General features: G+C 32.9%; 2 long non-coding RNA genes across 2 annotated transcripts; one reads left to right on the top strand and one right to left on the bottom strand.

Moving 5' to 3' along the window:
* Nucleotides 1–45387: 45387 nt before the first annotated feature.
* Nucleotides 45388–46702, top strand: LOC139495186 (uncharacterized). Its single transcript, XR_011657279.1, has 2 exons — nucleotides 45388–45599; nucleotides 46082–46702. It is a non-coding gene; the product is annotated as an uncharacterized lncRNA (long non-coding RNA).
* Nucleotides 46576–47836, bottom strand: LOC139495184 (uncharacterized). The gene is made up of 3 exons (XR_011657278.1): nucleotides 47803–47836; nucleotides 47163–47252; nucleotides 46576–46640 (listed from the first exon to the last, which is right to left on the bottom strand). It is a non-coding gene; the product is annotated as an uncharacterized lncRNA (long non-coding RNA).
* Between the last annotated feature and the right edge of the window lie 24253 nt (nucleotides 47837–72089).

The following is a 72089-nucleotide window of genomic DNA, read 5'->3' as shown; positions in this document are numbered from 1 at the left end:
CCATTTTTTTATGGAAATATTCTTTATAAAGCACAAAGGTGTCAGTATTCACCTCAGAAACTTACAAAACCTTTGAATAGACTTATTAAGAAGGGATATAGTTACGATACTGTTGTCAGGTCATTAAAGATTGCATATTTTGGCGTCAATATTGGGTCACTGATAAGGTCTTTGCGTCGGAACTAAACACATTTATTCTAAAAACAGTTGTTGGCATGACACGGGTTATGTTCTTCTCATATATGTTATGATGGTATGATTCTAAACCCCTAACGGGAAGGATTGTGCCTGATGTTTATATGATGAAATCATAATCTTTCAGTCAGTTTAATTGAAGTCTGGAGCTGGCATGTCAGTTAACTGCTAGTAGTCTGTTGTTATTTATGTATTATTGTCATTTTGTTTATTTTCTTTGGTTACATCTTCTGACATCAGACTCGGACTTTTCTTGAACTGAATTTTAATGTGGGTATTGTTACGCGTTTACTTTTCTACATTGGTTAGAGGTATAGGGGGAGGGTTGAGATCTCACAAACATGTTTAACCCCGCCGCATTTTTGCGCCTGTCCCAAGTCAGGAGCCTCTGGCCTTTGTTAGTCTTGTATTTTTTGTATTTTAGTTTCTTGTGTACAATTTGGAAATTAGTATGGCGTTCATTATCACTGAACTAGTATATATTTGTTTAGGGGCCAGCTGAAGGACGCCTCCGGGTGCGGGAAATTCTCGCTACATTGAAGACCTGTTGGTGACCTTCTGCTGTTGTTTTTTTATTTGGTCGGGTTGTTGTCTCTTTGAAACATTCCCCATTTCCATTCTCAATTTTATGTATAGCTTCGTTTATATTAAAGATTACAAACTGTAACATTATATATGGACAATGGGAAGATAAACGTGTCCATGTTATTGTCTAAACACCTGAAGAAGTGATAGAGTAAAATTAAAAACAACTTATACCTAAACTGTTGGATATAAGAGGCGGTATGAGGACTGATAATATAAATCTATAAATATTTGCCTCTAAAAAAGCAATTCTTATTTTGTTTGGCTTTCTAACTTTTTTTGACCCGGGATGATCGTCGGGGAAATTGAGACTGTCACCGGAAAGAGAGATTTGATAGGGACAAAAAATATTGCCTAACAACAGGCCACATGCAAACCCCTTAATGAGTTGTTGCAAGGGTTCTTAACGTGCAAAGAGCGTGGCACCCTCTTTAAACGAGGCATCGGATTTCACGAACCCATTCTGACAGGACGTGGCTAAAAACTTAACTCGTACAGCGATCCTGGTCGGAACTTGCCGTAGACTTATAAGAATATCAGAAACAACACTGCCTACTCGTAGATGACTAACATTCAAAATGGCTGGAAGTAATGAGACTGGGTAACGAAACAAAGAATAACACTATCTGATTTTTTAAAAGGACTGATGTCAATCATTCATGGGCATTATTGTTTCATGGGCATCCTGATAGCCTAACACAATCGTTTGGAAACAACGTTCCAATTGATTTGGTGTGATGTCAAGTCAGTGGTCAACACTATGCTTCTTATAGTCGGTACATATCTATGCTCTTGGTTTAGGCATGGAGCAAATACCTATTTGTTTTTGCTGAGTAGATTCCGAAGGCCACAATAGTGATGAATATATATATCAAATAAATCCTCAGTGGTTTGCAGGACTTCAAGAGACTTTCAAACAGTTGATTAACAGAGACAAGACACATGACATGAATAGAGAATTTATCCTACAACAGTGGATTTACCATGCACAGGTTGGCTTAAGAAGTGAAACCTCCATTTCTAACAGGGGAAATTACCAAGAACACAGTTTACCAGGACATACAGATTTTATTTTCTGACAAGGGTCCTCAGTTATCTTCGTAATAACTACAATAAATGCTACCAAAAATTGATTTTAACATTCCTGGTGCAGAGCATCATATTTAGACAGTAGGAAGAAATTGTTGGACCATGTAGGAATTTACCATCAGTTTGGAAACAAGCAAAATGTTTATAGTTTGCAGAATCAGTGCTTGTATATTTCTATGGAGGAACATATTGACTAATAATATGTGATTTCAAAGAATAGACGGATGGCGTTTACCATGTGGATTAAATATGACTATTGGAGTATTCCTAATATGTGGATAAAATAATATATCCGAATGTTTATTACGTGAAATGAAAAAAAGACGATGTATGAATTATAATAGGTGGATTAAAAAACATATGGATAATTTGTTGGAAAGCATGCAAATGTATTCGTTCATAGTATGTTAATTTACGTGTTTTGATTGAGTTATGCCTTCCAATTGATGTTTTATCGTGTGGTTCTCTATGTTGAGATATTATGCTATTGTTTCAGAAAAAGGGAGAAGAGTTGGTACCATTAAAACGTTTAATCCCGCTGCAAATGTTTGCACCTGTCCTAAATCAGGAATCTGAAGTACAATAGTTGTCATTTGTTTATGTTTTATACGTTTCTCGTTTTTTTAATATAGATTAGACCGTTGGTTTTCCCGTTTGAATGGTTTCATTCGTTTTTGATACGTTTTGTTATTTGATTTTTCCATGTGATTATGGACTTTCCGAATTGATTTTCCTCTAAGTTCAGTATTTTTGTGATTTTACTTTTCACACTTGTAAATTTGGCCCTTTTTAGCTTTTTGTTCGGTGTGAGCCACGGCTCCGTGTTGAAAACCGTGCATTGACCTATAATGATTTACTTTTATATATTGTTATTTGTATGCAGAGATGTCTCCTAGGCACACACCACATCTTCCTATATCTACATACCATAGAGTGGTTACTTCAGATTCTTATTCAGATTGGTTTTGTTCTGGTACACGTGTCTTTAATGTATTTGGGATCTGCATTTTTACTGGTTTCATCAGTATGTTGTGTATCTAAAGGGTGTTAGGTCCAATCTCCTCAACTTCCTTAGATTCATCTTCACTTTCTTCATCTGACGAATCAGCTTGACTGTTTTCTTCAAACTCAGATGTGCTATTGTTAGAGATGTGTCCATATGTACCACATGTCTTACATTTCCGGACATTGCTACAGTCCATTTGACCTTTTAGAAGGCATTTGGTATATGTACATTCTGAGTTGTTCTGATTTATTTGACTCTTATAGAAAATGGGTCTACAGTACTTTCCAAATTGGTTTCTAGGATTGTATGGAGAAAGGGTTTACAATGATTGATTCGGTCACCTGTTTGACAGTTTATCAAGAAACCGTAATCCGTAACCTTTATCTCTGGTAGTTAAGTATTTCGAGGTGCATATTTTGTAGTTACCTTACCAATTGCGAATCATCAGCGGATAATGATTGATTGAGTGTTGGTTGCTTAACGTCCAGTGGCAAATATTTCATGCATATTCAGGACGAGAACAAGTTCACAATAAATACAATAGGTAGGTTGTTGTAATAGAGGCAATCTAGGATGATGGTCGGGAAAATTTGGACTGACACTGGAAAATGAGGGTATATTGGATAGGGACAGAAATTTTGCCTTGCAACAGGCCACCTACGGACCCCTCAAAGAGTTGTTGCAAGGGTTCTTAACGTGCAAAGAGCCAGGCACTCTCTTTACATGAGGCATCGGATTTAGCGTCCTCCTTCTGACCAGACGTGACTGCGAACTTGATACATCCCGCACAGTCAAACGGACGCCCTACTTCGGCAATCGTTTTACTGCCGGTCGAGAGAAGACCAAGTGACCATATTTCTATACCCCAGTCACCCTTGGGGTATCAGCGGATAATGAGTTTTTCTTTATTCTTATTCTCACAGGCTTTCTTTTGCAACATATTTGGGTTTCTTGGGTACACCTTACTGAGTTTTCCCTCACTCTTTTTGAATTAACCACAGATCTTTCTCTGTCTTCCTCGATGTCTGGGTATATTTGCCAAAATCTCCAAAAACTCTGAAGTCCAGGTGGTTAGATGGTATTGTCAGATCAATGCATTTAGATTATTCTGTATGTGTTAGGCAATTGTTCAATCCGGTTTCGAGCTACCAAAAAATGTCAGATTATAAAATGAATACAGGCTTGACGTTGAATATTTCACGATCAGGCTCTACATTATCTTTATTATTGTTTTTGTGTTGAAGTGCTAAGGCATAAGAGTCGGCCATTTTGTCACTATCAATATTTATACCTTTCGTAGTTGCAAAGTGGAAAACTGTTGTGTGTTTTTTTTTATCTATAATGGTAATCAGACAAGTTCTGGAAGTTAATCATCGTTTTTTGTTGTTGCTTAAATGGATGGACAGACATCCGCATTTGTACATTACTATTAATGGTTGTGCTTTTACCTAGAGCTATGAAAACCGTGGTCAGCCATTCAAGCCGGAAATCATGTGTTTTAATTTGTTTATGCTGATTCACTTATATGCAATAAAAAATCGGGTGTAGTTGGTATTGAAGAGGGGAAAGTATAAAGTGTCTTACAAGAAATGTATATTAGCTTAAAAATTGTGGATAGCAACCCTACGAGGCAAGTTAATGGCAAAGGTTCCTAGTTCACCATAAAAAAAAAAACTCGATAGCTTTGTTGAGCCACAGGAGTCAGTTGGGCAGAAGGCCAATGGTCTCAAAAACAACAAAATAATTCAGGCGATACGTTGTAGGTTGTCATAGAAAGTTCTGAAAAATATATATAAATATTAAACGGTGTTCATCACTTTCCTTTTTTTAATAGTTTCCTGGATCTGGGCAGAGAAAAATAAATATCTATATCAAAACTGTATACATGCCACGTTTATTTCATGCAACAAGAATATGCCTGCCAACCCTTTTAAAATGAAGAATAGTTATTGAAACATTCATTTTACACATATATATCCGTATATATATAGACTTCATGTTTTTCTTTTTTATGACATTTTTACATTTGTTTAAACTCTTCTCCCTAGTTGTGACAAAGGTATTAAGAGATATATTTATAAATTATATTTAAGTAAAGGCTAATCACAGGATCAATTGTACGAGCAGGATACGAAGACCAATTGATAAGACATAGGAAGTAGCCTTTCATACGTGCAATTATCTTATAACACTTGAGTATGATTGTACGTTCATATACTAGATGGTTTTACTTTAATTTTTCACATATACATAATCAACAAATTTAATGTTAAAGACAGTGACTTCAATGCTGCATTGAATTCAAAGATCAACACCTGCAAAAAGGGCACCATTAGAGAACACATGAGTGTCCCCAATAAAAACTGCTTGTTTCAATTTCATGCAATGCTGCAGTTGTGTTAAGCAAGAGGAAATTTCAAATGTTATCACGAGAAGATATTGCTGCGGATATTTGCAAGAAGCCATATTTTCCATAAGGGTTACTGTTCAATCAGAAAAAGGTTTTGGCAAACCCAGGACTTCCAGTGTCCCAGACAGAGTATTAGTAATTGATTTAAAGTGCAAGCTGCAGCAATTACAGCGTTTCTTCAACAATAGAATGATATTTTGGGTGCATCGTGGGATTCAGTACCCAACACATGACATTTTAGACAAACATGGAGTACAATTAAATACTGAAGGAAATAGAGAGTTGAGCATAAGACGAGCCGTGATATATTAGAAAAAATAAGGTAATTTACAAAAGAAAATAACTAATTATTTCATTAAAATAAAATGTACATGTACACACGAGTGCAAAATATACAGCCGATCGTTAGTGGTTTAAACACATCAACTTTATGATGGTTGTGGGTCTATAAGAAACTCAGTGGTTCACTATTAATGATAAGACACTTTATGCAAGAATGTGTACTATGAGATACATGTACTGTATTCGAATACTTATAACGTTATATATATATACTTTGAATATGTTTACATTTACACGCAGCTATAAATGCATTTATGAAACAATATTTCATAGGAATACAGTTCTTTACCGTCCTTATATATATGTGCGTGTGTGTATGTGTACTAAATAAATAGCAAAACATATAATACAGCTATTTGCTGTTGAGTGACAGGAAGGGTGTACATGAACATTCGTCATTGTACATTCTGGAAATGTATAGTGTATATATATATATTGAATCTTATTTATGTAAACAGATCTTTGCTGAACTTAGTCACCAATCTTTATAAGTGACTAGAACACACCCGCGAAATCGCGGGCATATACAGCTTGTGAACTGTTGTAGGATGATTTTTCAAAAAGATATTATGTATGGAGAATTTCATAAAAGTAATCAAAAGCCCTTTCCCTTTTTCCAAAATTCCGATATTTGTTACCTTTCTGTTAAATTTGCTACAATGCATGTAAAAGTCAAAGTAAATTAAAAATTTGCACCGCTTCAAACATGAAATAAATTCAACTGCTTATATATAGAGCATTATAAGTCTATTAAAATATGCTTCTATGACAATCAATCAGTGCTTTTTCTTTCGAGAGCCTTATTAACATGCCAATGGTACCGTAGGATATGAATCTTGTATAAATGACTAAGACCGACTTAGGCTAATTTGAGGGGTGGTCCCTCCGGAGGGGTCCTGATCCCGAAATCCCGGGCTTAAAAACATGAAATCACGAAATGCAGAATTTAAAGAAATTCATATCCCGAAATCGAAAAATATATTCCCGGATTCCGTAAGGATTAATCCCCAAATCCAGAGCTTAAAAACACCCGATCCCGACGTCCCGAAAAAGGTCATGCCTCTCTCTAATCTCTACCATGCTTTCACGTTCAACAATAATTTATATCCCATTTATGGGCATTATGTTTTCTAGTCTGTGCATCCGTGCGTTCGTTCGTTCGTTCGTTCACCCGTCCGTCTGTCCCGCTTCAATTTAAAGTTTTTGGTCGAGGTAGATTTGATAAAGTTGAAGTCAAATCAACTCGAAACTTAGTAAATATAGTGCCGATGTGGAATCCGTGTACTACGGACACATTCTTGTTTGCAATTAAGTGTTTTACTTATTTTAATATATATATATATGCAACTGGTACGTATGACTCCTTAATACTCATTCTCTGTAACCACTTAAACTTTTTCGGCACAAATAGTCACCGATCTTTCTGAAAATTGGCTGATGTGTAGATCCTATTAGACTAGTCAGAAAAATAAAGCCAACCGACATATATATTGGTTGGTAACCATGGTAACAGCAGAGAAAGTTGGGATTTTGAGAAAAATGCAATATTTGGTGTAGTGATGTGAAATTATGCAGCTACATCTATTACAAAGAAACACAAAAGCAGTTAATTTCAGTCTAGTTTTAGTCAAAAATCAAAAAAAAAGTTATGGGTAATCTACCTAGAAACATGCGAAATTAATTTCTAAAAGATGATGATGTGTAATATTCCTCACAATACGAATTATCTCCCTTTGGTAGGTGACACTAATGACTGGACCAAAACTAAAACGCTAATAACTTTTTTATTTCTCAGAGGATTTATGTCAAATTCGAATTGTTATGAATTTAGACCATTCAATCTGGAACTAAGATACTAACTTAGTATAATAGTCCCAGATTCAAAACATAAATATAAGAAAAAATATAGAAAACTTTTCCATTAAACGTGACCTGACCAAGGCTGACAATGACAGGAACAAATGAAAAATGCGAATAACTTTTTTATTCATTAAAGGATTTATGTTAAATTTGAAATATAATATAATTTGATCATTTAATATATAGCTGTAGATAATAACGAAAAAATAGAGCAAAAATTATTTTTAAAAATCAGAAAAATTCAGAAAACGTGACCTTTCTAACGTTGACAATGACATAACCAACAACAGCAATGACCTGACCGATGAAATGTCTGTGTTATTTTATATTATTGTGCAGGAAATCTTGGTAGTTTCAAATATTTTCATAACAAAACAAATACACATTTTGCGGACTACTTGATGTATACCCGAGCCCCTGCATGCACGATATTTTTTCAGTTTAAAAAAAAAAATCATAAAATATAAGTAAACATATTCCCGGACTTAACTTGAGGGTTGCAAGAAACTTGTCTTAGTTTTAAATGTTCCCGAATGGCAATATATTAATCGTTTGTAAAGCATTTTATATTTTCTAATTTTATAAAATTTATGGTTCAATCTAAGTGTTTCCATAAATTTGACGCAAAGCCTAATACATATAAATAGGTATACAGTCATTTTCCCTGGTCATGATAACGTTCAGAATGTAGGACAGAAAGTCACAGACAAATTGTCACAGACAAAAATTCACATGTATATTATGTCATTAATATTGACTCCTGTTTCAAAGTAAAATCTTTTTTTTTTGTTAAAAGAAAGATTTTTTTGAGAAACATCTTTCTGTAATAGGCTTTCAGTGAAAATCAAAGTATACGTACATGTATACAATTCTTTAAAGTTACCCTGTGTAAAGAGTTATCATATTGTCAATAATTATTCGACCGCAAATAATTTTTGCAGTCGTATATTGGTATGACGTTGGCGTCGTCGTCCGAAGACACATTGGTTTTCGCACTATAACTTTAGTTTAAGAATATAGAAATCTATGAAATTTAAACCCAAAGTGTATGACCACAAAAAAAAAGGTTGGGATCGATTTTGGAAGTTTTGGTTTCAACAGTTTAGGATTTAGGAGCAAAAAGGGCGAAAATAAGCATTTTTCTTGGTTTTCGCTCCACAACTTTAGTAAAAGTAACTAGAAATCTATGAATTTAAATTGAACATAACGTTTATGACCATTAAAGGAAGATTGGGATTGATTTTGGGAGTTTTGGTCCCAACAATTTCGGATTTAGAGCCCAAAGGATCCAAAACTAAACTTTGTTTTATTTCAACAAAAATTGAATCCTTGGGTCCTTGATATATGCTGAATCTAACTATGTATTTAGATTTTTGATACTTATGTTATCAAGTGGTCCAAATTGAGGTCTAAAGGGTCCAAAATTTAACTTTATTTGATTTCATCAAAAATTGAATTCTTGGGGTTCTTTGATATGCTGAATCTAACCATGTATTTAGATTTTGGATATTGGACCATAATAGGTAAATGTCAAATTTATTTTTTTAAAGTTTTTAAGTTAAAGTTTTCAGACCACATTCATTCTGTGTCAGAAACCTATGCTGTGTCAACTATTTAATCACAATCCAAATTCAGAGCTGTATCACGCTTGAATGGTGTGTCCATACTTGCGGAGCATCTGGATTGTAATTTACTGTTAAAAATCCATTTAGATAATTGTTATTTTCTCAAATTTCAATAATCCAATGCCTATTTCTAATGTTAATATAGTGCTACCATAGGGGGATCTAGGGAGCCCCGAGTGCCTGTCTCCTCCTTTCATTGAAAACATTTGGTTGATTACATATGAAATCACTAAAGCATGAATGTAGCAGCCATCTCTTAAGGCAGTCAGTGGGACCCCTTTAATGAAAATTGTCTATATGGTATAATTCCCCATGTTGCTCGTTGTAAGACCCGCAGTCACCCGCTGACAGATTTTTCGCTGGTCCTCGTCACGTGACTTAGGACAGTTGCAAACATTTGTCTATTTTTACGCATTTTTCAAGTTTATGCATATAATTTGTTGTTTCTATGGCAACACTATCACTAATAAAGCCTGAAATCTTATTAATATTTCCTAAATACCTGTATTATGTAAGCAAAAGTGTATACATTCATTCTTATATATACTTAAGTTCATTAAACGATTTTTTTAAAATTAGCACTAGTATCAGTACTTTGCAAATGAAAAACTTGTTTCAATGGCACTTCATTCAATGGGAAATATTGCACAATAGAATATTTAATTTTTCAAATGATTTTATTTGTTCTTTCTAGTTTTTCTTGTATATTTTTCATGATTATGAAAACAGACTAAAATTTCTTCATAATCAGCACTTTTAACTAGATCTGAAAGTTGTATTTGTTTCCTTCAAGTGTTAAAAAAATTATAGATATGATATACTAGCAAAATTATTCATAAATACACATGTGTGTATACAGTGAAACTTAATAAGTGTTTTAGTTTTCCTTCTTTTGTGCAAATTTAAGAAACTAACTGAAACTTTTTCAAAATTGTTTAAAACTTGTGTATCATCATAACATGTTTCCATAGCAACACAGTTAAAACTATAATACCATTACATATGAATATGTTTAAAATTCAAATGATTACAACAATTTCTATAAATTTTATATTTATTTATTTTTTCTGACTGCAGAATTATTTATAAAAACATTTTTTTTTCAAAAAAAAAATTTCTGAAAAAATGAAAACTAGGCATTTTGTAACCATGGTGACAAAAAAATGAGCCATACTTACCCATGACTTTTTCACATCTTTTGAAAGATAAGACTATAGTATCTATGAATTCATGGTTGACTTCAACTCAGGTGTCCGCAAAAAAATATTGTGAGCATTCAAAAATTACCTCAAAAGGGTATTTTTTTACCTAATGCAAACCTCATAAAAAGGGGGTGTATGTGATTATGATTGAAAATGAATATGAAAATGAAAATATTAGTTATTAAATTACATTAATAAAATGCATATTTAATAGAATTGTGAAAAATATTCTTTCTCTTATTAATCATTTATTATGAAAAAACTATGTTGAAATTAGCCTTTTTGCGCTTAAATTCATAGATATCCAGAACAGGTAAAACCGGTGCATAGCAACCAAAATTTTGCATTTTTTTGGTTTTTTCATCAAGACTAGTAAATGTGTAAAGTTTGAAGAAAATCGATGGCCATGCGTGCCACACTCCCTATGTAAGAGTTTAAATAGTTACAGAGAACCAGTATTAAATAGTAAACATTTTAAAGAAAACAGTAGACAGAATACAGAGAGTCTCTATATATTAAAGTAGTATAATCGTAGTTTACATGTAGATAAACGCGAAAAATAATTGTCCTCTGGAGGTATAATAGTTGTGGTTCTTGCGATATAAACACCATCATACGGAGATCGCTCTGATTGGCTTATTTATTTTTCATTTTTGTTATCTATCATACGATTGGTTGTACTTGTGCATGTTTCAAATCGGAAGTCTTATCTATGACTGAAAGTCAGTTTGATGACGGAATACGAAGTCATTTTCAGTATACAAAAACTAAATCAAACCGGACAAAGAACCATCAAGAAAAATCTATCAGGACTAGTAGACCAGAAAAAAAGAAACAAAATACCTGTTATAATAGCAATCATTGTTTATCAGATAACTGAATTTAATTAGGCTACTGTCGCAGGTGGTTTTTGGATTATAATGTGTTTGTAAAGTGTCCACTTACACGGTCTTACATTCAGGAACGCCTTTTTTCTGTTAAGAATGATTAATACCACGTGCATTTAGGAACATTTAGAAACGCCTTTTTCTGTTAATAGACATAGGAAGATTGATTGATTGATTGTTGGTTGCTTTACGCCGCATTATATAGGACGATGTGGTGTGAGTGCCAGTGAGACAACTCTCCATCCAAATAACAATTTAAAAAATAACTAGAGGCTCTAAAGAGCCTGTGTCGCTCACCTTGGTCTATGTGAATATTCAACAAAGGACACAGATGGATTCATGACAAAATTGTGTTTTGGTGATGGCGATGTGTTTGAAGATCTTACTTTACTGAACATTCTTGCTGCTTACAATTATCTCTATCTATAATGATTGGCCCAGTAGTTTCAGTGGAAAATGTTAGTAAAATTTACAAAGTTTATGAAAATTGTTAAAAATTGACTATAAAGTACAATTACTCCTTAGGGGGTCAATTGACCATTTCAATCATAAAGACTTATTTGTAAATCTTACTTTGCTGAACATTATTGCTGTTTACAGTTTATCCCTATCTATAATAATATTCAAGATAATAACCAAAAACAGCAAAATTTCCTTAAAATTACCAATTCAGGAGCAGCAACCCAACAATGGGTTGTCCGATTCATCTGAAAATTTTAGGGCAGATAGATGTTGACCTGATTAACAATTTTACCCCATGTCAGATTTGCTCTAAATGCTTTGGTTTTTGAGTTATAAGCCAAAAACCACATTTTACCCCTATGTTCTATTTTTTGCCATGTCGGCCATCTTGGTTGGTTGACCGGGTCACCGGACACATTTTTTAAACTAGATACCCCAATGATGATTGTGACCACGTTTGGTTAAATTTGGCCCAGTAGTTTCAGGTGAGCTAAAAAGTAAACCATTATAGGTCAATGTACGACCTGAATGATTACTATCACGTGCATTTAGTTCTCAAGAGTGTAAAGCACTTTATAACTTTCTCATATAGCATCAGTTTAGCTTCATGCAAACATTTTGTTATACAAAACATAGTTATTGGCTTAGTCGATATTCTTGGGTTGTTTTTTTTTGCAATTTTCACAATGGAACGTCTAGTTATTACTGCCGGAGTATCATCGCAAACAAACATTTCGTTGACATTTAGAGCTTTTTTTATACCGAAGAAACATTAGCCTGTATAAAAAGTGTGACGTTCCATTGTCTTAATTGCGAACCATCCTAGCCGTTTGATTACTGACCAGTTTCTTAATTAAGTGCCATCCTAGTTTTTCATTTGATTTTCAATCTACCATGCCAAGAGGGAATTCAAAGAGTGGGACTCCAGCTAGAGGGCAGGGGGTAAATCGACGAATATTGGCCGACCCTAAGGAGAAAGAACAAGCTAGTGCAGTTAATCCCAGATCATCTGGTCATGAGCTGCCGTCAACTGTTTGGATAATGGGATCTTCTATTCCCCATTAGGCTGGCATAACAGCTGCTAGCCAAACTGGTGTGAAAACCCTTAATTTGGATAGGCTAGGAGTACAAGTTAAATGGATAACAAAATCAGGAATGAAATGGAAAGATCTGGATTCATCTTTTGAAAGTGAAATTAAAAAGTGGCCAGCCCCAAATTATATATTTATACATCTAGGTGCAAATGATTTAGTATTTATGAAATCAAAGGAGTTAACAGAAAACATAAAACGTTCAATTTTGAGAATAACAGTGTTCGCACCTGACATCAGAATAATATGGTCAGACATTTTACCAGGGTCCTATTGGCATGGAACATTAAGGCCAAAGTTAGTAGAAATAGCAAGAAAAAGAGTCAACAGTGCCGCAAGATTGTTTATGAAGACCGAAGGTCAACATATTTTAAGGTATCCACCTATCAAAGCCTCTGAATTCAATGCCACCTGTCACAAGTCGGTATTGGCATCGTCTTAAATAACATTCAGGCTGCCATAGAAACGTTCGTATTCGGTGTTGCTGAGTTTTTCTCATCAAATATATTAGCGCAGAATATGTTTGGCGGTTCAGGGAGACAATAAACGGACTTGCAACTGTCCCCTCTGGCACATATCTCGTTCCTACCGACTCTTTAGTGGAGGGTATCAAATAATTTCCTAGGAATCACTCAGGTCATCAAGAGGAATCACCTCCACTTCTGGTATCAGAAGGGAGGTTTCATCTCCGCAGTTCACGTAATTCAGGTTGTTTGCATTTCAAACATCTGAGAGACTTGTTTTCAGAGGGGGTTCTCCGTCCAGTCCACTTTTGCACGTAGGAGGGATGTTTTGACACTTATGTTATCATAGGGTCACCGATATGCTCTTTTCAATCCTTTGGCTATCGGTTTGTTTGTCTCCCTGGAACTGGTTAAACATTTTATCTGCGGCCTATCAAATATCCACACATGCATATTTTGTACATATACTTGTATTATTAGTAATAAATATTCTATATTCTTTCTACAATTTGTAGTGTCGTTTTTTTCAGCGCCAGTAGTGCGTTTATTAACAAAACTTTAACCAGGAACCAAATTTTCCAGAATGCTGTTACACCATCAGATGTTATTAAATATGGAAGACACTGCAGCAAGTAATAATTCTAATTACGATATTGGGACATCTTTTATGATACACTGTTACAGCTGTGTTTAACCTTAATATCACTTCCGTGTCAGATACAGTAAAAACTCTCAATGTTCGGTCATCTGACCTTCAAGATCATCTCACTTTCGTTTCAGATTAAGTTAAACACTCTTCAGGAACCATCAGACTCGACATTGGAAAATTATGAACTCAATTACTACAAATGCAAGAGTGGATCGAAAATTAAATGACTTAAAATTTAATATTTAGTAAATTAATTTAAAAGAATGAAAATTATCTCCTTTACTAATAAAGACAACAACTTTAAAACATTGAAATTCAATTGCACAACAAATATCTAGGATTTTCCATTGTTCAAACGGATGTTAACTATTATAACTCATCTCAAAATTTTGACATGTACTCCAAAAAGAGATCTGATATTTTCATAATGATTCAAATTCCAATACCATCTCACCGATATGCCGATAAATTTTAATTTGTCACATTATGTATATATTATGTATTGCCATAGCATGTTATATATGCTTTTGCAAATAAAATATTCATTCATTCACTCATTCAATACCATACACAATTTGCGAAATTGCAATTATTTATAGGCGCTGCCCTCCAAGAAAGCATCAAGCAAGATTATCTAGACAATAATGACTTGAATTTAGGAAAAGGAAATTGTTACGACACAACACGGTATTCGTTTGTATATTATCTGACATGTGTGTTTTAATGAAATAAATATTGAAAATTAAGAGTCAATCCTTTTTGAAATTATTATTATATGAGATTATAAAAGGTAATCGTTGTTTATTGATTTAATACTGAATATGATCTTTGTCAATGCAACAGACAAAACTGATCCAGAAATAGAGGTCCCGAAGAAAATCGTAAGAAACCTTGACAATTCATCTTGGGGAGAGCAAAATTCAAATGTTCGCGTCTACCATGAATTTAAGAATGCTGAGTTGGCATCGATATAGTCTCTAAAAGAGGTCAATGCCGTAAGGTCCTCAATAGTTTTTTTTTTATGAGAAACAGCCATTGGTAAAGGTGGTGAAGAGTACCTTGTGTTTAGTTCTGCACTCGCTTGGCTAAGTTATATTATGACCAAGGTCAGTTATTACCAGAGTAAGAGGCGGTATTCGTCCTTTATCAATTTAGTCCTTTCATCATTCTGTGTGAAATGTCTGATGAAAATTGCTATTTACCTGCATTTAGTAATGTTTGCATAATTTGAGTTTTCAAAAAAAATTATACTGGAACCGTTTATTCTATAAATTTTAAAGCAGTTCCCAGTTATCTGTTCTCAAAGCTAACAGGTTCGGGAAATAAAATCCAACATATATTGTTACCGGAATTTACCTGAACATCAGCACTGTTGCTGAGCGTTAAATCAATGATGTCATCAACTCAATGTAGCAATACATTACAGGTACGACGGTACCGGCTGAGTTATACAACTCAACTTTGACCGACAACCCAGCATTTGAAGGCCGCATTTGATGGAACTTTAAATTGATAACAATTTACCAAAGTATCATTCATCAACAGATTTAGATGGTCTAGCTTTATCTCGTCCACTGACTATGTGAGTTAACCTTAAACTTAAACCTTACAGTTAAGTACTGTCTCAATTTTAAGTTTTTTTAGAATGCATATTGGTTTGAGCATGATTCCCAGCTAGAATAAGAAGCTGTTACAAGTGCAGTTTGATGCATATAGAAAATATATATGTCGCCGTGTACTAGTATCTCTAAACCAATAGCTGCAAATTGTGAAACAGTGGATTAATTCATAATTATTTATTTATTTATTTTCGGAAATAATGAATAGTGCTTTCATGATGATGTGATGGCCTGATTGAATCAGACAAGATTGATTGATTGATTGATTGTATGTTGCTTTGCGTTACGTTGCATTAGCACAAAAAGGCTATATCGCGGAGAGAGCTAATTCGAATATGTTTTTACAATTTAAAGCCTATTCTTAAAATCATACAAAAGGTCCTTCAATAAACTAAAATACTAAATAAAAGCAAATTGACTATTTACAAATAAAAATGAACAGTAAGATAACGTGATACAAATTTAAACGTTTTAAATATAATAACATTTTTATATTTTATAATATATTCCAACTTCTTTTAAGAATGAAACAATATTTGTAAATGGAACATTATTAAATAAATCATACAAACTATTGACATTGAAATGCTCGCTTCGAATATCAGCAACGTCAATACAATTAATTAAAACATGCAAGTATGCTATTAAACATGTTTTACAATTAATTAAAACATGTTTAATAGCCTACTTGCAGTTACAAGGTATACATTGTGGTTCTACTTCCTTTTTTAAAAGATATTCGTGTGTTATTTTAGTACGACATCTAGAAATAACACACCGATCTTTTCTGCACATAAAATTATTGAAAGGTTGACTTAAATTAGGTTTAATTTCATGTAATTAGGTAATTCCACTTTTCCGTGGAAAGACCTATTGCTATTCATCTGATAATTATTATTGATTTTTTTTCTTCCACCTAATTTTTTTCCTTCGCTGTTTTCTTGTTTGCAAGATGTCGCTTAGATATTTCGAATATGATATCGAACAGTACATACGCTTTTAAAACTGACACCGCTTAACCCAATACTTTCCCATTTAGAGCTATCTCCCCGAACACTATTTTTCTCGTTATCTCTAAGGTTTCTCAACCGTACAAGAAACCGACAAATTTGTTTTACCAAATTGCTCGTTCTATCCTCAGGATGATCTCTTTTATTATGACCGAAGCTTTATAGAGATTCCATATGGAAGTTATTTCCCCTTTTGTATTTGATAGAAGTGAAATGTACTTTTAACTGGAAAACCATAAGTGAAAGAGGCCTAGGGTCTTTTGATAGAGGTCCTTAGTCCAAAAAATGATAATGAGGTCAAGGTCATGTTCAAAATTTTGATTTTAGCTTATCTCTTATTTTCAGAAATCATATTAGATATCGACAAAAAGACATGGAACTTTTTGCATTAGGTTGCAAGCAATGTGACCTTGAAAAATCCAACTAGAAGTGACCTTTTGTTAACCGGAAGTAGCTATTTTTGTACGTTATTAATTCAAAAGTATACAGAACCATATTTTTGGGAATCTGTGTCAAGTAAACTTTCTAATAATAACGGAAGTAAACATTATCTCCCTTATTTATATCTTTTTGCATAGAAACCATATATTTTTTGAATCAGCGTTCAATAAGCTGTCATTTGACGCTAAAATAGATATTTAAAACCAAATTTTAATATTTTCATATCAAATGATATCCTTACTTCTTATTCTCTGAACAATTGGTTTTTAATTTATTATCATATTTTTTACTCCATTAATTTTTCAATTTATTAAAAACATATTCTCTAATATTAGATTTAAATCGGTATGTGGTATATCAAAGTTAGATAAAGGGTCACCCAGGGCATTCTTCGTCTCAAAGTCTACAGCTGTGTTTTTGGAGAGTTCATATTGGTGTGATCATGATTCCCAGTTAGAATAAGAAGCCTGTTAAATGTGCAGTTTGATGCATAGGAAATATAGATGTCACCGAGTCCGTGCATCTCTAATCTAATAGTTGCAAATTGTGAAACAGTGGATTCATTCATTATTTTGTGTTTATTTATTTATTTTCGGAAATAATGAATTGCACTTCCATGATGATGATATGGTGTTCTGATTAAATGGGAAAAGATGAAAATTGTACATTGTGTACAAATAAGAAATTTACAATTTCTATTAAAGGACCACATTACTGGATGACTGCATACCTTGGAAAAGCATGATGATGATTCATTTAAAATATCAATATTGAATTTGGAATAACAAGATTTCATAGTTTCAGTACAATCAAGTATTGTATCTGAATTCCATGAATACCTTGGATAATTATTCATTTGAAATAGAAATTTGGAATAATGTGTTAGCATTTCCTTCCTTTGTGGCAACAATAACAAAAACTATCATACATCCGGATTGACATATACGTGTGTTGAAAATGTTTTGAATCAATTGCAACAGCAGCAAGTGTCATAAATCAAGGTACTGCTTGTTTTAGTCACATTCAGTGCTGGTAGCACCCACAAGTATTTATAAAATCATTAGGAAATAACTAATGTAACTCCAATTATTTAGACATTGTTGATTTTATCATGTTATCAGGGGTTAACAGTTGTAATAACGATGAACGGATCGTGTCCGAATCGGTTCAGGTCAGTTATTATAAAGTCTGGACCTAACAAACCTAAGCTAGAGTCATTAAATGTAAGTTATGAGAAGAGGGTCATCTAGCCCAGAATAACATACTTGACTACTTATCATATGTCACTCGTACATATCAGTTGTTTCTTTCTCATGATGTAACATCGGTTCCCTTTTATGATAGAGTACGCAGGTTGCAATTATTGCAACCTGCGATATCCTAAGTTGAGCTGGGGAACTGATGTACCACATATTCAAACTGTGATATTTGAAATCAAAGGGTAGTAATTCTAATGAGTTTTCCAAACCTCCAGGGTCTACCTCTAAGGATTTTAAACCATTTTCTTCTCGCACAGCTGACGAGAAAGACAAAAATCATAACAGATAATTACATAATGATGGAGACCAACTTTGGTTCAATATTGCATTCCGTTTTGCGGTTCTATAAAAGAAGACAGTTGCATGTATTTCCCATTGGGTCCTATGTTAAACTAATCCCCCATGGCAGCAATCTTGGCTGGTGGATCAGCTTCAAAGTAACAACACTTGGTCAGCATCTTATTAATTCATGTGTATTTATTCCCCATTGGGTTCTATGTTAAACTAAGACCCCCGATGGCAGACATCTTGAATGATGGATCGGCTAAAAAGTAACACTTGATCAGCACCTCACAAGTAACATCTATGTTATTATTGGTTTCATTCCATTCAGTGGTTCTCTTAAAGAAGACATGTGTATGCATTTTCCATAGGGTCCGATGTTAAACTAAGTACCCACTGGCGGCCATCTTGGATGATAAATCGGCAAAAAAGTAACAACACTTGGTCAGCACCTGATAAGGCAAATTCAAGCTATGTTTGGTTTCATTCCATGCAGTGGAAGAAGTGCAAAATGTAAAAAATTAACGACGACGACGGACGCCGGGTGATGAGAATAGCTCACTTGGCTCTTCGAGCCAGGTGAGCTAAAAAGGTGGCAGTTAAGTTTGGCATGGGCCACGAAGAATGTCGTCAAAGTTGTGCAAAACAGCACAGCAGCACAACAGCACTTAGACTTTACTTGTACACACAGTGATTCTCATGATAGCAGTGAAAATTCCTTCCTTGGAAATTCCAGATGGAATCACAAATTGCCAGTGTTGTGGTCGTAGCATTGTTTAGATGAACAAGCTGCAGCAACTGACCTCACTTTCTGTCTTGACAAAAACTTGCATTTGACAACTAAACACATATATTTTACAGATACAGTTCAAGATGTATATTTTGGAAGTAAATTACTGTGACTTTGTTGTTTATACGAAATGTAAGCCGTTGCCTAGTTTAGTTATACGCGTGCTAATAGACATCAACTTCTGCAATTAAATGATGGTAAAATGTAACAGGTTTATCGAAGACTACCTTGTGAAAAAAATAATTACCAGAGGCCTTGAAAACCAACCTGCCACAACTTCAACTACAAAAGATGACAACAACAACGTGACAGTAACTTGATACCTTTGTTCTGAACCAGAATATGCATGTATGATCAAATGTGAGAACATGGAATGACCATATCAATGGTTTCACTGGAAGTGCGTAAACATCAGACGTAAGCAAAGAGGAAAGATGTACTACTTGAACACTAAACAACAGACCTTTTGATCATGACAATAAGCCTAACATAATAATGAGACTAAAAAGACATTCTCTACTTCTATTTCATGTATATTAAGATGATTGGTTATTTGTTGGTTGTTTGACGTCCAGTGGCAAATATTCATGCAATGTTCAAGACGAGAACAATAAATACAATAGGTAGGTCTGGTCTCCATCAAGGCCATTCGGGATGATGGTCGGGGAAATTTGGGCTGCCACAGGAAAATGAGGGTATTTTGGATAAGGAGAGAAATTTTGCCTTGCAACAGGCCACCTACGGACACAACAAAGAGTTGTTGAAAGAGTTCGTAATGTGCAAAGAGCGTGGTACTCTCTTTACACCAGGCATCGGATTTAACGTCCCCAGTCTGACCGGACGTGACTGCAAACTTGATACAACCCGGACAGCCAAGCGGATGCCCCACTTCGGCAAGCTTTTAACTACTGATCGGGAAAAGACCAAGTGACCATACTATTCAGTCAACCGGTTCATGATTACATTTTAACAGTTTTTCATTTATTTAGGCTTATGAAACATTTGCTTATCTTACAAACAGGAAATATGTCAAGATCTTTCTCTCATATATTCAAGCATTTGTCAGCAAATTATTTCAGACTTTTTGTCCCATCGGTATATGTACGATCATTACTAACAACGTCAAAATCTTTTTTAGTTTGCAAAAATGTTATGCAAATCGATGAACATTAATGTCATCTGTTAAATGAAAACATGCAATAAATATTTTTAAATTATTTGAGATATTATTTACTTTCCTTTGAGTCTTCAAAACTGTTTGTTTATTTAGTCTGTTAACAGATGGACGGTAACCACCTTTCAGATATTGCAAAATACTAACAACAACAAAATTATTTTATACACCTGTATGATAGTGAAAATCGATACCATTCATTAAATTCACATATCTTCAGCTATAGTTTGTATGAAATAGCGATTATAGACAATTAAGTGTACCTAAGCTGATTAAATAGTATCCCGGGTGGAATTAGTATACCCAGTTGCACAAACCTGTAAACATAATATTTGAAATCGTTGATCACAATTTCGAAATATTTAAATGGCGACGCGAGAATGAAGTTTCGAAATGTAAAATATGAACTATATTTTTCATTTAACTATCCTGTTAATCATGTATACAAAGCCTACTTTTTGTAATATTAAAAGGTCGAAATAGTTTAAAATCCTAAATACATCCAGCGACAAAAATATTTTCGATACCTGTTCACACATGATGTACGCGGACAGATATTCTATACTAAGATATTTAGGCGACTGCCCTCTCTTCACCAAGAAATGCAGTACGCATTACCGATATTAACAATGAATCTCTACACATTATCAAGTTCCAAATGAACTTGTATCCCTTCAGGTGTCCAAGTTAGTAAATATCGTACTTTGAACTCTGTCATACAGGTAAATAAAATAATTTTGTCGCTTTATGTAACTAGGTGAGAGACAAAGGAAAATACATGCCGGTTACGCCTTAATTATCTATGTATTTGTGTTGTTGCAAATATTAAAAATAGCACAGACTAATTTTTAAGAAAATCTAGAAATCGCTGCATTTACTGTTTTTAACTATAAAGGAACGGAATTCGTCTTTCTTCTTTAAGATCAAGAATTACGTCCAAAGTCTAGATGTGTTACCTTTCAATAAAAAATATTTAGTCGCTGTATGTACTAGTAAAGTAAGAAATGAACAATCCCTATTGGGGCTGCTCTTTGACTTTGAGATCCGTGTCAAGCTTTGGTTCTTCACGATAAACAGCATCTTCCATATTGCCTCCAAAGTTAAACGTATGCACGAGTTAAATTGTAGTGTCGGCTTGAGCATCAGCGAAGAACCGATTAATGTTACTTATTCCTACCCTATGAGCATCTTAACAAAAGAATATAGGACAGTAAGTCTCAGGACAATGTCACAATTCAGTTTTTAGAATATTTTTCTTTAAACAAGACAAAAATAATTAAAAAAATTGTTTGTTCTTGAACTGTTAATATTATATATAAAACAACTTCGTAATTAAAATTTATTCAATAGATATCAATAGTGAATAATAATTGTTATGAAAACTAAATGTCAGTGTGACTTTGTACTTAAATGGCTTCATGGTGCCAAAAATATCTCCTTTGCATGAGCAAAACTTAATAAATTTTCACTAAACATGGTATATAAACAATGTCCTACACTTTAAAACGAATAGATGTAGAAAAAAATACAATACTTTAAGATCTTTCTCTTACATATTCACACAATCGTCCAAAAATTAATTGTGACTTTTATCCTATCAAAATTGTAACTTTATGTCCTGTGACTTTCTGTTTGTTTATCTAATAAAATGCCTCTTGTTTCACAGATTAAAACAGAGGGACGAAAAATACCAGATGGACGGACAAACTCCTAGATTGAAAGTAAACTGAACGCCATGGCTAAAAACAAAAAGACAAACAGACAAATAATAGTACAGAAGACACAACACGGAAAACTAAAGACTTAGCAACACGACCCCCCCCCCCCCCCACCAAAACCTTGAGCTGATCTCGGGTGCTCCGGAAAGGTGAGCAGATCATTAATCTGTTCTTACTGCAATTGTCTCATTTGCCTTTTCCATTTGCATGTGGTTCCGGACGTGTAGATGGCACAGCCCCACCTCTTCCTGAATCGTTTTACGGCACTGTAGTGCAAAATTGCGTCTGTTGATTGATTGATTGTTGGTTGCTTAACGTCCAGTGGCAAATATTTCATGCATATTCAGGACAAGAACAAGTTCACCATAAATACAATATGTATGTCGTGTCATAATAGAGGCCATTTGGAATGATGGTCGGGGAAATTTGGATTGCAACTGGAAAATGAGGGTATATTGGATATGGCCTTGCAACAGACCACCTACGGACCTCTCAAAGAGTTTTTGCAAAGGTTCATAACGTTCAAAGAGCTTGCCACTCTCTTTACATGAGGCATCAGATTTAACGTCCAATTCTGATTGGACGTGACTGCGACCTTGATACATCCCGCACTGCCAACAGGACGCCCCACTTGGCAAGCGTTTTACTGCCGGTCGGGAAAAGACCAAGTGACCATATTTCTATTCCTCCGTCACCCTTGTCAGATTACGACCGCTAACTTCAAGCAACTGACCAGAACACAATATGACTGCGTTATCTTTATATTCGAGGCACTCAAGGGTGAACTGGTAATAGCAGCCTCCATATTGCATCCAATGCTAAACTCATGCACGAGATAAATTGTAGTGTCGGCTCAAGCAACAGCCAAAACTGAATAATGTTCCAGTAACGCAATTTTGAGTTTATGTTTATTGTTTTCCACAGTACGCAGCTGTGCAATTTTTGTCCTCTTCTAAGTCGATAATTACTTCCATCATCATCATCATCGTCATCATCCGAGAATAACATTTAGTCAAATAAACAAAGACAATGAATTAAATAAGTATAATGTGACTGGCAAGCATTTCTGTGCAGTAGTAATCAAATTCTTATATCGACCTTATTTCTGGACCTATCTTTGGATTAATTATTTTATCTATCATCTGGTTCGGTCAGAATGGGGACGTTAAATCTGATGCCTTTTGTAAAGAGAATGCCACGCTCTTTGTACGTTAAGAACCCTTGCAACACCTCTTTGAGGGGTCCGTAGATGGCCTGTTGTAAGGCAAAATTTCTGTCCCTATCCAATCTACCCTCATTTTCAAGTGGCAGTCCAAATTTCCCCGACCATCATCCCAGATGGCGTCCGTTGTGACAAGACCTACCTATTGTATTTATTGTGAACTTGTTCTCGTCCCGAATATGCATGAACTGTTTGCCACTGGACGTTAAGCAACCAACAATCAATCAATCTCGTTCGTGGTCCGTTTTGAGGCTTAATTTCTGTCCCTATGTGATATACCCTCATCGTACCTGTTTCAACAGGACATTAAGCTATCGACAATTAATTACAGTTATCTAGTTCTAAAGACATATCAAATGTTGGCACTATCGAAATCTCAATATAACAACATACATCTAGCTTTATTCGAAATAGATGATAAAATGGTTTTACTGAAAGAGGGACGAAAGATACCAGAGGAACAGTCAAACCCATAAAAAGAAATAAACTGACAACGCAATGTCTAAAAATGAAAAAGACAAACGGCAAATAATAGTAATTAAGAAACCACATAAAAATCTAAAGACTGAGCAACACGAAACCCGCTAAAAACTGGGGGTGATTTCAGGTGCTCCGGAAGGGTGAGCAAATCGTGCACTGCATGTTGCACTGAACGTGACAAACACATCTAAATTCAGCCAACGTATATAGTTATCAAGTGAATTTAAATTTATATATTATGGACATTTTTTAAAATTTCCTCTATAAAACTTACTAATGATTGTCTTCTTCTCTTCTTCGTATGAGCTTCCTCTGTTAGGAACACCCCTCTTTTGAGGGTAATATGGATAAAAGTCTTTAACTATGTACACGCTCCGTGAATATATATACACTTGCTAAAATCTAAAATAGACTTTAAAAAAGTTTTTAAGTATTTAAGTTAAGTTTACACACGTCTTACCCCAGGCATAGATTACCTTTGGTACAACTTTTTGGAATTTTGGGTCCTCAATGCTCTTTGATAACTATTTTGATCTGAGCGTCACTGATGAGTCTTATGTAAACGAAACACGCGTCTGGCGTATTAAATTACAATCCGGGTAGCTTTGATTTGATAACTATTTACAGTTGCAAGAAAAAAACACATTGACTATTTTATAAACTCTGACATACATTATCTGCCTTTCGTCAGCCAACACCTCAAGTTCTGGGTGGACACACGCATTTTTGCATTTCTCCCCCAGCATGACTTCAATGTTAGAAATGCGATAGCTTTCATTCAGCTACTTAGACAACTACTTCAAGTTCTAGGTGGACACACTCATATAGCATTTTCACCCCAGTATCAATTTTCAAATGTTAGACCTCTGATTGTTTTGTGCTGGAAGCTTTCATTTTACTAAGTCAGCAACCTCTAGTTCTGGGTGGACACACACATTTGGCATTTGTTCTCCTCAGCATGGAGGTTCAGCTGTTTTCTGCTGTCAGAATTAATAGGTTTGGATCACAACTTATCAAAAATGATTAAAAGTCTTTAAAATGTCCCAAATAACTGCTGATATCTTTGTCTGCATTTTAAATTACTTTCTTTTATAAAATAACCATCAGGTATTGTAGTAAACCTGCTCAAACACTTATCGAAAGACTATGCAATGTCTTATTTGTGTTTTTCTCATTTATAAATGGATAACATATCTGATGTATTGCTTTGCTTTTGACAACCAGGAAGTCATTGGTAGTCTTGATATTTCTTCATAAATACCTTTGCCGCCATTGAAGATCAGAACAAATGTACCCCTACTTGTAATAAACAGTTGGTGAGTCATGTGATAATTTCGACCATCAAAGTCCCACAATCTTTCCATTTCGTATGTGGCTTTTTAGTTTTCAGAGCCGACTCGTTGGTACAGTTGCAAAACAATTGCACTTTGTTATCAAACAAATGATTGTCAACTTTACAATGTGATTAATAATTCAACCACTAAAATTAAAAACAAACTAAATTAATAAATAAAACAAAATCAACATAAAACAAAAAATTATTACCAAATGGTTAAGTCTTAATGTTATAATTACTTTCCTTGTATAAAATAACCACCAGGTTTTGGGGTAAAACTGCTGAAACCCCTATTTAAGACTATAAAATGTCTTGTTTGTATTTAAATAGACAACTTATTTCTCTCACTTACTACTGGGTAATACATCGGCTGTATTCCATTAATTTTGACAGCCAGGAAGTCGTATGTAGTCTGGTGTTTCTCCGTGAATACCTTTACCGCCATTGAAGATTTGAACAACAGTTGATGCGTCATGTGATTTTTTTACCATTTCGTATGTGGCTTTATTGAATTCAGGACAGACACGTTGGGTCAGTTGTTAAACAATTGTACCATGTTTACAATTAAATGGTTGCTATTTACAAAAAGACCCAACTTGATTTTGTGACGGATTAACAGACAAATTAGCAGTCTTTCAACGCTCCATTACAATGTGAATAGTCAACTATTAAAATGAAGGGGAAAAAAACTAAATTAATCAATAAGAAAACAAACAACAATGTATTGCCATGATGAAAAGCCTTAAAAATGTCCCTAATAACTGATGATATCTTCGTCTGTTGAAATAAGTTTCCTTTATAAAATAATCATCAGTTTTGTGGTGAAACTGCTCAAACACCTTCCTTATAAAATGTCTTATTTTTTTGTAAAAAGATGACTTGTTTTTTTTATTTACTAATGGGTAACATGACTGCTGTATTTCGTTGATCGTTACAGCTAGGAAGTCTGTGTAGTCTGATATGTCTTCATGAATACCTTTGCTGCCATTGAAGATCAGAACAAATGTACCTCTACTTGTAATAAACAGTTGGTGCGTCATGTGATAAATTTTTTGACCACCAAAGTCCCACAATCTTTCCATTTCGTATTTGGCTTTATTGAATTCGGAATGGAAAAGTTGGATCAGTTGTAAAACAATTTCACCATGTTTACAGTTGAATGGTTGTTACAAAAAGACACAACTTGATGTTGTGACTGATGAACAAACGGATGGAACAGTCTTTCAACGCTCCATTACAATGCGAAAAGTCAACTATTAAATAAAAAAAAAAAAAAAAATTAATTAATATGAAAACAAACAACAATGTATTTCCATGATGAAAAGTCTTAAAAATGTCCCAAATAACTGCTGATATCTTCGTCTGTTGAAATAAGTTTCCTTTATAAAATAATTGTCAGGTTTTGTGGTGATGCTGCTCAAACACCTTCCTTATAAAATGTCTTATTTTTCTGTAAAAAGATGACTTGTTTTCTTATTTACTAATGGGTAACATGACTGCTGTATTTCGTTGATCGTTACAGCTAGGAAGTCTATGTAGTCTGATATTTCTTCATGAATACCTTTGCCGCCATTGAAGATTAGAACAAATGTACCCCTACTTGTAATAAACAGTTGGTGCGTCATGTGATAAATTTTTTGACCACCAAAGTCCCATAATCTTTTCATTTCGCATTTGGCTTCATAGTATTCAGAACCGACAAGTTGGTTCAGTTGTAAAACAATTGCACCTTGTTCACAAATAAATGATTGTTGCAAAAAGACACAATTTGTTGTTGTGATGGACGAACGGAGCAATCTTTAAATGTGATAAAAAATTCAACCATTAAAATTTAAAAAAAAAGATAGAAACAAAACAAAGTCAATTAAAAAACCCCAACATAAAATGTATTACAAATGAATAAAAGTCTTAATGTTATATCTACTTTCCATTTATAAAAAACCCCAGCTGAAACACCTTTCGTCAGACTATTCATGTCCTATTTGTATTTACATAGACAACTTTTTTCTCACTCACTTATAGTAACATAGCTGCTGCATTCCTGTGATTGTTTACAGCTAGGAAGTCCAATGTAGTCTGATATTTCTTCATGAATACCTTTGCTGCCATTGAATATCAGAACAAATGTACCCCTTCTTGTTATAAACAGTTGGTGCGTCATGTGGTAAATTTTTTGACCACCAAAGTCCCACAATCTTTCCATTTCGCATTTGACTTTATAGTATTCAGAACCGACACGTTGGTTCAGTTGTAAAACAATTACACCTTGTTCACAAATAAATGGTTGTTACAAAAAGACACGACTTGATTTTGTGACTGATGAACAAACAGTTGGAGCAGTCTTTCAACGCTCCATTACAATTGTGAATAGTCAACTATTAAATTGAAAAAAACACTAAATTAATCAATAAGAAAACAAACAACAATGTATTTCAATTATTAAAAGCCTTTAAAATGTCCCAAATACCTGCTGATATCTTCGTCCGTTTAAATTAGTTTCCTTTATAAAAATAATCATCAGGTTTTGTGCTGAAACTGCTCAAACACCTTCCTAATAAAATGTCTCATTTTTCTGTAAAAAGATTGACTTTTTTTCTTATTTACTAATGGGTAACATGAGTAGTATAGTACTTGAATGAGTTTAGCGCACCCCCCCCCCCCCCCCCAAAAAAAACCCACATTTCAAGTAAAAAAGCCCTAAATTTTCATAAAAAAAGCAAAAAACACCCAAATAAAACCCTAAAATTTCTTACTCCCAAAAAAATTTTTATCCCGAAAAAAAAACACCTTAAAAATCCTCCCCAAAAAAAGCACCTTAAAAATCCTCCCCAAAAAAAACCAAAAAAATTCCAAAAAAAAAAAAAAAAAAAAAGCCGGGAGAACTGGCAGAGAAAGAATTATGTGGATTTTAAGAGAAAACAACCTACAGCTCCTGATTTATATCCAGAATTACCTGTAGAAGATGGACAAAATTATAGACTACAAAAAATAACAGAAATAAAAAAAACATTAATTAAAAACCAATTGTTCAGAGAACAATTGAAGGTCTTTCCATCAAAACAATGTATTTTGATATGAAAGTTGTGAAACTAAGTTTAAAATGTCATTTCAATCGTGAAATGATAGCTTCTAGTACCCTGATTCCAAAAATATTTGGTTTCCATACATTTTTTTTTAAATAAGGGAGATAATTTGTTACTTCCGGTTTGAAAAATGTTACTTACGATTATATTTGATTATTTACTTGACACTGATTCCAAAAATATCTGGTTCTATATACTTTTATATTAATAAAGTACAAAAAATAGCTACTTCCGGTTTACAAAAGGTCACTTCCGGTTGTTTCTTTCAAGGTTAAATGGTTTGATACCTTTTTCCAAAAGTTTCATAGCTTTATCATGTATACATATAAAATAAAAGCAAAGGTCAAAATCTAGAACGTCAAATTAAGCTATGACCTTGAGATCAATTTCAAGGTCATGAACTAAGGACCTCAAATCAAAAGACCATAGGTCTTAATTATATTTGGTTAATGACTTATATCACCAAACACGTTTTTTTAAATACAAGAGGGGAGAAAACTCCCTTTTATGTTCAACATGCCCTTGCAATAAAAATTTATGTGTTACGACATGTCGCTACTAACAATTTAGTAAAAATAATTTGTTGATATCTTATACGGTCTTTGAATATAAGTGAAAATAAGCCAAATTCAAATATTAGAATTTGACCTTTGACCTTGACCTAATTTTCATTTTTTTGGACCAAGGACCTCAAATCAAAAGATCCTAGTTCTCTATCACTTATGGTTTATAAGATAGAAATGCATATCACTTATATCAGATGCATAAGGGGAAATAACTCTCATATGGAGCGGTCATATTGCTTCGGTCAAAATAGGACAAATCGTGCAAAGGATATAACGAGCAATTTTGTAAAATAAATTTGTCGTTATCTTTTACGGTTGCGAAGGAGTTGTGAGCACAAGGAAAACAGTGTTTGGGGAGATAACTCCTACAAAGAAAAGTATTCGGTTACGCAGGGTAAATTTCAAAAGCGCATAAACTGTTTGATATCATATACCAAATATCAAAGCGACATATTGCGAAACAAATGTTTATCGCAAGAACAAAATTAGGCGGAAGAAGAAAAAAAAAAAAATAATCAGAAGAAAAACAATTGGTCTTTCCACTAATAAATGAGAGAGATAATCGTAAATCACTATACAAGAAATATAAACGCGGAGTTAATGTTACTGATGGTGTTGATTTTGTTTTGAAGGTTTTAAACATTCTTTACATGCAGATTTAACTCCCAGTGGTTTGTCTTTTGCTTTGTAATATTCACTTAGTAACTTGTATTCATTACATTTGGAACAATGTTTTCTTATTTCCATTTTTAAGAAAACATTTTAGTTACTTAAAAATGTCTAAAACAAATCTAACAAATAAATTAGCTGATGAACTACATCATAGAGTTGTAAAATCTTTTCCTAAAAGACGTGTTTATGTTCATTCAATAGATCAAACATGGGCAGTTGATTTAATAGATATGCAACCATATTCAAAACAAAATAAACACTATAAATATTTATTAGCAGTTATAGATATTTTTAGTAAATATGGTTGGTTGATTCCATTGAAAAATAAAACAGGAGTAACAGTCAGTGAAGCTTTTAAAACATTATTTAAAGAAAGAAAACCAATATATATTTGGTCAGATAAAGGATCCGAATTTTATAATCGACAAGTAAAAGAATTGTTAAAAGATAATAACATAAAGTTATATTCAACTGAGAATGAAGAAAAATCCAGTGTAGTGGAACGCTGGATAGGAACAATGAAACAACATATGTATAAATACTTTACTGCTAATGAAACTTTTAAATATTATGATATATTAGATAAATTAGTTAAAAATTATAATAATACAGTACATTCTTCAATTAAAATGACACCTGTTGAAGCAAGTAAATCAAAAAATGATTTAACAGTGTATAAAAATTTATATCCAGAAAAGGAAGAGAAAATTAAAAAACCTAAATTTAAAGCAGGTACTAGAGTAAGAATAACCAAAAAAAAAGGGTAAATTTGAAAAGGGTTATACTACTCGCTGGACTAAAGAAATATTTGTAATTAAAAAAGTTTTAAATACAATTCCTTTTACTTATAGAATAAATGATTTAGAAGGCGAAGAAATAACAGGTTCTTTCTATGAACCAGAATTGGAAATGACTAAGTTTTAAATCTTGAAAACAAAAGTGCAATAAATACATACAAGTCAAACACTATAAACATAATATAACTGTTCAAAGTTCTTTTGTCCAAACCGCTCATGATAAGAACTGTCACATCCACTGAAAGTTACCCGGTTATGCATAACCGTTTCTAAATATAGCATTGAGAAATAGTCATTCCTTATACGGAATATATACAAAGTTGTCCCAGCCACTGATCATGTATGATCACTCCTTATATGGAATAAGAAAATCAATATCACATATACTATATTAAAAAACACAATTACAGATTGAGAAAGTTCTAAGTTTCTAAATACATGTATAGCATTGGATCGTCTTGCGATGATTGAAGATCATTGGTGGTTGGTAGAACCACAGGTCTCATCCAGAATGCATTGAGTTCTGGAATTTGTAACATGATGTCTATTTCTTTTAGTTTTCTCAAAATGAAATTTAGAGGTAATCCCACATTAAAAAATTGATGGTATCCGTGAAGAACCTTTGCGAGAGCACGTAGCTTCCTCGCGTGGTCATCGGAATACCCTGTCTTCTCTTTTAACCATGCAGACCAAGATTGTTTAATTCTTCCTTCTTTCCTTTCATTTTCCAGCCAGGCTTTGGTAAGATTTAAAAAATGTCCAAAACTAATATGAATTAAAAGTGTTTGAGCATCCTGCCGTTTTAGATTTCGTATCCCTTTATTTAATTTTTCCACAATGTTCGTCTCACTCTCATTGCCAAAAAGCAAATAAGCCTGGCTGAATGTTTCTCTAGAAATTGTGTGGTTAACATCAGCAATGTTGTCTGTTAGATATTTGTGCAGTTCTTGGGGGGTCATATTTTCCTTATTCACTTTTTTCGGTCCATAAACGTCACTAAGCCGTTGTTTAGGTTTTTTAGGAAGCTTCGGCATCTTTCCGGTTGGTCCATTTGAATCAATTTCGTTAACCAACAATCCCATATTTTGATAGTAAATTCTATAATCATTAATCAATTGTTTTTGGGTAAAAGTCCATTGTTGTTCTGATTCCATATCTGCTTCACGTTCACACTGATTTGAAGGTAAAATTAATGTCTCACCACTGTTAATTTGAAACGAAAGACCGCACCAGTCTGCTATATGTTTAAATGTGATGACGACGTTGTCAATCACATGTAAACATACTCTTGTCTTTAACTGACGGACAGATAAGTGCAGAAGAATTTAAATCAGTTTTGGATGAATTAGAAAAATACAACAAAATGAAAGAAAATATACGAACAAAACAAACACAAACAGTAATGAATGATAATGAAAGAAAAAAATGAATTGAAGATACAGAAGCTAGGGTAAAAAGTGAATTAAAAAAAAAATGGAAAATATCTAAATTTTTTTAACAAAATTACAATAGTTAATCATGTTAATGACCCTCCTCCAAAATATGAATTAAATTCTCTTTAAAAAAATGGCTGAAGGAGGTTATGAGTTTGATAATCCTGAGTTAAAAAATAATGATTATGATGATGAAAAAGAAGAAGAAGAAACGTCTTTTCAAGATGATGAAGAGTTTCAAAATAATATAAATAAGGAATTTGAAAAATCAAGAGATTTATCAGAAAATGATGCTAAAATTCGTAAAAAAGAAACTACAAAAAAAAATGATAAAACGATTTTATAAAAAAAATGGTGAAACTATGCGTAATGAAGAGGTTTTCTTTGTTCGGGAAGATCATAAGGGAAGACAAATCTTATATGTAAAAGATGAAAAAGGTAATGATATTGCATTAACATATTACCAAAAAGGAGTATTAAAGTTTTATAAATTTAGCACTCTTCAAAGAGAATACGGTGTTAATTTTGTCAGGGATGTTTTAGGTGTAGATGCTTTTAAAATATCTGATAGAATAATAGAAGGTAGAGCAGAGTTTCAGAGAATGTTAAATGAAGCACCAATTCGTGAACTCGATAATATAGAAATTCCATTACAAGAAATATCTACACAACAAGAAGGACAAGAATTATTAGAAACAGCAAGTAATGCAGAAACATATGTGAAAGAAATAGAAACTTCATTTGATGAACAAGGAACATCTTTCATAAATGAAGAAACACAAACAGATATGACAAAAAGAGAGATGGATGGTATAATCAGTGCAATGACATCAGTAAAAGAAGAGATTGCAAATGAATTAGCAAAACTGAATAAAACAAATAAAGACTTAGCAAAAGAAAATACCAAATTAGAACAAGCTAAAGAAGACAATGATGAATTTCAAATAGTCGAATAAGAGAGTTGGAATCTGAGAGAAGTGCAAACCTAGAAGTAATTAATATTAATACAGAAAAACTACGTAGTCAAGTAAACAGAATTAAAGAAACAATAAATAAAGTGTTATACGAAGACAAAACATTAGTTGAAAGAATAAGAACATTATTCAGAGAACAAGGAATAACAATAGTTAGTGTTTTAACTGCTTTTGGAATGATTATTGGTGTTATTGTTGAGGCATTTACTGGTGGAACTACTTCTCCTTCTCCTTCTTCATCAAAAGGTGCTGTACAAGACTGGATAAAAAAACAATTAAAAGATATTGGAAAACTATTATCTTTTCTTGCAGGAAAATTAGCAGCTGCATTACCAGGTATTATAGGTTCTATTGTATCTTGGTTATTGTCTGCAACAAAAGACGTAGTAAATTGGTTTGCAAACAACTTATGGGCTTTGCTTGTTTTGGTTGTTGGTTTATTGTATGCTGCTGCTAGGAAATATTTAAAAAAATAAATTTTATAAATAATAAGTGCTGTAATACCTAATACAATACTTCTAAATATTCTTGCTTTTTTATTATCTTCGTGTTCGTTATATTCATTTTTTTGTATTGGTTCTATTTGAACTTGTTCTGATTTTTTTGGTTTAAAATCAACAGGATCAAGACCTGTAAAATCAACATTTTTATTATTTAAATCATCATTTAAACCGAGTGTTTGATTTTCTGTTGCAATTACAATTTTATTATTATAACCAACAATGGTGCCAATTTGTAATACCATATCACTGGGAGACATATATAAACCAAGTCCATAAGCATAATCAACTTTACTTCTTGCGTATTTTAAAACATTTTGATAATTTGATATCTGAGTGGGCAAATCAATAGGACTATTAATAACATCTTGTACATTTGCTAAGAATTGTTTTTGTGCATCAAATCCTGTTCCTACTTTTAAAATTTCTGTTTTTGTTTGAGATTGTGTATTGGTGAAACAAACATGTTAAAACACATATTTTGATTTTGAACTACTAGAAACTCATATATGCCTTTTTATCAAGCAGGTCTTGGTGATAGACTTGAATATGAACTTACATTCAACGACTACAACATAGTTATTAAATCAACAGATACATCTGCAAGTTATAAAATCAAAAACATTTGTTTTGAATTTGATATGGTTTCTGATACAGAATTAGCAAGACAGATAAGACAACAAGTTGATGGTCAGATGGTTATTTTGTACGATAGAATACTAAGACATAGAAAAATAACCAAAAACAAATCTGATACATTGTGGAATATTAATTTAAATGTTCCAGCTAGAAGTATGAAAGGAATTCTAATGTTGTTCGAAGATCCTGAAAGAACAAGTACAGAAACTTATTATAATCCTAACATAACAAAAGTAGAAATGACAATAGAAGGTGTTCCAAATCAACTATACAGTCAAGGAATGAAAGCATATCAACAATGGGATGAAATAAATAAATTCTTTGCTTTAAATTCAAAAAGAAGTTAATTACTAGGAATTACTGTCTTGACGAACAAGTTCTATTATCCTATTCTTTTCAGAAATAAATTCACTTCTCTTTATTTCCAATGTAGTCTTTTCTTCATTCTCACAGGTTCTTTTTGTTATCAATTTTTTGAGCTTAGTCTTTGCACTAACTTTTTGTCTTATTAATCGTAACCAAATCCGTCTCTTGTTTTTGTCATCAAAATCTTCCTTAGCTTTATTTATTCTCTCGGTTAACAATTCAATTTCCTTTTTTATGCTGTTCATCTCCATATCTTGTAAATTTATCGTATTACGTTTCGCCAATAATGTTTCAAGTTTTTCTAATCCATCCGACACTTTAACTAAATAACATCTTCTCAATTCAGATTCCATTTTGAAGTTAGTTAAGTAAGTGTTAACTGCATCTAAGGAGTTGTTTACTGCATCTAAGGAGTTGTTTACTGCATCTAAGGAGTTGTTTACTGCATCTAAGGAGTTGTTTACTGCATCTAAGTAAGTGTTCATTGAAACTAAGTAAATGTTTACTGTATCCAAGCAAACAAAATTCAGAATTCAGTTGGGAAATAATTGCACCTTGTTAACAATTGAACGGTTATAACGGACGGATGGAGCAGTCTTTCAATGCTCTTTAAAAATGTGACAAATAAGTCAACTACATGTATTAAAATATACAAAATATTTAATTACTTTCCTTTATAATATTATCATCGGGTATTCCCCAACAAAAACCGGGGGTAATCTCAGGTGCTTCGGAAGGGTAATCAGATCTTTAAACTGTTCTTATTCCAATTGTCTCATTTGCCTTTTCCCTTTTTTTAGGTGGCGCCGAACGTGTAGATTGCCCAGCCTTGACACATTCTTCAATTTCCTCCTGCATTATACAGGTGTTGATTTTTATTTTTACCTGAAATAAATATTTTAATCTTTGAATACTTACATGACTTATAACTATAAACATTAAATATAGAAAAACACGCTGAAATGTCTCGCACATAAACATAACATGATCCAAGAAAATGAGGTCAAGGTCATATAATCCCAGCCTCCCTCTCTTTCTTTTTCCTCCTGAATCATGTCACCACACTGAAGTGCACAAGTTTGCAAATGTTTTCCCTGGAATCATGAATTACACCCACCAGCAATATTTCCTCCAGTTCGACACCTTTTGATTTTGAATTCTAGTTTACTGAATTTTGGCGAACACTTCCATTAATACTCCTTCACTTCAGGACTTTCTTCCCGAAATTTCCCTATAACTTTTAAATACCCGTTTTGCGTCTGATTAGGACCGCAAACTCCAATAAATATTAAGTCACAAGTATTCGTATCTCACTGTAATTTGTAGATTCTTGTAGAATTTTCAGTAGTAATCCTGAAGACACCTTCAATTGGTTGCTGTAAAAGCTCAAATATGTCTAGTGCCACTGCATGTACTGAGTAGGGATTTCCAATAGTGTAAGAATGAAGAGGAATATACTTAGCATCTGATTCCAAAACAACAAAGATTATCTCAATTTCTACAATATTTGAATACTGGTCTTTCAAAATAAATGGAGTAATGCCAAAAGCAATAATAGAAAATTGGCTAACGGCTGCTGAATAAAATTGAGTGGTACAGGTAAAACAATGCCAATAAATTAGTTGATCTGGTTTGCATATTTTTAATGTGACCAAAACGTGTTCATACAGTAATGGTTTTCCTCTTAAGTAAATTACTTCAGTTGAATTCAGTTCTGTTGCCAAATAAAGTTGTTTTCTGAAATATTTTATCTGTCGTTCGGAATCTCTTGGATTAGTAGAATCATCTAAGTCAATATCTCCAACTGCCACTGTTTGTGTTGATTTGAGTGAATTTTGAAGGTCATTCCAATTATGTTAAAGAGGTGAAGTCGATGATGAGCTCATAGGAGGAATAACAAAGGTGAATCTCACTCAACCTGTTATTCTTTCTTAATTCGCTGGCTGAGTTTGGCCACGCTGAAGGAAAAACAAAGTTGGCAATGGCATATTTTAATTCTGTTTTATATGTGCTTTGAGAGCCAAGGTCATCCAGATCCTTGAAAGCAACACTACCCATCTGCTTGCACAGTTGGTCTAGATAAAAGTGCGAGTCTATAACTTGTAGTAGTCCGGTAACTTTACACTCAGCTGTTCAATTTGGAGTCCTGCGTTGTCTTCAAGAGCCAGAGATGTTCATATGAATTTAAATAACCAATTTTAGAATTTTCCAATGTAAAATCTGATGAATTTTCAATATTGGAGTTGCTGGAATTATGTAATTAGAGGCTGATTCCAAACAATTTAATTTCAGAAAAGATCCACGAGTTTGAATTCTGAGAAGAGGAATTCTGTAGGTGGCAACTGTATTCTTTACTCGACGAATAGAATTGAGTTTCTCTTCAAGTCTAACCTTCAGATTAAAATAAATTTTTTGTCACTGTATGTACTAGTAACGTAAGATTGGTTGATTTATCCCTAGTTGGTCTGCTCCACAGCTTTGATGTCCATATCAGACTTTGTTTCTTCACTAAAAATAGCATCCGCAATATTACATCCCATAATACCTGATAAACTCAAGCACGAGATCAATTGTATTGTCGGCTAAGAACTGAATAATGTTTGAAAGACGTAATTATATATTTATGTTTAATTCTGTTTCCACAGTACGTAGCATTGCAGTTTTTGATCTCTTCAAGGTAGTCATCATCATACAATTGTCGACAGAAGTAAATTAAAACCTGTACAGAGAATGAAATAATCTTATTAAAAGATATAATGAAATTTTCAAACCAGTTTATCGCTTTTACGCGTTTCTAAATGTTGAAATCATTCAGAATAAGAATGGTTATTATTGTTTACGTTACGTTTTTGTTTTAGATTTTCAGTGTCAATGTCTTTAGCAAAAAAATATATATGCATCAGCAGCAATATATATATGGTAATTTTGTTTTTAAATTTCCTGTTAACAAATCTTTGAATTATAGAAAACATGAGGATTTCCTTACCCCTAGACCCCAGATAACTTTTGGCAATAGCTTTCATTATTTCAACTGAACCAGCAACCTTTATTTCTATGTGGGCACACGCATTTGGCATTTCCTCTCCCAGCATGAATGAAATTTTAGATCTGTAATTGATTTTGCTGGATTTATAAGAGCTTTCCTTCAGCTACATTTTCAAGAACCTCCAGTTCTATGTTGATGCGCGCATTTGGCATTTCCCCAGCCTGGTTTTGATTTTGACAGCCACCAAGTCCTACGTAATCTGATATGTCTTCATGTATATCTTTGCCACCATTGAAGATCAGAACAAATGTACCTCTACTTTTTATACAGTTGGTGCGTCATGTGATAATTTTCTGGCCACCAAAGTCCCATAAATCTATCTATTTTGAATGAACCGCATGACAAGATAGAAACATGGATTAAAAGGTTAGATTTAATAGTTGGGCATTGAAAATATTTATAAATTAGGTGTATTTTCACTGCTGACAGTAATTTGCATGTCTCTAGACAGAACATTGAAGATGGTTTTTCTTGCATTTCCTTGAAGTGTGACATCCTTCTCGACTGGTCTTGGATCAGCCTTATAGTTAGGGTCTCCAAAGTATTTTGTGCAAATGTGATCCATTTTATAATACACATATTTACAGCTGCCAAAAAAGAACAAAATGCTAACACAAATAGTAATAATTCTATCGTCATCTTTAGCACGTTGGATTGTTATGGGGATGTAGAAACGTAATTAAATTGGGAGTCTAGAAACGGCTGATGTATAATACTGCACAACTTGTTTTGGGTGTGTAGAAACGACTCCTAAATAAAGACAACAGTAGTATCGAAATTCATAAATTTTAAGAAAAGAATTGTAAGAAAAAAACTCCCGCTTTAATGGCAAAGTTAATTATAACATTAAAATGACAACATTACATGACAGGACTACAATAAATGAATGGAAGAAAATATAGGACAGAGAAACAAACGAATAATAGTCAACAAAATATACCAGTTTAAAAAAAAAATTAATACGCCAGACGTGCGTTACGTCCACACAAGACCAACCAGTGACGCTCTGATGAACAGTTTGAAAGCCAAAACGAGTACAAAGTTGAATATTACTGAGAACCAAAAGTTCCCAAACGTTGTAACCAAACGTCCAGGGTTGTCCGCCTGGGACGAAAACATTCTTATTATTAAGAATAATTTATACTTTTGCAAACAGTAAATTTTATAAAATGACTATAAAATATATATACATAATTTAACCGAATTTGTGACTTGATACAGAACCAAACGAATACATTACAAAAATATACAGCCGTGTTAGTCAAAGCTAGTGCTACGCCCAAACTGACGTCATTATTGAATTTCTAAAACGAGTTCAGAAAACGCTGTCTAAACCAACGGCGAAAATTGTTCGGACTCGATGATAACATCAATAGACAGAATAATGGTAGGTTTCTTCTTTTTTTATGGGATCGAAGAATATATATACATATACTACGGGGCGCCGAATGGGACTCTTGTGGTTTTGTACAAAATTCAATTCTGTCATAACAAAATCATTTTTGTCTTACAAAACTATGTGCTACAGACTTGTTTTGTGAGAATTTCAATTTTGTGATGACAAAATTCATTTGTGTAGACAAAATTCATTTTTGTCATGACAAAATTCATTTTTGTAGACAAAATTCATATTTGTCATGACAAAAGTCATTTTTGTCTAAAAGGTATGCAAATATATGGAAATTAAATCACAAAAGTCAATTGTGTGAGGTAAGATTCAATTTTGTGAGACAAAATTGACTTTTGTAAAACAAAATTAACTTTTGTGAGACAAAATTAACTTTTGTGAGACAAAATTGACTTTTGTAAAACAAAATTAACTTTTGTGAGACAAAATTAACTTTTGTGAGACAAAATTGACCTTTGTGAGACAAAATTGACTTTTGTGAGACAAAATTGACTTTTGTGAGACAAAATTGACTTTTGTGAGACAAAATTGACTTTTGTGAGACAAAATTGACTTTTGTGAGACAAAATTGACTTTTGTGAGACGAAATTCAATTTTGTCATTTTTGTTGAGACAAAATTCAATTTTGTCATTTTTGTTGAGACAAAATTCAATTTTGTCATTTTTGTTGAGAAAAAAATCAATTTTGTTAATTTTGTTGAGACAAAAGTCAATTTTGTCAATTTTGTTGAGACAAAAGTCAATTTTGTTAATTTTGTTGAGACAAAAGTCAATTTTGTCAATTTTGTTGAGACAAAAGTCAATTTTGTCAATTTTGTTGAAACAAAAGTCAATTTTGTGACGACAAAATTCATTTTTGTGACGACAAAATTCAATTTTGTAACAACAAAATTGACTTTTATGAGACAAAATTGACTTTCGTGAGACAAAATTGACTTTCGTGAGACAAAAATCAATTTTGTTGAGACAAAATTCAATTTTGTCAATTTTGTTGAGACAAAATTCAATTTTGTCAATTTTGTTGAGATAAAATTCAATTTTGTTAATTTTGTTGAGACAAAAGTCAATTTTGTCAATTTTGTTGAGACAAAAGTCAATTTTGTTAATTTTGTTGAGACAAAATTCAATTTTGTTAATTTTGTTGAGACAAAAGTCAATTTTGTCAATTTTGTTGAGACAAAAGTCAATTTTGTCAATTTTGTTCAGACAAAATTCAATTTTGTCAATTTTGTTGAGACAAAATTCAATTTTGTCAATTTTGTTGAGACAAAATTCAATTTTGTCAATTTTGTTGAGACAAAATTCAATTTTGTCAATTTTGTTGAGACGAAAGTCAATTTTGTCAATTTTGCTGATCACATTGGTCAATTTTGTCTCACAAAAGTCAATTTTGTGTAACAAAAGTCGATTTTGTATGCAAATTAGTTCACAGAAACCAAACTAAACTAATTTGAATACAAAATTGACTTTTGTCGCTCAATTTTCAAATTAGGTAACAAAAGTCAAGTCTGTGTAACAAAAAGAATTTTGTCATGACAAAAGTGACTTTTGTCCGCTGATAGATAATTTTGTATGACAAAATTTTAAATTTGTAGTATGATACAAATTTTGTTAAACTGAACTCATTTTTGTTGAACAAAAGTCACTTTTGTCCGTACAAAATTGAATTTTGAGTACAAAACCACAAGAGTCCCATTCGGCGCCCCGTATATACAATCATTTTCTATTGCGAGATGCAATATTTTCTACAACCGTTCTATATTTAACGGAGAAATAAGTAAAAATGCACGTCAAAATAAAAAATTGAGTGAACCTTGCCTCTATATTGTTTAATTTCTCGTTAAATTGTTCACATTGTACAGAATGAAAGGTACGGGAAGATAGATACTGACACGGAGATTGCAAAACTAGTTATTATGAGCATCTCAATAATTGTATTTCTGTGTATGGAACGAAAGAAATTGGTCATGTCAAATTAAAATTTCGTCTTTATATGTCATGTCAAATTAAAATTTCGTCTTTATATATCAAGTTTTTTTTTATAATTTTTTAAAACCAACAATTTATATAAAGCAACGTTAACACGGATCTGAACATTGTCTTTCGAAAGAATTTAAATATATATTTATTGTAAAGTAAACTAGTCGTGTTAAAATTTATTTTAAACGGGCACTTTTGGACATAGGTAATCATGGTAATACACATTTTCATAATAAAAGGCGTATCCCTTATTTCACTTAACTTCAAACTGATTTTAAAAGGATTGTTACACTCTTAATCCAAACCTTTCCAGTGTTCAATGTGTCCTAAGGGAATTGACAGGACAGATCTACAAACTGACCATGTGACAGGAAAGCACAAGAAAGGTTTAGCCCAATTTTGTTGCGAAGTATGCAACAAAGGTTTTCGATACAGATCTAACCGGTATAATTATACTAGAAAAAAAACGTTATTGAGGATGAACGATCTATTAAGTCGTATTAATTTTTAAGCCTCCGTTATATTCATAGATAACTCTTAGGTAGCTACTACTTTATTTTAAGGATGAAAAAAGGGGGGCTAGAGTGAACAAAATTGTCCTGCATTTGTTTTCAGTTTTTATCTGTCCAGCTTTTTATTGTTCACTCTATTTGGTTCTTTTTTAATTAGTAGCGTATCCCTTTTTTACATTAATTGTTGTCCTGCCTTTTTTTAATCAAAACATCTGGTTTGCCTTTTAATCACAATTTACTCCCTAAAATCAAATGGTAGCTCCCTTATATATGTACTTTATTTTTTCTACAAATGTTACTACGGGAAACACGTTATTTTTATCTTTTTTTATCATTGGTTATAACTGTTAAATACATTTGAAGGATTGTAGCAAAATTGATTGAAAATTTGAACTCATGATTTCATCTAGCAGATATAGGAGATGTATTTTATATATCCATACGACATCTAGTGTGTCTTTCCCTTAAATGATAACCATGGTAACAACAGTCCTCCTCCATTTGGGACTTCATTTTATCGTTTTAAACCGATGAACCAACTCTTTACCACATGATTTAAGATTTTTGATAAGTGAATTTGAACAGCTTCATGTGAATAGATGTGTTGCATGTAACGGTCGAACAAATCATGGACGGATGAATTGATGAAGGCACAGAATTAAACCAGTATATCCTCCCTAGGACTGGGGATATAACATAAAACAGTAAAAATAATGTAACTATGCAATACATTTTTTTATTTCTTTAAATAGAGTATTACTGATATTCATTAAAATAAATACCACGTCGAACATGTTACAGTATTTTTGTTTCGTCTCTTTTATAAAAGTGTCTGACTGGAGGAATGCCTCGTGCAAGTTCATTAAGTTGGGATACGTCTCCTTTCTTCCGTTATTGCTTGCCTCGTTTCCATGATAACTTGTCAAATTGGTGGTCTCTACAACAAATCTATATTAATAAACGGACTACTGGTGCTGAAAAACCGACAAGACAAATTGTAGAAAGAATATAGAATATTCATTACTAACAATACAAGTATATGTTCAAAATATGTATGTATGGATATTTTATAGGCCGCAGATAAAATGTTTAACCAGTTCTAGGGAGACAAACAAACCGATAGCCAAAGCATTGAAAAGAGCATATCGGTGACCCTATGATAACACAAGTGTCAACACATCCCTAGTACGTGCAAGAGTGGACTGGACGAGACCCCCTCTGTTTACACAGATCTCTGAAAACAAGTCTCTCCGGGTTTTTAAGTGCAAACAACCTGAATTACGTTTACTGATACCAGAAGTGGAGGGGATTCTTCTTGATGACATGAACCATCGGAAATTATGTGATATCCTCCACTAAAGAGCCGGTAGGGTAGAGATATGTGCCAGAGAGGGACAGTTCCAAGTCCGTTTTTTGTCTCCCTGAACCGCCAAATTAAATCGTTGTTATCTTTTTAATAGTTTTCTTATATACATCTCCATGCCTTATATATCATGTACTGTAGTACGACGCTAGATTAAAACTGACGTGGAAAGGTAACACTCGGCCACCGAAAGCTTCATTTTAATTAAGCCCAGGTGGTCGTGTGGTCTATCGGGACGGCTACAGTGCAGGCGATTTGGTGTCACAATATCTCAGTAGCATGGGTTCGAATCCCGGCGAGGGAAAAACAAAACATTTGCGAAAGAAAATTGAACATTGTTGGGTTGATGTTTAGACGAGTTGTATATACATATATATGTTGTTATCGTTGAAAATTACTAATACTTACATGCTAAACCAATCTATCCATAAACAATACTCCTAATAGATACTGCATTAAGACTGGAGTCAGTACATTGGTGTTGGTAAAATGCGATGTATGTTCAGGTTCAGATGTAAGGTCAATAGAATCATGACACTGGTAATGTACTGCTCCTGTTTTACAGTTGGTTGGACATACTCCTGTTTTAAAGTTGGTTGGTTGGTTAATGTGCTGTTTAGATGCATGCACCGGTTCAAATGTATGGTCAATAGAATCACGACTGGTAGTATATTGTTCCTGTTTTACAGTTGGTTGGACTTAATCCTGTTTAAAGTTGGATTTACATAATCCTGTTTTAAAGTTGGTTGGTTAAAGTGCTGTTTAGATGCAGTAGGGTGTGTGTGATGTTTGGTAGTAAACGTTTGTGGTGTACATGTAGTGGTGGTATGGATGGGAACAATATGTAAATATACAATGTATAAACATATTGATAATGTGTAATAAACAATCTTTATTGCATACTTCAATTTCATAATGGTAAGTTTATTATAATCAATTTTAAAAACTAGCATATAGTAAAAATAAGCAGTCATATCATAAAACCCCTAATTCCTGTATATTCACTTCAAACTTCATTTTTAAATTTCAGCTTGTAAATGGAGGTATAGTGTCATAAGTTTTACTTAATCACTTAAGCAACACGACGGGTGCCACATGTGGAGCAGGATCTGCTTACCCTTCCGGAGCACCTGAGATCACCCCTAGTTTTTGGTGGGGTTCGTGTTGTTTATTCTTTAGTTTTCTATGTTGTGTCGTGTGTACTATTGTTTTTCTGTTTGTCTTTTTTATTTTTAGCCATGGCGTTGTCAGTTTGTTTTAGATTTATGAGTTTGACTGTCCCTTTGGTATCTTTCGTCCCTCTTTTAGTCTTAAGTAAATAAATCTATTAAATTCTTTGATAAAGATATGGAAGTGTATTGAGTTGTCATTACAAAATGCACTAAACTACAAGATCTTATAATGTTTTCTGGATTAGAGGGATGTTTACCTTCTACAAATTAAATCATGCTAACATGAAAAAATATGTAAGGGTTTAATGTATTTTTGTCAAGTGATTTAATTTTGACTATGATTGAACAACTTCATAAATGTAAGCTCATTTTACTATAATTTTGACAAACTGATATGCAATCAAAAATTTAACGTAGTAACATCCTTCTCGAGTTCTAAAATTTGAAATATTATATCCGAAAGAAAAAAAAAGTAAGAAAATATTTGTTTCCCCAAAAAAAGGATTGATTTAAGAAATGCAACTATTCAACTAACACTTGTATTTACAAACTTTTTAAAATTTGATAGATTATAACAACTGTTTTTAGTTGAATCGGATCGATTTCAAATATGTATATCTATAATGGACACTGAGGTCGTTAATCGTGGAATCTTAATACAAAGAAAATCAAAGGGTTTTGTTCCAGAAAGACCGATTTTAAATTTGTGTCTACATTGTATACGCCATCAATAACTCTAGTGAGGAATTGGCAAAATTTATTGTTTAAACAGATCTTTTGATATCTCGAATACAAAGATTTGATGATAAGGCAGATTATTTTGGATCGTGGAAAAAATCATTCTCTGACACTGTTAAGGAGTTCAACCTCTCAGCATCTGAGGAAAGGGATCCATATTGGTGAAGTATCTGGGACCATAGTCAACAAAGTCTGCTACAAGTATTCACTCAGCGAACTATTTGGACCTGTCCAAAGCACGTGACAGAATATGGGAACGACTCCAAGATCGTTATGCAACTTCCTCAGATGCCGAGAGGCTCAGCTCCTTCACAGTGTCAGAGAATGAATCTTGTTCCTTCTGAGTCACAGTAATGTTTTGTTCTGACATTGAATCCTGTTTTGAGGTTCCTGGATGTTCATGAACTCTATAAAGATAGAACTGGACTTCTTTATCAATGTTTTTAAGTTCCTGATCATTATTTGCCATTTCAATGTCACCAAATCTTGTGCGAATTTATGATAAGGATCTATGAAAACCTTCTGAGTTTCTACGATAAAGTTCAAGTTTTTAACGTACATGCGTATCAACATCTGATACTGTACAGGTACCTTCACAAATAGCTTGAATGAACAAATGAATGTTTGGTTTTACTCCGGTAAGTGTTATCCAATATTTCTGAACAATTACTTGGTATGCCTTTTAAGCCTTTTCTGTAAGGTTCCTCTGTCGTCTAAGGGATTTGTCCGATGTCCACTCTGAATCTGACTTGTTCTGATGTGAAGCTAGTTCCTTGTATGAATTTTGTACCGTTCAATGTTCTATGCTTAATTGCTATTCAAACCCTATCCTATAAGTATTTGCTTCTTGAATAACAAAACTATTAGTACTATTAGGCTTCTTGAAGTTGTAACAAATTATACTGTATATACTGTACAGTATGCTACAGTATGCTACAGTATGCTATTAGCTTCTTACAAACGCAAATTTGGTTTTCTGGAAAGAATGTATATAATTTCCGTTGCAGGAATATACCCATTTGTTTCGGAATTAGAATCACAGAGCTGCTTCCATAAAGAACTAACCAAAAGGGTCACAAATAATCATCAATCTTTACTAGGATATGTTTTGTTTTATGTAAACAAGATAATATTGAAATGGCATCAATTCAGGTATTGAATTTAATCCGGAAAAGTCCAAGCTAAATACTTTTAAATACCAAACAGTCAGTGCTTGTATGAGACAGCACTTGGCATGCTTAGCCCTTTTCTAAGTCTGGCTCATTTGTTTGTGTGAAGCTCCATTATAATAATTCTTAACCTGATACTAGTTAACGTTAACGTTAGACGCGGATCATGGTGCCGTTGTACTGACACTGCGTTATCATCATGTATATATTCAAATAAAGCTCACTGAGATCTGTGTCGTACAGTTTTAATAAAATCCTCTATTAATTTAGAATTTTAACATATCTATCTGAAAGTGATGGACATTGGGCTTTCATTTACCCCGTCAGACCTATACCACCTTACGTTTAGAACTGGTAAAAACCCACATTTATAACCTGAAATTGTTCTAGCTATTAGTATTATAATATATAGTGAATGCATTTATATATTTAATCATATTTAATATCAATTTCTTTTAAAAATAGTTGAATTGGCCATGTCAGAGACAACTGACCACATAATTCAGAGGTTTCACTTCGGTGGACAAAATTAAACGCATACCGGGAAATACTCACATCAATACCGACATTTTTGCGATTATGTTTTCAAGATAGATAACTCTTGTGTGAATACTGAAACAGCTGCTTTCGCTCCCTACAACAACACCAGACCCGGCGGTGTACATACTATCAGGAATACTACCCGTCGAAGCGCACATTGACAAAAGAGACAGAATCTAAAATTGAAATAGTAAAAAACTTAGTTTTTTTATAGCAATAAATACTCTGTGAAATGAACTTGTTTGAAGCATTTTTAAAGCATTTTTTTTGGGCACGTTTAAACTAATTTAAATGCAAGTATTTGCATAGTTGTAGTTGAAGAATTATATACTAATTAGAAAAACTGCTTTGAATAAAAGATAAAACACAAAGCCAATATATGCCAATATATTAACTAAAGAAACAAGTGGACACAAACCTGTAAGTATTCCAGTACCATCATCCACTATGGGGTCACTGGTATTTGCCCGTAAATGGACAGAATCTAAAATTGAAATAGTAAAAAACTTAGTTTTTTTTATAGCAATAAATAATCTGTGAACTGAACTTGTTTGAAGCATTTTTAAAGCATTCTTTTTTAAATTTTACACATACAAAAACTACATTTTATACTGATCTGTTTTTTTTTTTGTTCATAAGACTTGTCACATGATAGAAGATATAATGAAAACTATCATATTTACTATTGGATTGAAAACATATGAAGTTTTCCTTTTCGTAGTTGGACACCACTTAACTAAAAATTGAGACATTGAGTAAATTTCAAAATTTATTAGAATTTTTTTTTATATGAAACAAACAAATGTAATGATGTTAGAAAAACTATAAATTGTTTGTACGGATATCAAGTAAAGACAAATTCTTTAATCTAAATAAGGACGTTTATTATTCAAAGTTGGCTTATAGGTCAGTCTTTCAGACAATCCATGGTATAACTTTGTTATTGTGGTTTTTTTTTTATAACAAACTAAAAAATAATGACAAAAAGATCAAAATGCAAACAAACCTGTAAGTATTCTATTTCCTTCACTTCCTTCTACTTCCTCTACGGCATCAATAGAATTACTTGCCAGAAGTAAATGTGGAGAATCTGAAACTATACATATGTTCAATGGTAAACAAACTTGTTTAAATTATTTTATTTCTTTTGGTGAACACATTCTAAAACTATATCTGATATTTAAGGTTTTTGCTCAATTTTAATAGAGAGAAGATAATCTATTTAATAAAAAAAGTTCATTTACAATTTGATTGAAAATATATTCAACAAATATGCCTATTTTCTAGCACATGAACTTTGAATCATCAATCCTATGCAGAATCTGATGTAGAAAAACTATAAAATTATACAAATTATGTCAACGGCATCACTAGAATTACTTGCCAGTAGTTAATCTGAAGTATCTTAAATTATAACAGTTATGTTTTGTGTACTATTGTATGTCTGTAGGTATGTTTCCTTTTTAGCCATGGCATTTTCAGTTTATTTTTTATTTTTTACTTTTGAGTTTGAATGTCCATCTTGTATGTTTCGCCTCTCTTTATAAAAAGAAGAGTGTTTTTTAGCACTGGTGACAAAATTACAGCAATAAGCAATGTTAAAGACGTCATCTTATGAAAAGATGTAATTACAAATATATACATACCGTCAGCTGATGTTGATGAAGCTGGTTTAACATTACTGTAATAGAAAATTATTTTTACAATATGTCCGTTCTTAAAGTGTATCCCTGTTCATGGAGTGTTAAAACAATGAAATGCCTTGTTTTGTTATTATTTACCCTTTTAAGGAAAATAAATTCGTCCCTATTCATGTTGCTTTCGAGATAACTGAAACATTATTATTTCAAACCCAATCTACTACATTTAAGATTAATGAAAATGATCCACAAAGAATTTAACCAAATAAACATATAAACCTGTGACAATTATATGAATGTACTAACTGCCCAGGAACAGATAATACATATATTGTCTACTTGGTCGGACTTTATATGCAAATATTTTTGATTTTATTGGAATTTGGTTCTTTAACATGTACACACACAATAATAGCTATTATGATAGGTTATTTGTAGAAACGGCGATCAGTAATTCATTGTTTAATTGACACATAGACCAAGCTGTGTTTGTATCACGTTTGTCTTTCGTTAATATGTTTATGGAAGTTAGTTAAACACTGCATCCCACATAAAACCTTAACTTTAAATAAACGTTTAAGATTCATCAGAGTACTCACGAGTACTCGAGTATCATGACCAAGTACCGAGTATTAAATTTAAGATATTTTGACACCCCTAAATTTTAAATAGAAATAATAAGATGTGGCATGAGTGTGAAATGAGACAAATGTCCATCCAAGTCACAATGTGTAAAAAGCAAACAATTATAGGTCAAAGTATAGTGTACAACATGGATTAGTGTAAAAAAAAATCAAACAGGAAAACCAAAGGTCTTATCTATACGAGTGGGGGAGCGTGTGATCCGATGTGTAACCTTGCATAAGCTGTTGCTTTTTGAAACTTCAGATTTAATAGCTTGACATTCAGAATCTTGATAAATTAGGTGTATTTTCACTGTAGATAGTAATTTGAAAACACAAGGACTTGCATGATGACCGTATATTAAAACCATATTTTATCAATGTTTTAGCAGACCTCAAATTCTTATCAAGATATATAGACATACATATATCAAAAGCATTTGTCCATCGGTGAATGGACAAAAGCTCTTTGTTATGCTTCATATTTGGAATCGTAATATGTAAATTCTCAAATAATGTTGATTCATTACATGTATCATCAATGTTAGAAGGTAACAATAGAGCAAAATTTACATAATTATCACACCAAACATCAGATTTAACCTTACTGCTGACATGATAATCTAAAGGTATAGTATGTCTCAACATTTCACAAGCATATGTCATCTGCAGTTGGAACAGACGGCTGTTCAGTATTTGTTTCAGGAACTGCTTGTCTAGCCTTGCGTCCCTGCACTGGTGGCCTGTATATTGGTGGTAACTCCTGACTTTGTTCCTCCACTAAATGTTGAACGTCCTGTATAAGGTTTTGTGGAGCAGCTTTTCTTCTAGTTCTGCTTTGGCATTTTGCTATAAAGACATAAAACAAAAAATAAAAATAGAAATCCTGTATTATCACATAATTTAAAGAATGTTACTATATAAGTATAATTTTTAAACCAAAACGCTTGACCAGAAAATTAAACATAGTTGATACGATGATATATCTAGCAAAATGTACTCATGTTTAAAATTAAGTTGACTATGATATGCTAATCAATTCTCTAAAACCAATTTTAAAAACTAACTAATATGTATAACGTTCTTCAATAGTACCAAAATCGAGCCCTATTGTGACACAACCATTTTAGGGAAAGACATGATTTATTCCCTTATTAAATAACGTAATAATATACTAATATAAAAGTATATTAACCATAATTATGAATAAATAATCAATAATTAAATATAATCAGAGTCATATTATATTATATAACGCTGATATAAATGATGTAACCAACCATAATTAATTACTTATAAGACATTTTTCATGTCACCAGTGTCACAATCATGTGCATATAAGCACAACCACTCAGAGATAATTTAGATTATTTAATCGTTAAGGTGATGGAGTAATAATATGCATCATTCATCGATAACTAAATAATTGTAGTGTATGCTTCTTTTTCTTCATATTTCCAATTAGGATTGATTGTTTGTTGGTTGCTTAACGTCCAGTGGCAAATTATTCATGCATATTCAGGACGAGAACAAGTTTACAATAAATACAATAGGTAGATTGTTGTAATAGAGGCCATCTAAGATGATGGTCTGGGAAATTTGGACTGCCACTGGAAAATGAGGGTATATTGGATAAGGACAGAAATTTTGCCTTGCCACCTACGGATCCCTCAAAGAGTTGTTGCAAGGGTTCTTAACGTGCAAAGAGCGTGGCACTCTCTTTACACGAGGCATCGGATTTAACGTCCCCCTTCTGACCGGACGCGACTGCGAACTTGATACATCCCGCACAGCCAAACGGACGCCCCACTTTAGCAAGCGTTTTACTGCCGGTCGGGAGAAGACCAAGTGACCATATTTCTATTCCCCAGTCACCCTTGGGGGTCCAATTAGGAACACTAAGTAATATCAATCATACACGCAAGTTTGCCCGACAATACATGTACGTAAAAGGCTTCCAACAGCAGCACGAACACTTCTTGCGTATATTTCCATACCTTCATCATTAAGATGAACTTTATCTTTAAAATAATAAATCTGGGGTGTTCTTCAACAACCCCCTTTGGTGCCAGAAAGTCGCATTTCTCTTTGTTTTACTAAATGACTAAGTTCTTTGTTTACAATGTAAACCTCGTTGTTATAATATGGTTCCGGTCTTTCGGAATACCTCGGGAGAAGTTGACCAATAACCACGTGGTTAACATGATAGCAATTTATTATGTAATCGGCAAAAAAGCTGATATCTCTTGTTAATTTAACGGGCTCATTTTCAGACGATAAATCGTTGCCTCCAACCTGAAGAAAAACCGAATGTGGCATATATTCTTCAATATGCATATATTGTTGCTTTTGCAGTTTACGGCAAATTTCAAATTAATTATTCTTACCGCCAAAACATCGACCATGACCTCTCCCGTAAGTCCGTTAAATTCAGTCTCTAATTCCTCAAACGAATAGTCAAGGAGAGAGTGGTCCTTCTTTAATTTGTTAAAACTCTCGTTTAGTATCTGGGTCTGGTGCTGCTTGACCTTTAGAATAATAGCTATTAAACATTTCCCTACCAGGGAATACCTGGATTTCAAGACTTGTGCCTGGTCCATCCTCCTGAAATAAACAAAATATTTATACTAAGTCTATCAACTTTTCAGTTACCGTAAAAAATCTCAGACACATTGAAAAGACTGTTACTGATATGTAGAAATATTTTTAACCAAACATGAACAGTATAAATCTAACTGTAAACAAAAAGACCAAGAGTCGCCCGGTGAGCCGGCCATTTAAAAAATCGCAAGTGCATAACATTTAACCTAGATATACTATGTTTACAAATTACTACATAGTTTAAAGGTACAAAGAGAAAAGCGGGATAAATTGAGCACGTGCCGTGGAGAAAAGTACTAAAGAAAATCTGTACACATTACAATAAGAAAAAAAAAGTATTTTTGAAACATAAATAAAAATGCGATCTTGTTCTCCAAAATATTTACCTGAAAGCTCACAAAGCAAAATAGTATCCCAAAGAAAAGTAAAGCCTTCAATTTCAAAGCACATGTAACGTGACACTGTAGAACACGTAAACGAACATAAAATTAAAAGGCTATAAAATGCCCGCTCTCATGGAACGCACGAGAAAATGGTCGCCACCGGTTAACGACCTGGGACTACCATTAGATTTCTAATTCTCTGCAAAAATTAATAAAAATAAAACAGTTACTCAAGACCCATACACTCCCACAAAACACATAAAAGCCTTACAAAACACACCCTGAAAATCCAACAAAACCAAAAAATAAGTAAAAAATAAACGCGTGTTCAAAGATCTTCAAAAACACGCCAAAACTCACGATTTAACAAAATCTGCAAGCAATCTAAAGCCTTCAATATAGTCTTTAAATTATCCAATGCATTGCATAAACCAAAGAAATAATACCAACGTTTTATTTTTTTTAGTTAAAAACACGTGTTCAAAGCACGCCGTGATTAAACCAACAAAACTTATAAAAATAACAAGGCTTCGAGCCAAAATGACACACCAAGCTATCCCAAAACCTGCAATAATAGCCTTAAAACTATCTATTGCACAACCAACTCAAATCAAATTAAAAACGTTAAAAAACAACACGTGTTCAAAGAAACACTGAACAATAATTACAAAGCTTCGTGCCCATAATGACTCGTCAAACTTTCCGACCAAAACCTGCAATTATAGCCTTAAAACTATCTATTGCACAATCAAATAAAATAATTAATTACCTAAACAGGCTTTGTCCAAACACAAACGAATTCAAAGAAAGCCGCTGGTCCAAAAAGGATCCTTACTCCTCGGCTGTTCAGCTAAGACTGATTGATTCACCTCGTGATCCTCGCGAGATCTCACTTAGAATATAAATTATATTTGATTTGGGAAATACAACTTTAAAGGTTTATACAAATCAATATTCTACCTGCTTTCAAATAAATGTAAAGACAACGAGAAAAAAAATATAATTGACCGGTACATGCTAACTTTTCATCATTAAACCTATTCTAATACAAAACTATGATTTTCAAGATTTCAGCTTAAAACAAGTGAGAATATACCTGTGGTTTCTTACCTGTTGAGATAATCCTAGGTCATTAAGGAGTCGATTATTATGTTAAGCTAAAAAATATGATTTTCAAGATTTCAGCTTTAAACAAGAGGTGTGAATATACCCGTGATATCTTACCAGTTTAGATCAGCCTGGCCATTAAAGCGTTGTGTGCATAGTAGATGACACGTTGGTTCTCTGCGAGCTATCCGAAAACGACAAATCTCGTCTCACTCAGTTTTAAACTATTTAGACAGAAAAATCAATCGAATTGTAGTCTGAGTATATCACGGTGTATTCATCTTTTTGATTCGTAATGCTTTTTATATCATCGATTATAGTCACGGACTAAGTAATTTATTACCTACTTGCAAATTTATAGTCGACATCGACAAAATGAAAACAATGTTCAATATTGGAATCCATAAGTGTGGACAATGACGCAATATTAAAAATTATCTTATCAAAAGGCGAGGATATAAAAGTTAAAAATATACACGCACATCACTCCATACCGCATCGTGGTCAACATTATCAAAAATAAAATATGCCGAAATAAGTATACAAGTGTATGATTATAATTAAACACCAGAAAGTCGTCGAAATTATTTTAAGTAGGGGAATTTTAGTGTTTCTGGCACAAATCCCTAGTGTTCTCCATGTTTCTGACACAAATCCCTATTGTTCTTCTATTGTTTGTATCTAGTCAAACAGATCCAACCTCAAATTCTTGACATTCTTTTCCATTGTAACTTAACAAACTAATACTTTCAATCTTTGTATTTTTGATGTTAAACTGTATATTCTTTAAATCTGTGTATGTTGATGTAACACTATTATATAAACCTTAACAAATAAACGTTCTCTAAGCTTGTTATATAAACCTTAACAAATGAACGATCTCTAAGCTTTATTATTCAATGTTTTTAAAAATTGTTCTTTCATCCCCTGATATCATTCATCAAGAGAGCGCTTACTTATAATATTCAATATACTCATAATATTCAATGGATGACAACCATACATTGATTAAGGAAATCTATACTAATCTTTCACACCCAGCAGCATACTCTAGTGCTCAGAAGATTCATCAAGTACTTAAAAACAAAGGAATTAAAACACCAGGACTATAAAAAATAAGAAAATGGTTGCAAGATCAAGACGATTACAGCTTACAAAGACCCGTACGTCGAAATTTTAAGAGGGTCAAGGTAATAGTTTCATCTTTAAACGAGCAACTAGATATTGACCTTTTAGACATGCAATCATTATCAAAATATAATAATAAAGTGAAATACTTGCTCATAGCCATTGATGTTTTTTCGCGGTATGCTTATGTAAGAACTTTAAAGGATAAAACAGGAAAACATGTTGAGCAGAATATTGCTGATATACTCACTGAGGTCAATCCTAAGAAAATTAGAACTGATGGAGGAGCTGAATTTTCTAATCGATGGATTAAACAACTTTTTAAAAGGAAACATATTTATCACCACATAACATTAAATGAGGTGCATGCTAACTATGTTGAGCGATTTAATAGAACATTCAAAACTATGATATTCAAATATTTAAATAGACAAAAGACATACAAATACATAGATGTCCTTCAAAGTCTAGTTGTAAGCTATAACTCTACTCCACACCGCTCGCTGAACAATATGGCTCCAAAAGATTTGAATAAAAATAACAGCGCAGACTTATGGGCTTATATGTATCTCAAACCAAGGAATACAACAACCACAACTGAAAAAGACCATCAGAACTCAATCACAAACAAACGCAGACGACTTTATAAATATAAAATTGGTCAGCTTGTTCGTATCTCACATCAGAGGAAAGTTTTTACTCGCGCCTACAACGAACAGTGGTCTTATGAAGTATTTAAAATAACCAGAAGATTTCAAATGCAGGGTTTGTCACTATATCGACTTTCGGATCTCTTAAATTTTAAAATCGATGGCAGTTTTTATCAAAGTGAATTACAGACAGTAAACAAGAATGATGACGCTGTTTGGGAGATCGAAAAAGTTTTACGGAAGCGAAAACACAACAGACGAATGCAATTGTTTGTGAAGTCGCTAGGATATCCAAATCGTTTTAATTCTTGGATTGATGAGTCTGACATGCAGAAATAATACGATAAAGATGATTAAAATGTTGAAATACAATAATTTTATTCTATATTTTTATACACATCTATTTATTCACAACTTAATAAAACATTTGTTTAGATTTTGTTATATTCACATAACTATACATCCAAATCAACACTCATGTTTTGTAGGATCCTATAATGCCCATAAGCTAAAGTATCTATCCCCAAATTCAAAACATATCTCTTGTCGTCAAACCCACATAAACCCAATTTGTTTATGCTCACTACATGAAGATTGTGTTTCATACTTCGAATACGATTCATGTTGCACATAACAGTTTTTTGTTCTAACACACATTTTACATATTGCTCATGTCTCAAATCATTTTTAACAACACAATTTTTAATCCCTTTTGCTCTTTTATGTTCAACATCTCCATATTGCAACGAGTACATCTTACTCCGAAGTCCAGCAAACTCCAAAATTGGTTTTGAAGCTGTTTCGTCCTTAAATAGTCCAGGTATTTTAGCATTTGTGTCATTATACAGAAAATGGTCTTTTGGATAGTTGGAAAAGTCGAACAGATGTCTGTCTATGTTCATGTCTTTACACAAATCTTCTGTGTTGATGTGATACAATAAACTATCAGTGTCCGTCAACATAAGTTTCGCCTTATGACCATATTTCACCACTACATAGTTGTAGTGGTGGTCATACATGATACATTTGGACAGTTCTAAAATACTCGTTCCAACAGCTATTGGTTTGTTGAGTTTCAATAGTGTTTTTTTACATTGAACGGCAACTAGATCTTTGTTGAAAATCTCACACCTTTCGAATGAGGACTTTGACACCCTTTTTTAGAAGTCTCTTTTTATTATGAACAAGAGTAATGTCTACTCTGTTTCTGAGATTCTCCATTGTCTTACCAAACACCGCGTTGTTCATTAACTTAAAAAATGACTTTCTGAACTCTCCACATGCCTCCTGACCACGTTTTGTATTTAGATCTACATATTCTTTTAAAAATGGATATTGGGAAAACTCAAGAATCCTATGTATTTTTTTCAGTTTCAATCCAAGTTTGAGATAAAGTTGTAAATTTCTATAATGACAAACATAGTTGCGTTTATCATCAAGAGTACATAAAAGTTTGTTTGTTTTCACTCTCACCTTTGCATCTCTTCGTCCCGATTTGCTTTGATTGAGTTTTGACCAGAGATTTTGACTGTGTGGAGACAACATATTATCAGAAACAGATCTTGATTCTGGTGCCAGCGGATAATCGCTGTGGAGGTCATGCAGTTCTTTTGGATAGTCCAAATCAATTTCTAACATGAAACCCTTAGTTGCATCTTTTTCTACGTTTTCAATCTGAAATTGGATACACTCATCCTGACTTAAGAAACGAAAATCAGAAACGGGGAGTGGGAGAGTCATTGCTTTTCCATCGAAGGTTGTTACAATCTTGATAAATTAAAAAGGATGAATCCTTTGCAGAATCATAGGTATCCGGCATATATTTGTTATTTGCCTTAGCGTATCGATTTGATATATGAGAAATTCCACCTCGCAGTCCAGCCTCCATGAACAGATATGCATCTGAAAGGTCTTCTGTAATTAATTGTAACTTGCATTTAGATACTTTCAACGCTGCACTCCATGCCAATCCGGGACATGTAAAAAAAATGTGCTGGATCAAGGCCATAGTTAGATAAGCATTCATCTCTAAAATATTCAAAAACATCAGCTAACTGCAGCACGTCGGACTTGAGATATAAATCGTGATACTCTCCCATGTTTGTTAAACTAAACCTATCCCAAACATTTTTGGCATGATCATAATCTAAGTCTGAAATATGACATTTGTTGAGATCATTGAAGAAGGCTTCCTTTGGTGGTAAAACGCTTACCTCAAATTTTTTCGCATTGTCCATCCACGAATATGGATAAACTCCTTTTCTTAATAGTAATGTTCTCTTATCAACAGTGGGGAATTCATTTGCCAATTGTTTAAAATGGTCGGGGTTTTCTTTGACTAAATCAGCCACCAACCCTGACAGACTGTTTGATAAACACTGATATGAATCAAGAAATCGAAAACAACCGAGTGAAAAACTGACATACCGCTCAAAATTATTTGCGATAACTGAAATCTTTCCGTCTTTAAATTGTCCAATTGATTGCATTAAAAGATGAGCATCATAGTTACTTATAGTTTAAGTTACAATTTGAACAAGCAGCCGATCTGAACTTTCCACTTAAGTGACAATGGTCGCGAACTTTCCCCGACTTCTTAGTGAATGCCTCACCACATATGAAACAATGAGAACTGTTTTGAAATTTTTTTTCATCTTCATCACTCATTTCTAAAGGTTCTATATGATCTAGAATTTCTTTTATGTATGTTTCCTCTCCCAATAGTGACTCTACGAAATGGTTGCTAGCATCACAACCACGATAAACTACGGGTGGTTTTGAATATCTTTCATCAACACATACAATCTTATACCCATATCCACATATTGCATAGTCCGCCGTTATACTGGTATTTGATGTGGTTGGATTAGGAAGGCATGTATCCTTTTTTTGCACAAAAGCTTCAAAATCACAATACACAACAAAAGGTACTCTCAACTGTTTTGAATAGTCGTCGAAATCAACTATATCACCGTTTCCTCTTGTCGGGAATTCTACATGTTGTGAACAGTATATTGTGTGTTTGTTTAAAACCCGTTGTGATGAGAAACCCTGAAGGCAATAACGACAGAATTTATATGCTGTACCTTTACACTTAATTCTCGATAACAATCTATCAAGATTTTTTATGTAGCAATAATGTGCATTGTCATCCTTTGTCATATACAAAAGATCAATTTCTACCATTTTGTCTCTGTGTTTAAATGTGTATTGGAAAAAAATTATCATCCTCAAATCACATTAATTGCTATGTTATTCAGATTTTCAAACTTGGGAATATGTTTGACTTGCACAGGATATGTTATATCCGACATGTTTAAAACATCTTCATAAGGAATATAATTTGACACACGCTGTGGGTTATTTGTTGCAGGATGTGTGTGCGCTAATATTGAATGGAGAAAACATTTTTGGTCTTGGTTTTTTATGTTAATAATTGAATGCGAATCTTTTAACGACTTTGGTAGATCAAAGTAACTGCTACCTCCTTATGGTTTGTATTGTATCGTGTGAATTTCTAAGTGTAAAACTTGCTTCAATGTCCAACCAGATCCCTGAGCAACATAATCATCAAACGATGAGAACTGTTTTTGAAATGCTTCATTCAAATCATGTTGCGTTAAGTTATCCTTAGAAAGCAAAGTATAAGTACCACTTTTAAAATATGGTTGGCTGAAATCCCTCTCATCATCGTTTGTCTCTCTCATAAACTCAACGTGAACATTTAAATACCATCTAATATGTTTTACTAACTCACATCGTTTTTTTAAGTGTTGTTGAATTTCATCCTGTATGTTTGAGAAGAAGGTTAGCAGATCATACCTATCACCTTCGAATGGAAATATTTTTAGAACATGAAGTGAATTATCAAAAGCGATTGTCTACAGATTTATATCCAATCAGATGACCACGTTCATGTCTTTTTAAATTGTCTTCTCTTTCAAATTTTCTGTCACAAAAGAAACAAGCTAATTACCAATACAGTAAATATGATATATTGTATACAGATTATTTAAAATACACAACGATCCCTCCTTATTGCTCTAATTACATCATGCCAATAATTACGAGGGTAAAGTTCCATCAACACATCCAAAAATTCTAATTTGTAGTTCCTTAACAAAAACGAAAGTTCCCGAAAAGTTAAATTTCCACCTTATCTTATTAATGAACAACACATATTTTCAAATAGATTACAATTGTTACAACTCTCTGCCATAAAATTTCTTGTACTAAAAAAAGTAAATCTGTCTTTTGAAATTTGCTGATGTCCATCCCCAAACGTTGATAAATCTTAAACAAAAAAAATCGATGGAAGTTTGATAATGGCGTCTCTAGTTATAATTGAGCATATAGGTGTACGAGTTAAAATATTTATGGTGCTGGAAACACATTGCCTGTCCAGGCACACTTCTCTCAATCCCTCTCGTCGTCCGAAAGGTCTACATAGTCCAGTCTCTTGGCTGGCAGTTTCCTCTTCTTCTGAGGTGGCTGAGTCTTCTCCTCTGAGGTCTGTTGTTCCAGACATCTGAACGCTTCCTCGTCCTCCTGCACTCTCACACTGTTCTAAATAATAAAAATACAATGAGTTTGGTGATTTATTTTTTTAAAGCAGACAAGAAGGACTTCATTGGTATTTTATCCAATAAACATGAATTTCAACAATAATGAATGAAAGTAATGTGCTTACCTGTTTTTCAAAACTTTCATCGAGCGATTTAATTGCCTCGGCATCTACCATCCTCATGAGTTGGATGTATTCTTCCGCCTTAATGGAGAAGCTTTTCTGTTGGCCATTTCTTGCAGTTTGCCTCAAATGAACCCATATTTTTCCGTTGTGACTAGTTATCCCTACGGTCAAGTTGTCTCCAAACTTCCCCTGTGCTCTAAGAACAGCATCACCGTCTTTGATAGTTACTAAAGTATTCATTTTCGTAGATTTACAGGTTGTACAAGAGATGTGTTGACCTTATTTATAGCAGATTTTGTTTAGGGTAATATTTTCATTGGACAAATAAACCAATTTTTGAAGAATTATCATACATAACTAAATTAATATTCATCTCTGATTGGTTAAAATTAAAATTTCTTCAACGATTGGTATATCTTTTATAAAATGAAATTTCTGTTAGGATTTGAAATGTATCACGGTTGATTTATTTGAGTCTTTTTGCTGTCAATTATCAGATGCATGTCTTTTGCGAGAAAGTCGAAGATTGTTCTCCTTACTTGTCCTTACACCTCTTTCTCCGTTGGTCTTGGACATAGTACAATGTTAGGGTCTCCGTGATATTTAGTGCATCTATGGTCCATGTCATACTCAATTTCAGTAGCCGCTAAACATACTAAAGAAGCACATAACACAAATAAAATCTGGAACGCTGTCATCTTCTGCATCGACCGTTTGTTGATATGGGGATTTAGAAACGGACTTAAATTGGGGGTCTAGAAACGACTTATGATTATACTGCAATTAATTAATTTGTGGGGATGAAGAAACGACTTCAAGTTCGCATTTGGGGATCTAGAAACGATTGATATATAAATCGTTGTCAACACCACGAATGAGGATCTATAAGGGTGGATTATAAAATGAGAGATTGTAATTCTTCCTCTTCAGTCTCCTTTTTCAAGATAGGAAAAGCGTTTATTTTCATTATTATTTTTGTTTGTTTATTGTAGAATCATTAAAGATAATAAATGTAAAAGATCCCGTTCCTAGTTGGATGGAGTCCGAGATGGATAAATATTTAGATCGAGAAACCCTATCTAATACCTCGGAACAGCGATCAAAGAAAAAATTGCATTGTCCACCTTTCAACGGTAATGGAACAATATTCTAATTTGAGAGTCTAAATATATAATTTAAGAGAAACAAAAAAGAAGTAAAGAAATGATTTTTTCCCCAAATGATTTAAATTAAATGATTCTATTTATTAAAGAAATAAAAAAAATTTGAAGATCAAATTTTAAAGATTTTTTTTTTTGTGCAATATCTTTTTTTTTCTTCAGAAAAACAGAGGGATCCGTGTTCAAAGTATGAATGGCAAGGTTCATTACATCGCTGCATATCAAAACAAATCTGGTATGGCAATGGAATATTAGGAAACGTCATAAGTAGAGAACGTGGTTTATTTCATAAGAATAATTGGAGTTTCATCAAGATTTTATATCAGTTAATTTTTCCAAATACAAGTCCTCGCTATTTTGTGCATGAAAGAGTATGGGAATTTAAATTCCACCCAGAGTGTAGAAATGGATGTTAAATGATAATTATTTTTATATTAAATAATGTGCCATAATGTTGTGCGTTGTTTTAACACAATATAGACTGATAAAGATTATAGTTAAACGATTAAGGAACGTGATTTTTTAAAATATTGAATAATAAAGCTTAGTTTAGAGAAAGTTCATTTTGTTAGGTTTATATAACAGTGTTACATTTAAATACATAGATTGCATAAAATTATACTAGTATACAACGGAAGAAAATAAAAAGACTGTCGACCATTTTTTAGGTTTGATCTGTTCGACTAGACACAAACAAGTTATTTAAGAATGAATTTAGGAACAATTCTTAAAACATTGAATAATAAAGCTTAGTTGAGAGAAAGTTCATTTGTTCAGGTTTATATAACAGAGTTACATAAAAATACATACTACAATGGAAAAGAATGTCAAGAATTTGAGGTTGGATCTGTTTGACTAGATACAAACAATAGAAGAACAATAGGGATTTGTTAGATACAAACAATAGAAGAACAATAGGGATTTGTGCCAGAAACACTAAAATTTCCCTACTGATAGCTTCTCTTTGTTAAGAGAAAAAAATGAAAACAACACGCTTATTGATTCGCACTTTTCTGGATACATAATATGTAATGGAGACGAAAGAACAGGAAGGCTAACGATGAAACCAAAGAAGAACCTGCCATTATATGAACATATATAATTAATAAGAAAATGAACAATCAGATAACATAATATTTGTCCGGTATGGTTTCTTTACTGGTATAAAAATATGATATTCAAGATTTCAGCTTAGCACAAGAGGTGATAATCTACCTGTGGAGGTGTCATTTTAAATAATTCCTACTGATATAACGATTCGTGGTAAATTCAAGGTAGAAACTCTGCAGATTAACCCACAACACCTGTAATAGATCTCGTTCCAGGAGATTGTAACTCAGAACAAACTGTTATATTCATCCCTTTTCAGTTGAAACGATTTATATTGTCGATTCGTATTATATATTTAGAATGTGGGGGAGAGTCATTGACTAGATATTGAATATTACACAGTATGCCTACATGGTAAAAACTTTTTTTTCACTTCCACAATTGTCATATGAAACATTTGGTAGTACATTTCTTGTCAGTGAATATTAAGTGAATTATTTTCCATACGTTATCTATTTAACATTACTCTGTCCATTCTAATATCTAATTCAACCATTGTTAGATGTTACATCTGATGGTACATTTCTATCAAGATGAACACTAAATGAATTGTCCTCCATTGGAAGTTTATTCAGCATTTCCCACTCCAATCTCATTTCTTGATTTGAGTTGCGAATACTACCAGGAAAGTTTTCGGGTTTGGTATCAAAGAGTAAGGATAATGTTTCAACTCTCCATAAATATATTCTCACATTGCCTCTGTAAACTATTAATTATTATTTTGAAGTGATACTTAAACATCTTGATTTATTTGCATCTAAATCTACAAGAATTTCATTGTGTTTTTATCTTGCAGATTATGAATTTAAATTATTGATAATAGTTAACGGTCAAAAAATTTTTAATAACTATTTGCACAATCTTAGTCAACACCGTAAAAGAGAATAATTAACGTATAATGTTAGAATACACAACTGTAGATAATTATGCAATATTAGAAAGTATCTTATAAAAAGGCAAGGATATATAAGTTAAAGATATATAAGTTAAAGATATACATGTTTCTTGATATAGGTGTAATTTAATTAATGGGTTCAATCGTAAAAGTCTCGAATGTTGTCCTTCCCAAAACGTTGATAAATCATAAATAATAAATTTGATGGAAGCTTAATAATGGCATCTCTTGTTAGTGTTGAACTTATTGGTGCACGAGGCAAAACATCGATGTTATTTGAAATGCATTGTCTGTCCAGGCACACTTTCCTCATTCCATCTCGTCGTCTGAGAGATCCACATATTTTAGTCTCTTGACTGGTAGTTTCATCTTCTTCTGAGGTGGTTGAGCATGTGTCCTCTGAAGTCTGCCACTCCAGACATTTGAGTGAGGGAATCCCAAACAAGATTTTGATTTGGCATGGTCTTAATGTGTTTTTGTTTTCTTCTGGAATCACATCATTATTTAGTTTTGAAAATACTGCTTTTCCAGTGTGTTTTTTATGTGAAACAAAGACAATCTGTAAATCTAAATTTGTTAGTTTATCCGTTACCTTTTAACAGTTTCATTCTATCCCTATTGGTTTTCAATATTATACAATAATATCAAACAAAACATTATTTATTTATAAACCTACTCTTCTTCTAAATCGTTACAGCTTCGTAGGTATTTTTTAAAGTCATCATCTTCTTCCTCTACCTATATCAAAAAGAAAAAAATGTTGAACATATTTTATTTTATTAAAAAATAAATGAGATGATGCCCCTCATGCTGAACATAAGATTATTATGAAACATAACTTAACAACAGCAAAAGTGACACGACCCAATTTGAACATAATCTGTGTTTTGAGGTAAAAATTCCATTTAAATGCTCTTTGTATCTGTCATATTTTCTACATAAGCAAAAAAATGCATACCCTGATGTTTTATTTAGCCATAGTGGCTATTTTTCCTGACAAACAATGAAATAAAATACAAAATTTACACTTATTAAGTTTAGCTGAAATTGATTCAGCTGTTTCATTTAAGGAGAACATTTTTAAAAAGTAAGCAAACTGGATGAACAAATTGTGAAAATTTTCTTTAAAGGCCAATAATTAAAACTAATTCTGTTTTCTATGTTTCTTCTTAACCATCTTGAAAACATTACAATCAGAATTTGATGCCAATTGTTCGTGTTTAGGGAGGAACAATGACATAGAAAGCCAGAAGGATAATTTGTTGCGGGCTCAGCAGCTATATTTTCTGGTGAGACACAACTTATTTTCCTTTTCAGGGTTTTCTGATTTAAAATCCTCTCTGAATCACAAGATGAAGTTTCATTCACATCATTTGTTGCTGACAAATCTTCATCAAGATAATCCTGCTGAGAAGCAAATAGTTCAGAAGAATGTTCTCTATTGGAAGAAAAAAGATCTACTGAACCATCTGCTTCAACTGTGACGGCAGTTTTACGAGAGGATCCTGAAAACAAACTAATTGAGTTGTCATACGTGGAGTCTGAGGAGGCCACATATGTTACAGTTTGTACTTCTGAACGTGTGCCTCCATGACTCCATGTATGATCACTTGAGTTTTAAACTTCATCCGCATGATCAGGTGTAAGCTGTAGGTATAAACATGGATCAGGTTATACAATAGCAAAATCTCCATGAATATACCTACGCATTTTGATATAGATCTAATTTTTTATTTATGATATAAAACTCTGGGGCATGCAGCTTTATGATATCTTGCTTATTTTCCACAGATTTTTGACGTCATTCTTATTTCCATGAAAACATACATTTTCAACTTTTAATATGACCTTTCCAAAAAAAAAATTAAAAAATTAAAAGCGTTATTTTACATGTATTACCTTAATATTTCAAGCGGTATCTTACCTTATTATTTCAATTAATCGGTTCACCTAGGGTATTATTAAGTTGATGAATTCTGTGTAAAGTTGTAAATAGCAGTACAATATATATCTACAAGAAATAATTTTTATACTTGTCAAGCTAAATCACAAACTGTTAAAAACAATAGACCCAAATTTAAAATGAATCAATTCAACACAAATATTGCTCGTGGTCATTTTTAAAATTTTGTTCAACATACATTTTCAACTTTTAATCATAGCCAGAAATTAGTAGTGGTTTTGCTAATTAATATTCATAATATGTAAATGAGAATTGTACCACGTGATAGTACTTTGAACTGGACTGGCTTGATAGGCTTGATATCATTAAAATCTTTAAAACACGGATATTATAAGTTGCCCGTCACAGAGTCCTTATTTACAATCACTTTGATATTTCCGTAAAGTTGTCAGGCGGTCAAAATCAAAACAATGAACGCGAATTTAGTGAATTTTTCGTGCTTTCGTGAGTTAATTCTTCTTGAAATAGTGACATTTTAATTTTACGTGGGAACCTAGAGTTCAACGACTACACATACAAGGTTTGGACTTGCTTATTCTTTGGAAATTCAAGTTTCATATTTCACCCCGGCAACCTGTTTTTGTAATGACCTTGTAAGCCAATTTTCAACACGAAGTTTGCAAATTTGACGTTTCAGCCATTTTAGCCTGTATTTTATACTGCAATATTAAAAGCCTCTCGCTTCGATTTTTAAAATAGCTCAGGAACCTGTATTTTTGCAACAACAGTCATTGTGTTTCGTTTAAATGGTGTATATTGTTGTGTATATTCATTTTCTGCCCCGGCAACCTGTCTATCACTTAAATTAAAATTAAAAAAGACATTTTTTCAAAATTCCCTATCATTTTAATGTAATTTCCGTGACCCGTATCCGATTTCTTTAGTATAATATTCAAATAAGCAAAGTGGCGTTGATTTTTGGATATGTATGACTTTTCCCCAAAAAAAAAATACAAGCGTTATATTACCTTTATATTTCAAGCGATATCTTACCTTATAATTTCAATTAATCTGTTCACCAAAATTATTATCAAGTGGTTGAAGTCTGTATATAGTTGTAAATACAAAATGTAGTAGTACAATATATATCTACAAGAAAGAATTTGTATACTTGTCAATCTAAATCATGCACCGTTAAAACAGTAGAAACAAATTTGAAATGAATAGATTCAACACCAATATTGCTCTTAGCCTTTTTTGATAGTCAAAATTCTGTTTAAATTACATTTTCAATTTTTAATATGACTTTTCAAAAAAAGATAACCAAAAATTACAAGCTTTTACATTGTCTTAATATTTTAAGCTCTATCTTACCTTATTATTTCAATTTATTTCTTCACCAAAAGCATTAAGTGGTTGATTTCTGTATACAGTGGTAAACAGCAGTACAATATATATCTACAAGAAAGAATTTTATACTTGTCAAGCTATTAAAATCACAAACCGTTAAAACACTAGGCTCAAATTTGAAATGAATCCATTCAACACCAATATTATATTGCTCCTGGCCATGTTTGATAGTAAAAATTAAATCCATCATTTGGATGAACTAGATGGAGATCTAGAATTCTAGGGAATTCGAAGGTGTATGTCGACTGCGCTCAGTATCAGTAAACAAGAAGTAGCTGTGTGACGGCAATGAAAACAGTACACATGCTATAGCATCATGGTTGACTTGCATGCATACCAAAAATTAGATTAATATCTTAGGCCGTTTAGTTAAAAAAAAACTGTTGAATAATGTTTGATGTAGAATGTTCACCCCCCCCCCTTCTTTACAACTTATTATTATGAATTACAGAATTACCCTGGTCATAAATATAGCTGTTAATGTTAATGCAATGTTCTATTTAACATACAAATTAATATTCTTGACAAGTATTTTATCATACTTTTATTGAAAAGGACTATACAAAGGTAGCCATTAAAAAATGAAATTTGACCACTTCAATTTTAACTCAACTTCTTGCAGGCTAAAATTGTACAAAAGTGGAGCACACTATCTCTTGTACTATAAACGAGAAAGTTGAGGGCAAATGAGGCTAAATTTGACCTTATAAGAAATCTTAATTTAATAACAAAATCAAACACCGACTACCCGGAGTGACAAAGTTCCAACACATAATATTGCAATTACAGCCCTTATGCATACATGTAGATATAGCTTATTTCCCTACCTTTTTAGACCAGTGGGAATTTAACCTCTATGTGTCTGTTGTATGCACGAAAATGAACAGAAACAAAAGTGGACTTACAGGTTTTGACAGAGTTATCTAACCTTTTTTCATCTAACGGTAGTTAATATAGCTACGTTTGTAACACAAGTCGTTTTCAATGTTTTAAGTAATATCATTGTTTCCGTTTCTTTCCCCTTCCAAAAAAAGTACCTCTCATGTTAAAAATGCCTGACAATCAAAATAAACATGAATAAACTGTACAATAAAGACAGCAACAAAACATGAATAAGTCATGGCAAAAAATCCTCGCTAAAATTCTGGTCGACCTCCTACAGCACCCATTTGATTTGATTGCATTCAACAAATTAATTTATGACCTTCATGTACGTGTCGCTTAGAACACAGCCATATACCAAATGATCAATATTAATCATACATGTAATTTGCTCTGTGGGGTGTTTGCAGTATTTCAACGGAGGCAATTTCTTGGCATGGGAGACAGACCATTCACAATTTGTTTTACATTCGTTTTTCTCTTTTAATTAAATAAGAATAATAATAAACCTTTCAAATGTAGAGTTCATAAGATACAAATATTCCCTGTGGAACACCTCCCCCCCTTCCCCCCTCTTTTTTGTGCTCTCTATTTTCGACCCTCGAATTAAGCTTTCCAATCTAATTAAAACTAAAACCTTGCTGTCTGTTACCAATCTGTTCATGTACTGGTTCCGGCAACTTTTTTAATACGAAAATCTACAGTGCCGTTATATACGGCCAAAGAAAGAAATAGCCCAACTCCAAGATACTATATTCCTGCATCACATGCTTTTTACCACGTGGAGCTTACATGAGAATAAATATCGAATATGGAAAGTAAAACTACAATTCAAAACATAAGTCTGCAGGCACAAATAAGAAAAATGTTGTTTTTTTTTGTCAAAGGGTGCCGGGGTAATTCTCTCTGTTTAAAATATACATGCCACTGCCCCTTTTTTGTTCTATGAATTCTAACCCTGAGTTTTCTATCTGTTACATGCCAAGAAATTCTCGCTAAAAATTCCGGTCGTCCTCCTACGGCACCCATTAGTAGTTAAAAGATTTGATTTCATTCAACAAATTAATTTATGACCTTCATGTACGTGTCGCTTAGAACACAGCCATTTACCAAATGGTCAATATTAATCATCCATGTAATTTGCTCTATGGGGTGTTTGCAGAATTTCAACGGAGGCCATTTCTTTGCATGGCAAAAGCCTGTTTTTTTCTAGAACATTCAATATGAAATCTTTTGTTTAGAAATCAATTGATCAAGCTGAATGCTCCAGGTGACTGGAATTCACTTTCTCATTATGAAGACAACGTTATTAAAGAGAGTAGTGTCGGACACAACCATTACCTTTCAATGGTCGGGCTGGACAGGAATGGAGATCGTCGAGGGTTAACTCGAATAATTACTGCGCCCTCTATCGGACAAAGTCAAATCGATGTAAAGAGGCAATCGTGGTCTATATAGTTCCCAATTATTATATGGGGTATTTCTTCCTAAGTATTCTGACTACTGTTTTCTTTGAAATGTTTACTATTTAAGAAGTCCTATAAGTTGCATATACGTTGTATATTGAAATATTAAAGTAAAATTAAATTGTTGAAGGTGAAAGTTGTGATTTGGCCAAAATGAAAGAAGGATAGACATTAGCCTGTCATTTATTCTAGATTCAAATCCTACTTTTGACATTTTAATACGGCTCTTTAAAGAAAAAGCAGTGATGGATTGTCCTGGGAAAAGCATATTGTATTCAAATAACAATGGTATATTAACAGTAACATTTATTTCATGTTTGAAACGGTGCAAAACAATGCATTGTATAAACCAATGGGAAGAATAGTTACGGTATGAGGCCAGGATGGGATTTACTGTGACACTGAATTAAAGACATATGTACATGTTTCCGACAGGGGTATAGTGAGCAAAATGATAACGAAAATAGAAAAATGAGCAGCAAAAAAAATATGGATTAGAGAATAATGATCGGTCAATTTCGTAAGGGAGCATACTGAGCATAAAAAGAAACTTAAAAGAATTATGTAGTATATTATTGCCCCCTTTCTATGCATTTAACTAATTACAAAAAATTAAACAGTTCTAGTAATGATTCAAATCAAGCTCGGCAAACTTCAAATTTTTGACACTGGCACTTTTTCGTCAGTGTTCAAGCACATGCAAATTATATAATACCACTGTACTAACTAGTATCTGTAAAAGTGATGTTTTCGTAATGTACTTTGTAAGACCTTTCGTTTGTTATATACGACAAGCATACCTTCGGAAACTTTTCGCTTTTTCACTTAATGACCTCATGCGCCTACATTTTCAAGATCGGAAGTATGATATATGTAACATAGACTAACTTGATGATCTTTCATTTGATGTGCGACAACGCCATGTTCTAGAAAGTTTGATTTTTGCACTAAATAACCCCATCCAAATCATTTTGGAGGTCAGGAATGTGATATTTCAGATGTACACATCATGACCTTTCATTTGATAAACAACAACCTTATCTTAAAAGAAATTTATTTTTTTCACTCAATGACCCCACCCAACCAATTTTTTGGGGACGTCAATTTGAAATTTGAAATGTACGCTTTATGTTCATTTATTTAATATTTTTGGTAATTAATCAAACATAGAACCATGTTAAACTCATCAATTTCATAAAATGTCAGGTGGTAACCTGCTGTTGATTCAGAAATAGAACACATGCCTCCGCTCGCAAAACTTCAAACTGAATTATCTCTGAAACTATAGCAGATATCTCAAATCTGCTAAGTAATAAATTATCTGCAGTTGAAGGACAACATCGTAGAAAAAATTGGACGATTCCAAGGTTCATCAAGGTCACAATGAATATTCAAATATATGATGTTATACTAAACTTGAGAACCGGAAGTTATAGAGACATTGGACTACCACCATTTAACTCAGGACCACTTGAGCTTTCAAATATCACATGGTCAAGGTCATAGTACACTTTGAAGGTCAAGGTTAAATATCATCATGACCGGACGTTGACCTCAAACGGAAGGTCTTGAATTACTGATCATCTTGGCAATTTATAGTAGGTTGATATAGGTAACCTTTTAAAAGATATACACATGTTATAATAGTTTTAAGAATTTGAGAGGAACGTTTTATACACAGTATGCAGCAAACTCTTATCGTTTTCTTAACATGTGAGCTTGAAATTGCAGCGTATTTATTTTTTTTTTGCACTCGGTGACCTTTGACCTTGTGTGTAAATTGAAGGTTACATGAACTTAAGATTATTGGTGTAGGTCCTAAGTATTTTTCTTCAAGGGAAATAACACCTTATAAGGGTTAACAACAAAATGATTTATATGTTTATTAACCAACATTGCCATCTGTTGTTGTACATCATGATGAGATCTACCTATTGTGTAAATACAGTCATGATATCTTCAACAACAATGAGGGGGCCCATGTTGAAAAAAATCAATAAAAGGGAGATAATTTTTAAATGGGATGGTGAAATCCTACAAAAGTTCATCTGGTAAAACTTCATGATGAGGTCTATCGATGGTTCAAATTTGGAATTTGGAGCGTGCCAAAAAATGCTGGAAGTAAAAAAAGAAAAAGAAATTATTAGAACAATAAGGACTAGAGAAAAGACTCTACTTATTCAGTCGAAATTCTGCCGGCGTTATTCAATTTTGACATTCTACACCAGTATCGAGCATGGTCCAACTTTACTATTGTCTGCTAGCCTGGTCCAACGTACTTTACTATTGCCTGCTAGCAAAAGTAAGAGATTTTCAACGTAGGACAGAGGAAGAATAGAATAGAATAGAAAATTTTTATTTACCAAATATCATTATAAACAAAAATATATGCAATACACAGACAACAGTTATGTAATATGTGTAATAAAAAAATTAAATTAAATAATATACTACAGAAAAAACACAACAAAATAGAAGCAATGTATTATCATTCAATGAATACTATGGAGACATTGACTCAAGTGCACCCGGTAAGTGTATTTTCACTTTGAAAAAGACAATTATCAAGAGGCATTAGTAGTTTGTGCGGAGAAATCTTAATATGAAAAAAAGTACCCAAACAAATCAAGCACTTAAACATTTGACTACGAGGTATACTGCAAATAACAAGTATAAATTAAAATCACATGGCCCCGGCGCCATAAAACTATTTGAGTAATTTTTTTTTTGCTCAGCCTGAGAATTTTCTCAATTTTTTTATTCTCAGCAAAATACACCGCCATAAAAAAATTCTCAAGACATTTTCTTACTCAAAGTTAAGAATATTCTTAAATATTTGAGTATAGCCAAAACCATACTTTTAAATAGGTCTGTGCATGCATTTGAGATGTCATACTACACTGATTTCCAACATTCTCCATACCATCGCCCGGCAATACAGCATTTTTGTGCGGATGATGTGTTATCAACAATCAATCAATTATTCAATCAATATCCGTACTCCTTACTATTACCACAATTTTACATAATGTCAATTCCTAAAGTCTGATAGGAAGATTTAGTTTACACATCTTGATAGAAAAGAAACTTGTTTTCATTAACACTTTCATTGATAAAATATCCAAAAATTAAGTAATATTATAGAAACAGTTTGTTATGTTATGCAAGTGATCCTCTTTGTTAGTGTAGAAGTTGTGAATTTGGTTTAAATCATCAAATATTATTGAAATTAGCTAATAAATACAACTTTTTTTTCAGGTTAATCAAAAGTTTACCATGCTAAAGAACATCCATCATAATCTGAAATCAACACCCAAATGGTTGAACAAAACAATTCAAAACTACGGAAATTGAAGAGCCAGTTTTCCTATATGAACTATGACAATTTCATCCTCCATTTTTTTTTTGTGGTTTTGTAACTATAAAACTTGTCCCAGTTAAGGTTATTTGTTGACAAATGACTATGAATGAATCTAAGAACAATCCTATTTATTTGACAATACCATCTGTTAATAGGAAATAATTTTATCAACAATTTTACTAATAATTAATGCAGAAATATATCAAGAGAAAATAGAATTTGTTGTAAATGTGGAAAAAAATGAGGTAGAAAATGAATAAAATGTCTGAATCCTTTTTTTTTATATAGTTTAAGTAATAAGGCAACTTAGTTTGTCAGTCTATTTACTATAATTTAAACTAATGAATTAAATGTATATAAAATCATTACAACTCAATAATGTTTATCGAAAGAAATAAAACTTTATCACTTATCATCATATTTTTGTCTGTTTTATATTGTTCTAACCAGCACAAAGTGTTAAGCCTTCTTTTGATTACATTGCTCCATGTGTTTCTTGTTTCCAAACTTTTGATTTTCAACAACTTTTCTTACATCTGAAATACAGAAAAAAACACCTTTCTGACAGTAAGTTTCAAGAGGATAAAATTGTGAATGGAAATTAGGGAATGTGTCAACGACACAACAACCGACCAACAAGTATTAACAGCACATGGCCACCAATGGATCTTCAACGCAGCGATAAAATTCAGCACCTGGAGGCCGGTTTTAGCTAAACAAAAATCTGTACCAGTTCAGTGTAAATGGACATCTCACAAAACTCTGAAACATGTGAATAAACTTAAATTTTAAAAACATATAAGACTAACAAAAACCAGAGGCACTTGATTTGGGACAGGCACACAAATGCAGCAGGGTTAAACATGTTTTTGAGATTTCAAATCTCCCCTTGTACCTCCATCCAATATTGAATAAACAAACACA

This window comes from Mytilus edulis, chromosome 11, assembly GCF_963676685.1.
Source record: "Mytilus edulis chromosome 11, xbMytEdul2.2, whole genome shotgun sequence".
NCBI classification, from domain to species: domain Eukaryota; kingdom Metazoa; phylum Mollusca; class Bivalvia; order Mytilida; family Mytilidae; genus Mytilus; species Mytilus edulis.
The sequence above is the reverse complement of the archived record's forward strand: the minus strand, read 5'-3'. Positions and strand labels throughout refer to the sequence as shown.